Source organism: Carassius carassius, chromosome 6 (assembly GCF_963082965.1).
Source record: "Carassius carassius chromosome 6, fCarCar2.1, whole genome shotgun sequence".
NCBI classification, from domain to species: Eukaryota; Metazoa; Chordata; class Actinopteri; order Cypriniformes; family Cyprinidae; genus Carassius; species Carassius carassius.
The window spans coordinates 39,781,756-39,841,713 of NC_081760.1; the positions used below are offsets into that span (position 1 = coordinate 39,781,756).

At 36.4% G+C, this 59,958-nt stretch overlaps 5 protein-coding genes across 5 annotated transcripts; 3 read left to right on the forward strand and 2 right to left on the reverse strand.

Annotated features, from left to right (window-relative positions):
* Positions 1 to 1,059: 1,059 nt before the first annotated feature.
* LOC132142076 (deoxynucleoside triphosphate triphosphohydrolase SAMHD1-like) lies at positions 1,060 to 6,058 on the reverse strand. Its single transcript, XM_059551715.1, has 14 exons — positions 6,042 to 6,058; positions 4,761 to 4,921; positions 4,386 to 4,501; positions 3,920 to 3,991; positions 3,745 to 3,776; positions 3,475 to 3,618; positions 3,289 to 3,389; positions 2,944 to 3,052; positions 2,644 to 2,735; positions 2,353 to 2,465; positions 2,063 to 2,199; positions 1,775 to 1,867; positions 1,594 to 1,698; positions 1,060 to 1,472 (listed from the first exon to the last, which is right to left on the reverse strand). Exons 1-14 carry the CDS (start codon positions 6,045 to 6,047, stop codon positions 1,320 to 1,322), a joined length of 1,434 nt encoding a protein of 477 aa, XP_059407698.1. The 5' UTR covers positions 6,048 to 6,058; the 3' UTR covers positions 1,060 to 1,319.
* Positions 6,059 to 20,357: 14,299 nt separating this feature from the next.
* On the forward strand, positions 20,358 to 36,979 carry LOC132142077 (glutamine and serine-rich protein 1-like). Its single transcript, XM_059551716.1, has 5 exons — positions 20,358 to 20,589; positions 22,634 to 22,969; positions 35,787 to 35,879; positions 35,989 to 36,035; positions 36,120 to 36,979. Exons 2-5 carry the CDS (start codon positions 22,924 to 22,926, stop codon positions 36,654 to 36,656), a joined length of 723 nt encoding a protein of 240 aa, XP_059407699.1. The 5' UTR covers positions 20,358 to 20,589; positions 22,634 to 22,923; the 3' UTR covers positions 36,657 to 36,979.
* Positions 23,039 to 27,868, forward strand: LOC132142105 (polymeric immunoglobulin receptor-like). The gene is made up of 6 exons (XM_059551741.1): positions 23,039 to 23,366; positions 23,469 to 23,825; positions 23,917 to 24,219; positions 24,304 to 24,603; positions 25,669 to 25,763; positions 27,761 to 27,868. Exons 1-6 carry the CDS (start codon positions 23,039 to 23,041, stop codon positions 27,866 to 27,868), a joined length of 1,491 nt encoding a protein of 496 aa, XP_059407724.1.
* A 9,908-nt stretch (positions 36,980 to 46,887) lies between the features above and the next one.
* On the forward strand, positions 46,888 to 50,282 carry LOC132142078 (uncharacterized). The gene is made up of 6 exons (XM_059551717.1): positions 46,888 to 46,986; positions 47,081 to 47,425; positions 48,013 to 48,348; positions 49,497 to 49,583; positions 49,684 to 49,727; positions 49,807 to 50,282. The coding sequence occupies exons 1-6, from the start codon at positions 46,935 to 46,937 to the stop codon at positions 50,065 to 50,067; spliced, it is 1,125 nt and encodes a 374-aa protein (XP_059407700.1). The 5' UTR covers positions 46,888 to 46,934; the 3' UTR covers positions 50,068 to 50,282.
* Positions 50,283 to 53,658: 3,376 nt separating this feature from the next.
* On the reverse strand, positions 53,659 to 58,124 carry LOC132141761 (polymeric immunoglobulin receptor-like). The gene is made up of 9 exons (XM_059551423.1): positions 57,969 to 58,124; positions 57,530 to 57,874; positions 56,723 to 57,058; positions 56,326 to 56,655; positions 55,849 to 56,205; positions 55,455 to 55,757; positions 55,071 to 55,370; positions 54,010 to 54,063; positions 53,659 to 53,888 (listed from the first exon to the last, which is right to left on the reverse strand). The coding sequence occupies exons 1-9, from the start codon at positions 58,018 to 58,020 to the stop codon at positions 53,854 to 53,856; spliced, it is 2,112 nt and encodes a 703-aa protein (XP_059407406.1). The 5' UTR covers positions 58,021 to 58,124; the 3' UTR covers positions 53,659 to 53,853.
* Positions 58,125 to 59,958: the final 1,834 nt, after the last annotated feature.

A 59,958-nucleotide genomic window follows, 5' to 3' on the forward strand; every position in this document is an offset into this window, starting at 1 on the left:
CGAGTAATAAAATAATATGATGCAAACCAACAGGAATCCTTGCTTTTTCTGCTCTATTATGTTTACATTTTATGTGGGCAGGGCCCCATATTAGTTATTGAATGATCTTTAATAATGTAAATGTTATTTGCTCTCTTTCTGAACAATGGAAGATTAGTAGCAATATTTATATCACATTAACTTTCAATGTTAAATTCACATTTAATATAAAGTCAGTCGTATTAAAAATATGTTATGACATGACACCTATATCTGTTACTTAAGTAAACAGACAGGGTTTTATAATAAATTACATAAATTGGAGTAAAGGCTGATGAAATATATAAATTTATACACGCACACATACATTACATACATTTTATCTAAATAAAAATAGGCTCAGTATATATGACCCAAAGTAACTAGTAACTAACTACTTGAGTAGATTTTTTTATCCAATACTCTTTTACTCTTACTCAAGTAACTATTCAAGAGTAGTACTTTTACTTTTACTTGAGTAAATATTTCTAGAAGTACTTTTACTTTTACTTGAGTACAGTTTTTGGGTACTCTACCCACCTCTGGACATGGGTTATGTCCTCATAAGTCACCCTCTCCTTGTAATACCTGTGTCATACCCATGACATTATACAGAGTTGAGTCCTGATATGACACAAAAACAAGAACACAAAATGTTGGTGTTTTATGACAATTGACTTTTTTATTTAACATACATACATGCAACTCTTTTTGTCATGATTTTTTCATTATTTCATTATTTTTCATTATTTCATTATTGATTTATTTTTTATCACAGTTCCATCCTGTCATGTCTTAATTTTTTATGTAGATACTAATTTTCATTTAGACACAGAAGTCTGTGATTTAAACTGACAAATGCAAAGCAAACTAAGCTCAAGATTACAGTATGATTAATTCAACATTTAATATCAGCGTTATAACAGACACAGGTGCAAAGTGACTCAGGAAACATTTACAAAATAAAAGTCCAGATGAAGGTCCCTCTGCTGGACACTCTTCATGTATTACAGGAAAACATTGCTATTTTCTTTTCTGATGCAATTAAAGCGTGCTTAATTCATTTTGATATTATCATACTATCGATACTACTCCTTTAATTATTTTCCATTATAGATTTTCTCTGTAAACATGTTTTTTTTAGTAACATGGAAGTGAGCAAGGTTTATTTGATCATTTGCCTCCTTGTTAATAAAGTGTTCGTATAGATTATTAATTAAACAATCAGTGAAATTATAGACACTTGTACTGATTGTGCACTACATAACCTTAAATATCATATATTATAAATCATTTGCACATTAATGGAGTCCAAAACTGGAGGCACACCAGATGTGAAAGCACTTCTCAGTCTCCTCCATCTTCTTCATCTGCTCCTCTTTATTCACATCAGTGTTTTTGTAGTAAACTCTGACCAGCTCTTCATTAAACCTCTTTGGCAGGAAACTGGACAGCTGTCAGTAAAAGACAGATGAGTTTCTATTGTGAGGAAATTTGACCATGATCTACACTATACACTTCAAACCAGCCTTTGAAAAAATGACCTGAAATATAAAGGTTTAAGTGTGACTTTACCTGATGATCCTTAATGACAGAAGCTTCGTTGGGTTTCCTCTTGCTGTAGAAATAGACGTTTTCAATGGGGTTTTTGTCCTTCATGCCATGATCCAGATCAACCACCTGAGTAAAAAGAGATTAACTGGTTTTTGAAGATATGAAGGCATAGATGAAGTTTTTGGTATGCAGTATAACTTACATAAAGTAGTAAATCTTTAGCGTTCAGAGAAACAGTGGGGTCTGTAGGTTTGTACTTCTCTACTGCAGCTTTCCATGTTTCTGTCAGCTTTTCCTGATTCAAGAGAGTCAGACAGTTACTGGATTGTGTTGTGACTCAGTGTAAAAGATGGAGTTTTGTTTAAAACATAAATATGTCTGTAATGATATTTGAAAGCAAGGACTTTCAGTGTTTAGTAAGGCATGTCTTTTGAATATTGCTAATGTCAGTCAAACACTAAACCAATGTGTTTTTCAGTTTCTGTCAAACCTTTGAGATGTGTTTCTCAGTCACTCGAGCTTCTCCAACAAACTTTGGCAGTTTTCTTCTGATGATCTTGTTCAAGATGTCTCGAGATTCCTTCAGTTTATCAGAAGTGGAGGACAAGATCTGCTCAAAGATCTCATCTGACAGAACAACAGAAGATTATATATATATATTTTTTTTTAGGCAAATAAAGATCTAAAAAAGAAAGTGTTTATCTTGACATATTTGAGACGTACTACAGGTAAAATCAACCATATTTCTTCTTTTTCTGTTGTGTGGTGTTTTCAGCTGACCTGTGAGTTTGCAGTAGTCCTCTGTTTTCTTTATGGCTTCAGAAATCTTCAGCATATCTTCAGGTTTTCCTTCATGAAGATCACGATCAGCTCGTACGAGAGCTTCTGCAAACCTAAAGCACAGAAAAACTTGTGAGTTAGTGTTTCCAACAAGTGTAAGCGGTGCAGTCAGTGACCTGATGCTGAATTTAAGGTCCTGTAATAGAAGAATAAGTGATGCATGATGTTAAATATCATCTGATCATGGATGTGTTTTATATTCACATGCTCTTCATGCACAGAGAAACTCACATGTCTTCGATGATGTTGACGATCTTGTGCTGATAGGCCTGGCGATGAAGAGTGTATCGGGTGCGAAACATGTCATAAACGTTATCAGCCTCCTGTGAGACACACAGACATCAGTGTGTCAGAGATCCACATCATATGAAACAATGCTCACATTAAATCTCACATTTAATAAGAGCATCAGAGCAGTAGAACATCTTCATCTTCATGTTTCAGTCATCCACAGTCCTGTACTTTAGGTGAGCTGCTTTGCTTTTGCTGCTTTTGCAAAAGTTTTAACAGTGTGATGATTGAATCAAGCACCTTGTCTCTGAAGCAGATGTGATTTCTCCCGTTCACTTCACAGACTCGAGCAAACTTCAGCAGACGCTGATGATCAAAACTGTTTCGGATGCCGAGGTGATGACAGTCTCTGTCAAATGTGTATTAGAAATTGTTTTATAAATGATATGATGATTGTTAAAACAGCTTGCTGATGCACAGCAGAATAAGACAAGGCTGAATTCAAGTTGTTAAATAAAAAATAACAATAATATTATGTTTTCTTGGTAGTTGCATAGATGTGAGCAAAGATTGAATTAGGGTAAACTTATAAACACATTTATAACATATAGTATTATTATCTTTACAAAAATACCCAATAGTTACCGTGCAAAATAGTCCCATTTGTCCACATCGATGCCGTTCTGTTTATTTGCCACGATCTCATACAGGAAGGATTTGTCTTCATCTCTGCCTTCGTATCTCCACTGAACAGAAGAGTGATCAGACTTCATTAAACTGAACTGTTGACTTTATTAACACACCGTAAACAGCTGGAGTATCAGATTGTACCTCTGAGGTTTTTGCCCCTTCGATTAACTCTTTAATGAAGATCACGTCTGTATCATCCAGTCCGTGTTCTTTCAACACGTCTTCATTCTCAGCCTTCAGACTCTTCACAATGTCATCGAACATCAGAACTGACATCTGCTCATGCTGCAATAAAGACACAAAGATCATAGAGTCAGTGTGTGTGTGTGTGTGTAATCTACTATCAAATTCATTGTCCTTGTTTTCATCCAATACTTTTGATTTTATTGATAAGTTCGTAAAACTGCTCACTTTCCACTTTTCAGGGATGTCATCAGCCAAGCCTAAATAAAGATGAAGGGTGATTACTATATTTATGCATTACACTATATCAGGTTAATTTACTCGAATAGCTTGTACACTGAGAATTAAACCTGCATGTTCACAGACCCGACTGATTACATTTCATTTCACACTAATACTTTACCTTTGGAATGTTTTATTTTCTTGACTTCAGGAATAACAAGGCCATCAAATACATGAGAAAATGGACCATGACCTAAAAAAAAAGGTTTACTCATATAAGAAATACAAAAACATTATGATTTTTATAGAACTGAAAATAATAAGACAAAAATCGAATATATATATATATATATATATATATATATATATATATATATATATATATATATATATATATATATATATTTTTTTTTTTTTTTTTAAACGTTTGTATAATCTTATGATATTTATTTTGTGTCCTGTCCCTTTAAATTCTTTTTTAATTACTTTTTTCCCCCACAGACAAATTAAAACACCAAGAAAATAATAGTTCTTTAAAAAAAAATAAGAAACCAAGATTCAACACAAATATGAAATTAGGATTTGTTTTATTATTGTTTTAAGTTGCAGGATGATTTTGAGTCTCCATAAGCTTTAGTGCTCCTCACCCAAGTCATGACACAGACCAGCGATCTGAACACACAGGAAATCCTGTTTGGTGATTTGGAGCTCAGGCTGATTGTCATGAAGAACCTTCACCAGGGAACCTGCTAAATACGCCACGCTAACACGCACACACTCACACACACACACACACACACACACACACACACACACACACACTATATATATATATATATATACAGTGTACTGAAGCTATTTCAACTGAGCTCACTGATTGAATATATAAAATATGATGAAATAACCATTTTAAAATGTTCTATCAATTAATAAATTAAACAAAAGATACAGCTGAATGTTTACAACCTGAAGTCTCAGAAGGCTATCAGTTCCCCACTGAACTGAATATAATAATATCTCACCCAAGTGAGTGCTCAAAGCGATTGTGGGAAGCGCCAGGATACACCAGATATGTTCCCCCCAGCTGTTTGATGTGTCTGAGTCTCTGAAACTGAGGAGTATCTGTGATCTTCACCAGCAGCGGGTGCAGCTCCATGTGTCCATGGATGGGGTCGTTGAAGATCTACAGGATAGAAGAACAGTTTGCTAACAGGTTTTAACTTATAACTATATACTTGTGGTTATATTGTCTCTTAATTAGGATTTGAAATAGATACAGTAAATATTAAGTTTGGGGCAGGAGAGCGGTCTGTGAAAACAGCAGGGAAACTCTGCATGTCAAAAGAAAAAAAAAAAAAACTAAATCTAACTGGCTTTCTAATCTTTTTGTATTCTTTCTATCTTCTTTTTATTTATTATACAATTATAAAAAAGACCTCTAACACTAGTTTGCTTTAATCTTTTTAAATTCTATCTGTTTTCTTTTCATATCAAATCTGACACTGAAACTTATGATGTATAAACCCGCACATCAACCTGATCACTTTATTTAGCCTTAAAGTAAACATTACGTTCGATTCAGCAGTTGCAATTATTATTATTATTATTATTATTATTATTATTATTATTATTATTATATTTGTTTATTTAGGGTACTTGTAATATAGAGTTTTAGTTTCGGTTTAAGCGCTTCATGTCCAATGAAATAATCCACGTCTACCATTTTGCTGAATAAAACATCTTACTTTAATCTTGCTTTATAAATAATAATAATAATAAATATTATTCTTATTAGTGTGGTTATAATCGTAAATACCACGGATGCTGTAAAGAAACTTTCCTTCACAACGAACGCTATCCGCTCTCTCTCGACTGCCGGTCTTAAAGGGACAGTACTCAATTTGAACATTCTACGTATTTCAGAATGAAAGTTTATAGTGTCTCCACATGTTTACTGAAAGTTGTAAAACTGCTTTGAAAATGCAAATTAAATGACTCTCTATCACATATGTAAACATTTAGGTGATAAAGTTCCTTAGCACAGGTTGTGCTTTTTACTCCGCAGCCAGAGCACACAGCACTTAACAAAATATGCTAAGATATGCCATTGTGAATGTGTGTTTTAAACATTATTTGATTATGTCATAGTGTAAACTACAAGTCTAAGATTGTAACATAGCGCCATTATCAAATATGTTCATATAAATAACGCTGGCATGATAACAGTTTCACACAAGACGAGCAATGTTTGCTAGAATTTCCCATCAAGCAGACTTCTGCTTCCCTTTCAATGTTTTACTTGCCTTCATGATGGCTTTTGGAAACTGTAAAGAGTTATTCTGCAAATCCTCAGCCATTTTTCGCCTTTTCACTGCAGAGAAAGTATGCAATTTTATACCTGATTTACTGAATTGTTTCAAATTGAAAACAAAATTATGAATAGATAACAAAAGTAATAACCAATATATATATATATATATATATATATATATATATATATATATATATATATATATATATATATATATATATATATATATATATATATCTCATTGATGTTATATATATATATATATATATATATATATATATATATATATATATATATATATATATTTAATTAATTGATGTTATATATATATATATATATATATATATATATATATATATATATATATATATATATATATATATATATATATAACATCAATGACAACTAATAACCTCATTGAATTTGCATTCTGATATTTCTGTAAAATATTATTAAAAAAAATACAGATTTTTTTAAAGTATCAAGTAAAAACCATTTCTTCACTTTGTTCAGTTTTCTCACCATCTGTTGTGCCTTTAGATCCAGACCTCTTCTCTTCTTCCCAGGTATCTGATGATGTTCTTGTGTGCGGCTGGAAATGATGAAGAAGGTAATGAGTAACTCTAGAACTGTGTGGAGGTGTTATGTAGCGAGAGACTCCGCCCACTGCAGCATGATATCTTGGCTTTCAGTGACGAGGGTGTGTCTCGATGACTGGTGAGTTTGATCATCAACTGTACTGTGTTGTCCTGCTGGGGAGAAGCTGTTACTGGAAACCAATGCTTGTTTCAGTTTGCTAAGTGGTTGTCAAGATGCACCTCACTATCTGTCTGCTGACATTGTTTTTGTTATGGTTGTGTTGACGACATAATTAATTTATTAGTCTGTTAAAGGCTGATGATTTTGAAAACAAAATATAAACACAGAGATCATACAAAAACCAGAGATAATATTGTGAAATATAACACTACTGAATGTAACATAATATAGGGCTATGCCACTAATAATCTGAAGTAGAAAACTCCACTGTGTCTTTGTAGTGAACATGATTATGCAGTAATTTCAGTCTCATTGCAATCTTTTTTTTATTTTTAAGAGGTGTAATTTAAACTATATATATATATATATATATATATACCCAGTCGTGGCCAAAAGTTTTGAGAATTACATAAATATTGGAAATTGGAAAAGTTGCTGCTTAAGTTTTTATAATAGCAATTTGCATATACTCCAAAATGTTATGAAGAGTGATCAGATGAATTGCATAGTCCTTCTTTGCCATGAAAATTAACTTAATCCCCAAAAAACAACCTTTCCACTGCATTTCATTGCTGTCATTAAAGGACCTGCTGAGATCATTTCAGTAATCGTCTTGTTAACTCAGGTAAGAATGTTGACGAGCACAAGGCTGGAGATCATTATGTCAGGCTGATTGGGTTAGAATGGCAGACTTGACATGTTAAAAGAAGGGTGATGCTTGAAATCATTGTTCTTCCATTGTTAACCATGGTGACCTGCAAAGAAACGCGTGCAGCCATCATTGCGTTGCATAAAAATGGCTTCACAGGCAAGGATATTGTGGTTACTAAGATTGCACCTAAATCAACAATTTATAGGATCATCAAGAACTTCAAGTAAAGAGGTTCAATTATTGTAAAGAAGGCTTCAGGGTGTCCAAGAAAGTCCAGCAATCACCAGGATCATCTCCTAAAGAGGATTCAGCTGCGGGATCGGAGTGCCACCAGTGCAGAGCTTGCTCAGGAATGGCAGCAGGCAGGTGTGAGCGCATCTGCACGCACAGTGAGGACAAGACTTTTGGAAGATGGCCTGGTGTCAAGAAGGGCAGCAAAGAAGCCACTTCTCTCCAAAAAAAAACATCAGGGACAGATTGATCTTCTGCAGAAAGTATAGTGAATGGACTGCTGAGGACTGGGGCAAAGTCATATTCTCCGATGAAGCCCCTTTCCGATTGTTTGGGGCATCTGGAAAAAGGCTTGTCCGGAGAAGAAAAGGTGAGCGCTACCATCAGTCCTGTGTCATGCCAACAGTAAAGCATCCTGACACCATTCTTGTGTGGGGTTGCTTCTCATCCAAGGGAGTGGGCTCACTCACAATTCTGCCCCAAAACACAGCCATGAATAAAGAATGGTACCAAAACACCCTCCAACAGCAACTTCTTCCAACAATCCAACAACAGTTTGGTGAAGAACAATGCATTTTCCAGCACGATGGAGCACCGTGCCATAAGGCAAAAGTGATAACTAAGTGGCTCGGGGACCAGAATGGTGACATTTTGGGTCCATGGCCTGGAAACTCCCCAGATCTTAATCCCATTGAGAACTTGTGGTCAATCCTCAAGAGGCGGGTGGACAAACAAAAACCCACTAATTCTGATAAACTCCAAGAAGTGATTATGAAAGAACGGGTTGCTATCAGTCAGGATTTGGCCCAGAAGTTGATTGAGAGCATGCCCAGTCGAATTACAGAGGTCCTGAAAAAGAAGGGCCAACACTGCAAATACTGACTCTTTGCATAAATGTCATGTAATTATTGATAAAAGCCTTTGAAACGTATGAAGTGCTTGTAATTATATTTCAGTACATCACAGAAACAACTGAAACAAAGATCTAAAAGCAGTTTAGCAGCAAACTTTTTGAAAACTAATATTTATGTAATTCTCAAAACTTTTGGCCACGACTGTATATTTATTGAAGGACATATGAATTTGTTTGTCATTACATTTGAAAGATGTTATTATTACATTACTAATAAATTAAGGTGTTCAAAAAATTATCCCATTATGTTTCTGTGAAGTAATGAAATTAGCACTTTGTTTATCCTATATGTTAGTAAAAACTGTAAAACGAAACCTTCTGAAAAAACATTTCTTGAAGAAGTCAACAATGTGTGAATATCAATAAAAGACAGACAATAAAAACGTTGGACTTATAACATTCTTATAAGAATTTGTTTATGAGTTAACTGGGTAAACAGTAATATACCAAACAAAACAATACATTAATATTTTATTGTGTTTAATAAAGTAGTCAACTTCAATATAACTGTATATTCTCAGTGTTCAGAGTGGACACTCTGGCTGTGTTTCAAATCCCACCCTACACCCTCATTCACTATTCCCTACATGAGAATAATAAAGCCCACCTGACAGAGAGAATCCAGAAACTGATGAACACCTGCTGATATCAAGCAGAATCACTGAAGAAAAGAGAAACAAAAGAACTATGACTGCAAATAAAAGACATTCAATCTCTCAAGATCTCAGCAGCATTACTTGCTTCACTTATTATTAGTAAGTTTAACTTTATTTCTGTCGTATGTCTAAAGAAGTTATCAATGGGAATCATCAGAGTTTTAAATGTTGACATTTTTTAATTAACAATAACCGATTCATTTGAAGTATCATTTGATTATCTGTTTGATTATTGATTATTCGTTTGTGTTTTTTTGTTTGTCAAGAAAAGCCAATTGACAATATAGGCATGTGATGTTGGTTATGTGTTGACAGCAGCAAAATCAACATCGAATGACAAAACTGACAACAGGAACAATCATTGTGTGTTTGTTGTTGTGGGGAACCAGAAGAGGGAAGCACGCTATGGATAAACACATGTGGAAATGAGTGTAGAGGCTTTCAAGTTTATATAAAAGAAAGTCAAGTTAGATGCAGAAGTCATATGCCTTTATTGAATAGGAATGACACCTAATACAAGAACCAGCCTTAATCCATGCAGAAAATACATTATATGAAGTGTAGTTAAGTTTATGATAGTGGTGTGTTTATACAGCACGTAAGCCATCAATGTAGTAATCAGTATTTATGAAAGATTCTAAAAACACATTGCACACATGATACTTTGATCTATGTCAACATTTAGATACACAAAAATATCAACATATGTAACAATCAACATATGAATCTCAATAATGGTGACCTTAAATGCTCCATGTCACAATGCATGCTGGGTAGCAGGACAAGACAAAAATCTCATCCCAACCAACGAAAAATACTGTTCACCATAATGGTAACCAAATACTTTCAATAAAAGACAAATCAACATCTAAATCTCTGTTATTTGTCACTAAGAGCTTCTGTGGATGTCTGAAGTTCTGTTATTGCCAGTGGACCATTGTTTGCTAATGAGGCTTTTGGGAAACACACCATGGTAACACTGTTAGAGCAGTTGTTTACTGCTCTGCTGAGATCTTGAGAGATGTCTTTTATTTCAGTTGTATTTCTGGTTTATTCTCTTTCTTTCAGTGATTGTACTTGATAAATGCAGGTGTTCACTAATGCTTAATTAATAATTAATCCCTTAATTGTCTCATAAATGGCAAAATTGCTTCAGTGTTGCTTTTACTCCCTGTAGTGTGGTTTTCATGTGGAGTTAAAATTGTAAAAAAAGACACTTATTTGAACAGTAACAAACTGTAAATTAAGTTTAGCTACATCAAGCAAACTGTAGAAAAACAATGATGTAAGGGCAAAGCTGCTGCCAGTTTACTGTAACATTACTGTGAAAACACACAAGTGGATCAAAAAAAATTCATCAAAGTTGTCTTAAGACAAGAACACATTTTGTTTTTGGTTTTAGGACAGCTTTGATGAAAGGTTTTAACCCACTTCAAATGTTGACTAGTGTAAATGAACTCAGTTAAGAGAGGGATGCTTGACTGATTGCACAAACACTGTTGGAAGAGAGCTGAGCTGAACCTGTTGTAGAGGGCTGAATTACAGCAGAGGGGAGCAATGCACCTTTACACTGCTCTATCCAGCTTGTTTTTAACAGAAGAGCACTGTGGCTGTTTGTAATGGATGGGTGATTCCACTTATTTTGCTTTTGATACGATATCAATACTTCCAAAGGCCAGTATAGTAGATACAGATACCGATATCCCTTAACTTAACTTTTAAATTATTACATTTATTAAATTATTAATTGATGAAGTGTCAAATGGGTCATGGTATCAGTTTTAGCCTTTATTTAAAAGGCGTAAATCATTCAATATGCCTCAACTACAGCTTATTATGTTATATTTGAGTTAACACATGCTTAAAATAAGTTTACTGTAGAGGTAAGCATGGGAATCTACAAATACTGCAATCACTAGGTGCGTTTACATGGACACTTATTGCTTCCATGGGATTGAATTCATTCTGATTGATGAATCCGAACATAGTGTCTACAAAAACGCTGAATAAAGTGATCGGGGTGATGTGCGCGTTTACATGTCACAAGCTTCTGATCAGATTTACTCTTTTGACATGCACACACTGCATGAACATACAGAGTTTCCCGCTGCTGTTGCATACTGTTTTAAAAAGCACACGTGATATGTATCTACTTCGGGTCCTAGTTAGGCGACGACCAGCACATGAACTGTTGTGCTGCTTAACGTTACTTAAAAAAGTGTAAAAGCGCCCCTTCCCGCACCCAAAACTAGTCATCTGTTGATGAGAGTCTTAAACGAGGACTGGTGGGACGTGGCTGTGTTCAACTTCACATACGCTGAGTGAAAGGGAGATTTATAATGACAGGTCACTTATTTATGGACACTTTAGTCACCAGGAAGAACAGCTCGTTCTGCTTGTCATACATCATTACGCTATTTCTACATCACTGCGTATGCGCAGTACTTTCACGTTTCGGTTTTCAAGTGTTTACATGTCCACTCGCTCGGATTACAAAAGGGATAAACCACCCCTTACAATCCAATCAAAATGTTAGTCGGATCTGGTCAATTCAATCCATTTGACGTGTTTACATGTGAGTTTTTTATTCTGATTGTGCTTCTAGTCCTATTACGATCGGATTAGTAGTGTCCATGTAAACGCAGCTACTGTAAAGTACAACCATAGTTCATTTTCATAAGGGACTGCCAGTTGCACCCATAAAATACAACCTTTTTATTCTGACAATTTATGATTTATAATAAACATCAGTTCCAGAATAGAGCATGATCAATAAGAGCTTTAGAGTTCACTTTAAATAAATTGCAAAAGAATAGACTACAATTTCAGTTTGTTTGTTGTGAAATAACTTTTTTCTGTCCTCTGATAATAATTATTCAGTGCTGTGTTACCCAAAAGCATCAATGGTTTATGACACTGAGGAAGAGCAGCCCTGTTTGAACGCAGAGTCAGCAGTGAATGAACGCTCTCTGTGATTGATTAGTTCTGTCTTGCAGCATTCCTGTGTGATCTGATGAGCAGGAAAATAGTTATTTATCCAGTTCAGTGCATATTGAATGCTTTAAATGTCTTATTAAATTGAACAACAAAAACAACAAAAGAACCTTAGTATTGATACTTTCAATACTCACATCAGAATCGATACGTCCATCCCTTAGGACTTACAGTATCAGTCGATTCCAGTTATTTTACCAGCACAAAAACAGCCATTCTGCTGCTTTATGTTACAAACTGATGTTTCTTGGTGAACTTAAAACTCATAATATCACCATGAACAAGGGAGAAAAAATTATAATTGCAAGTTATAAGTGCTTTTCAAGCACTGCTATGTGAAGCTTTAGAAACTTTGCAAATAATTATTTTTAAAAAATAAAATAAAAACTGTTTCAGAGCACATTTATAAAAGTCATGAGATTTCAGCAAACGAGGCTTTGTATGGAAGGCTGACGGTGCCAAAACGCTTTAAAAAGAACATGTGAAACTTGACAGAGTCAGCACATACTGTTAGTCTGTTATTGCAGCAATATTGAACGTGTTTCTTTTGAATGTGTAGACACGTGTTTGAATATGTAATATTTTTAAAGCAGGTTTATCTCTAGATTTACCCATATATTAATTCCTTTTAGCCCATATATTGCTTTACTGATATCTACTGTGTGAGGGTAAATTATGTTACAATTTAAATGAAGACTTTTCTGTCACAGTCTTCAGCTGGTGTGCCCCGGAGAGCGACCAGATGACACTGTCTTTTTGTGAGTGTTGTGTTTTATTTGGTGCCATGTGCTCTCTCCTGTCTATTTTCTTGTTACATCATTATTGTTTTAGTACTGTGCTGATCTGTTGTTTTCCATTGTGGTGTTATGTCTGTTTATAGTACAGTTTCTAGTCTGCCTGTTTGTCCCCCTCTGGGTTGTTTTTGTTAGTTTCATTTTCGTATTAAAAGGACCATTCTGCCTGCATTTGAGTCTTCGCCTCTTTCGCACCGTGGTAGAACAGATCAACCAACTTGAAGACTCACCAGCAATGGGAATTTTTTTATACCCGGCTGCCAGACAACATAGGATCCAGACCCTGGCCAATGGGCCACATCCCTGCCCACAAGACAATCGCCCCTTTGGGCTGTATGCAGAAGATCTCTTCTATACAGCCCAGGGGCTAGGGCTTGAGGAAAACACCCTCATCCACCTGTTTCTAGCAGGCCTGGATGAGCCTGTCAACAGGGAGGAGCTGGGGGAGTTGGATATGTGATCCTACTGGGAGATGGTTGACCACATCATCGATTTGAAGGAGGTGGAACTGCTGGATGGTGCCCCCTCCCAGAACCTCCTCAGGTCGTGCCGGCTACTTCCAGGTTCTTGTGGTCATTCTCTGGGCACCTCGGGCTTAGACGCAGCGTGAAGGATCCTCCCCTGATGTCGGTGAGGGAGGCAATGGCTGCTCACAATCCACCCATGGCAGAGGGATCTGCTCACAGTTCCCCCAAGGCGGCGCCGTCCGCTCTCGGTTCCCCTGGGGCGAACCTTTCTACCTCTTTCTCCAGGCCCAGGCCCTCCATCCATTTCCCTGATCCACCTCCGTTCCGCCTCCCTCCATGATTCCTACTTTGGAGTGTCTGGAATCCACTCCTTAAGGGAGGGGTTCTGTCACAGTCTTCAGCTGGTGTGCCCGGGAGCGCCACCAGATGACACTGTCCTTTTGTGAGTGTTGTGTTTTATTTGGTGCCATGTGCTCTCTCCTGTCTATTTTCTTGTTACATCATTATTGTTTTAGTACTGTGCTGATCTGTTGTTTTCCATTGTGGTGTTATGTCTGTTTATAGTACAGTTTCTAGTCTGCCTGTTTGTCCCCCTCTGGGTTGTTTTTGTTAGTTTCATTTTCGTATTAAAAGGACCATTCTGCCTGCATTTGAGTCTTCGCCTCTTTCGCACCGTGATAGAACAGATCAACCAACTTGAAGATTCACCAGCAATGGGAATTTTTTTATACCCGGCTGCCAGACAACATAGGATCCAGACCCTGGCCAATGGGCCACATCCCTGCCCACAAGACAATCGCCCCTTTGGGCTGTATGCGGAAGATCTCTTCTATACAGCCCAGGGGCTAGGGCTTGATGAAAACACCCTCATCCACCTGTTTCTAGCAGGCCTGGATGAGCCTGTCAACAGGGAGGAGCTGGGGGAGTTGGATATGTGATCCTACTGGGAGATGGTTGACCACATCATCGATTTGAAGGAGGTGGAACTGCTGGATGGTGCCCCCTCCCAGAACCTCCTCAGGTCGTGCCGGCTACTTCCAGGTTCTTGTGGTCATTCTCTGGGCACCTCGGGCTTAGACGCAGCGTGAAGGATCCTCCCCTGATGTCGGTGAGGGAGGCAATGGCTGCTCACAATCCACCCATGGCAGAGGGATCTGCTCACAGTTCCCCCAAGGCGGCGCCGTCCGCTCTCGGTTCCCCTGGGGCGAACCTTTCTACCTCTTTCTCCAGGCCCTCCATCCATTTCCCTGATCCACCTCCGTTCCGCCTCCCTCCATGATTCCTACTTTGGAGTGTCTGGAATCCACTCCTTAAGGGAGTTCTGTCACAGTCTTCAGCTGGTGTGCCCGGGAGCGCCACCAGATGACACTGTCCTTTTGTGAGTGTTGTGTTTTATTTGGTGCCATGTGCTCTCTCCTGTCTATTTTCTGACCCCACCCATCTTGTTACATCATTATTGTTTTAGTTGCCACACCTGTGTCTCCCTCGTTAGGTTCCCTATTTATTCTCCTGGTGTCTGTATCCTACGCTGATCTGTTGTTTTCCATCGTGGTGTTATGTCTGTTTATAGTACAGTTTCTAGTCTGCCTGTTTGTCCCCCTGGGGTTGTATTTGTTAGTTTCATTTTCGTATTAAAAGGACCATTCTGCCTGCATTTGAGTCTTCGCTCCTTTCGCACCGTGACACTTTTCTACCTCAGAAAAAAAAAAGGAAAAGACAAATCTTGATATTAGACTGACACCACAACCTCCCAATGCATTATCCCTCATGAGCAAATATAATGTCTGATGTTTGCACACATGCATGCCATTGTACAGTTACAACTAGGGTTGAGCTGATAGACAATGGCTGACAGACATCTTGATGTTAAGCTGTCAACATGACCCCCCCCCCCCATTACAACATACTTCATGAAAAAACACGATGTCTTCCGTAGCTTAATTTTGTCATCACAGTTTCAAAACGTTTTAGTGAACCCATGAACTTTCTTTGGGTTTTACCTGATCTTGAGTCAGGTTTCTAAATTTGTAGGCTTTCTTAACTGACATACTGTATTTGTATGATAAAAAGGCCGAGTTGTACTAGACTTTTATTAGCCTGACTAAGCCTGACCGTCATAAAACAAACAAAACAAGCCCTGCTAATTAATACAGAAAATTTGTCAAAGCAATTGATTCAGTTGAAAGGTTTATAAAGCTGTTTCCCCCCATCACTATTGAGAGGTGGTGATGATTTTGATCTCCACTGGTCATGAAAGCAGAAGTGAAAGGACGCGGGATCCATAAATAAACTGTAATATATCAGATGCAAATGACAAACAGCAGAAGAAATTAGGTAACACTTTAGAATACTGTTTCTTACTTACTATATAACTAATAAGGAATTATTGAAGAACTAACAGGTGATTATTCATTAATACTTAACTCACTACTGTTAACTACTTAGAAAGATGTGTTAACTAATCAGTATGTAATATAATTTTATGATTGTGTTAAGTAACAGTTAGCTAATCAGTAACTAATATATTCTGTGATACCTCCTGAAGAACTACTATTAATTATCTACTATTTAGGGTTCAAGAAAAATAACTATGAAATAACTACTACTGAACAGTTATACGCAAAAAAACCACACTATAATAATCAGGCTGTGTCCCACAAATCAAGTACATGAGTAAAAGTACAGATACCCCAATAACATATTACTCCAGTAAAATTATAAGTAGGCCTATTCATTTTCAAAACTACTTTAGTAAAGGGACAAGTACAAAGTACTACTACAGTAGCAACTTTGTTACAGCCCACTTATTAGCCTATAATGGAAGTTAAATATGGATTTTGCTTGCTTCTAAATGTTTAACTTTTGATTATGAAATGTTTGTTAAATTAGTTAAAATGTGGGCAGTATACATGTTAAAATGGAATAAAATATGCTGTATTAAGAAATGTTCTCATCTGAAATAAACAGATGAGAGTATTTTACAAAATTTATGATTACTTTTATAGGTTTTTTTTAGTCAACATGATGTAGTTTATTATTATTTACTAATAGGTTCACTTTATAATTCTGTAAATCCTGCAGGATTATCTGATAATTAATTATTAATTACTAATGGGTTCTCGACATTTTCACTTTAGAAGAGGCCTAATGTTTTAGGTTCAAAATAAGTCCTGCATAATTATTTGATAATTCTTTATTAATTACAAATTGGATACCTGTATTTTCACTTTTCCTCAGGCTTTGCCTTACATACAGAAATTTAATTAATAATAATTAATACAGTACTGTAACACATACAGTACTATATATAAAATATAAAAACTAAGGTAAGTTATGGCAAGGCACTGGAGTCATGGTGGGTTTCCTATTGGAAGGTGATTTCTTACAAAACACACTCACAAAACAATTTACTACACAGGCAAAACCTATATAAAATGTATTGCATTTATTAATATTGCATTTTCATACTACTACTACTAATAACATTTATATGAAAGGGTCACAATTCAATGCAATTGTGTAAAACTGTTCATTAGTAGTTACTTCATAGTTATTTTTCTTGAACCCTAACTAGTAGATAATTAATAGTAGTTCTTCAGGAGGTATCACAGAATATATTAGTTACTGATTAGCTAACTGTTACTTAACACAATCATAAAATTATATTACATACTGATTAGTTAACACATATTTCTAAGTAGTTAACAGTAGTGAGTTAAGTATTAATGAATAATCACCTGTTAGTTATTCAATAATTCCTTATTAGTTATATAGTAAGTAAGAAACAGTATTCTACACTGTAAACCCTAATGTTGTCTTGACTTAAAAAATCAAGTAATGTTGACTAAACATTACTTAAAATTTTGCGTTTTGGCCCTGTCATTTAAAAATATGAGTTAATTTAACTAATTTACCTTCAAAATGCATAAACTTAAGATTTTAAGTGTTGTGAGCTCAAATCATGAGTAATCCTTTGGAAAAACTCCACGTCACTCTGTTCTTCCTTTAATGTGATTGGCCATGGGAGGAATTCTGCCTAGCAACAAGAGAACAAAAGCACTGATTGGTGGATTACAAAATTCGTCCTTTTGGTCTGTTTGGTTTGCTGAACTACATTTCAAGATGACTTTTTTTTTTAGTGTATTATGTTAGGTGAGTAAACTTCTGTAGATATAAAGTTGTCTTGCATGATTTCTACTAGTGAAATATGTTATCCTTGTGGTACGTGATTTTGATATGGTAAAATACTACAATAACGACAACTTCGTATTTGATGAAGTGGCCCAATCGTTTTCCTTTGAGAGAAAGAACATGGCAGCTAACGTTACTGCTTAACTCGTTAGACCAATACACTGAAAACCCTAATAAGTTGACTGAACTAAATTGATTGAGTAAACTCGTTGCCCCAATTTAATTGAGTAATGGAGTTTCCCAAAACTTACATATTTAAGTTTATTTAACTTGACACTTTTGTAGAAAACCCTAATAAGTTGACTGAACTAAATTGATTGAGTAAACTCGTTGCCTCAATTTAATTGAGTAATGGAGTTTCCCAAAACTTACATATTTAAGTTTATTTAACTTGACGGTTTTGTAGCTTGTACTTAAATCACTCAGTTCACTAAACTTGGTGCTTATTTAATGTACTTAAACGATTGTGTTCACTTAACTTGGTATTAATTTCAAGTGTACTTATATATTTAAGTTAACTCAACATGTAAATTTAACTAAAAATTATGTTCTTAATTTTGATCGCACACTATTTGCACACTGAAGTAAAACAAATAACAGCATATTTAAACTTTGACCTTTTGACAAAATGTCACAATATTTATGAAAATACAGTAAACCCTATACTGCACTGTAAAAAAAAAGTTGTGTCAACTTAAAAAAATAAGGCAACTTATCGCTAGCGCTTTTTTGAGTAAACTTAACAAAAAATTACTATGTTTGCGTATTTTAACATCAACCTAATCCATTGGGCAAAGTTACGTCCAGTGGACATCTTTTTATGTCTTTGCAGACCTTGAAAAGATGTCCACTGAGGAGGCAGAATGTTTTATGATGTCTTTTTTAAAATGTTTTTTTATGTCTTCTGTACGTCCGATATAGACGTTCACAGATCCTCCTTACAAGGTTTTGTGACTTTATTTCTGTCAGACATCTAGAGAAGCTCTTATTGAGAATTAACAGAGGTTTAAATGTTGATACTTTATACATTTGAAGTCACCATTGTGGTGGAAAGTGTTTGGTTTAGTTGGGATCTTGGTCCAGTTACTTCTTGTGTAAGCTTGTCTTTTGCTGCTATAACAGTGTATTTTAAAACACTGTTTTTGTGGTGAAGAAAGACAAACTTAAATGAGCTCAGGTGTCATCAGCTCTTTGCTGATGTTGGCTTGTCTCTTGCTGCTGTAACTTGTGTGTTGTAAAACACTGCTATTGTGGCAATAACAGTTGAGATCAGACATGCTCATCTTGCTTGTAATGGTGACAAGTTAAAATAAAATGTATTGCTGCAACTGGGGATTCACTTTTATGGATAGAAACCTAGTAGATAAAATAATGTGCTAACTTTTTGAAAACAGATCACATCGTCACAAACAGACATCAAGATTTTGGATATGCATCACATCAATGGTGACAATCAGAACAAAAAAGGCTGTAAAATAAGGATGAGTTTGTGCTGTGGAGCTCTTTTGTTTGTCACGGTTGTTGTGATGCATATGCTAAATCTAGAAGTCTCTGTGTGTGAGTACTTGATTCTTTTACTCAAAATATTTCAAACACATTCATTTTGTCCATCTTCAAAATAAGTATTTTGCTCTTGGTGCCCGTTATAAATATCAAACAAAACTTATTTTATGATCTCAAATACGTATTATGTGATGACTTTCTCATCAACAAAAAACAACTGATAACTGTTTTAAAATACAAACCTCTGAGTGATTTAGGTAGAGTCTACAAAAGCGTCAAGTTAAATAAACTTAAATATGTAAGTTTTGGGAGACTCCATTACTCAATTAAATTGAGGCAACAAGTTTACTCAATCAATTTAGTTCAGTCAACTTATTAGGGTTTTCAGTGTAAAGTGTTACCAGAAATGATTATAACTTATTATGAATCTCAATCAATTTCTAGGCCTTTCACAGCATATAAAATTCCAACTGCATGTTTAATCATGTTTTAAGATAATGAATGTCTAATATCATAATTCATGTCAGTTTTTTTCTGTTTTCATTAATAAATGCGGCATGAAGCTAAATGCCTTTAGACCATTAAAGCCGTTAACACAGTCATTCTGTATGCATACAGTCAGTGTTTATGTTCATATATCATTGTGCCATTAGTCTTGTGTGTTAAATGCTTATACAGTATGTTTCTTTCACACATTTAATCACACTTAACGCCCTGTTCATGGCTGGAACCGTTCAGAGAAAGAGGAAGCAGAAATGTCAGAGGAGGATGTACTTTTAACCATAATTTACATTTATACATTGCATTGAAGGTATTTGTCAGTTCTTTCTTTCTCTTGACTGTGATCTAGTTTTTCTCTGAATATCAGTGAGACTAAAGTCAATCCAGGATGAGAGCTGCCATCATCATCTTCACAATCATCACGCTCTGTCTGATCTCAGGTCAGTCCTTTACTGCTCCAGGTCAAATATTATATTACATTAACCATACTGAGCATATATAATAACCCAGAGCAAATGAACTTGTGTTTGTCAGGTCAGGTACTCTGTTTCAAAGTGACCGGCTGCACTGGAGGGAGTGTAATGTTTAACTGCAAATACAAGTCTAAAGATGAGCATAAAACAAACCACCAGATTCAGAGAAAGTCTAAAGATGAGCATAAAGGAAAGTATTTCTGCAGAGACAGAGACTGTAGGACGGGCATCAGTACTGAGACTCAGCGCAGCTGGTTTAATGATGGGAGATTTTCTCTGTATGACGATGAAAACAGCAGATTCTTCACAGTGTTTATCAGGAACCTCAGCAGAGAGGATGATGGGGATTATATATGTGGAAACAATCAGACATGGAGACATGATGTTACATTAGTGGTGAACAGAAGTGAGTATGATACTTTATTACCTACTGCATTAAGTATTATATTTTTATTATAGTACTGTTTAAAGGTGCACTACTAGAAAAAAAAATAGCAAATTCATAAATAAGTGTTCAACCTGCCTCAATGCATTATAATAATTCACAACAGTATAATAATGATTAATAATCTGAGCTGACAAATGTCACACTCTAAAACCCGACAAGTAAACTTAACTCAAACCATTTGAGTAAACAGACTGCCTTGATTTAAACCATGTAAGTTTTAAAACTTTGCATTCAAGTAATTAAGTGATTAACTAAGTGCTGATTGAGAATTAGTGATGAACAGCTGCTGTTAACAAACAGAATCACTGAAGAAAAGAGAAACACAAGAACTACTACAACTGACTTCAGACACAGTCTTAGATGAAATCAACTGAAATAAAATACATGAAATCTCTCAAGATCTGATTAAACAACCCCACAAACAGCATCACCAGCTCCACTTATTAATAACCAGACTGACTTTATTTCTGTCAGACGTCTACAGAAGATCTTATTGAGAACGAACTAAGGTTTAGATGTTGATTTATTGTTTCATTTGAAGTAACCATGTTAGAGATCAGTGTTTGCTTTAGTTGGGCTCTTGACCCTTGATTTCCATCTAAGTTTTTTTTCTGGCTGTCATAACCGTGTGTTTCTAAAACACATTTGTTGTAATTCAGAAGCCCAGAAGAAATGCCATCAGGTGTTAACCTGTACCTAGGTGTAGTTTGTTGTACTTTATATTGGTGATGATAATTATTCATTATTGAACTGGAGTCTAATCTCTGATGAAATAGGTATTGTGTAATTTGATTCATTATAGTAAATGTGATTTAAGAGCCAGTGGTTCTGTGATAATCAGTTAATCTCAACAATGGTGACCATAAAAAAAAATGCTGCAGAGCATGCTGGGAGCCATGGATGAGTTTTGTACTACAGTAGTACCCATCATGCATTGCAGCATGTTTTTTTTAATGGTCACCATTGTTGAGGTTCATATTCTGATTATTAATGTCTTTGTGTGACTGTTTGATACCGTAGAAGACCACACTATTTGAAAAGTCATTCAGATTAACTGATTATCACAGAAAACCTCTTAGAATCACTTTTACTATAATCAAACAAATTACCCAACACCTATTTCATCAGAGATTAGACTCAGTACAGTTCAAGAAACAATAAATCAACATCTAAACCTTAGTTCATTCTCAATAAGATCTTCTGTAGACGTCTGACAGAAATAAAGTCAGTCTGGTTATTAATAAGTGGAGCTGGTGATGCTGTTTGTGGGGTTGTTTAATCAGATCTTGAGAGATTTCATGTATTTTATTTCAGTTGATTTCATCTAAGACTGTGTCTGAAGTCAGTTGTATTAGTTCTTATGTTTCTCTTTTCTTCAGTGATTCTGTTTGTTAACAGCAGCTGTTCATCACTAATTCACAATTATCACTTAGTTAATCACTTAATTACTTAATTGCAATGTATATCTTCTTTCAGTGAACTCAACTGAATTAAGTTCAGAGTACTCATAACTATTAGTTTTTTCAACTTAAACGGTTTAAGGCAATCTGTTTCCTCAAATGGTTTGAGTTAACATAACTTAAGGATATCTGTTTACGCAAACGGTTTGCGTTAAGTTAACTTGTCGGGTTTTACAGTGCAGTTTTATGTCAGTGTTATTTGAGAGTGCATGCAAAGAAGACCCATCTAAACGTTACTTGTTCAAAAGACATTTTCTTCTAGATATTTGCCTTGTAGTACAAACGTTTTCTGTCAATATTGATGTACAGTAGGATGACAGATCTGTCTTATGATTTGATCACAAGTGATCCTACAGTACATAGACCTAAAAACAAACACAACCCATGTTAACATGAATTACTCTGCAAGGAAAGTGACACTTTCTGTTTCAAACAGAGATGGCGATAGAGAGGCCAAAGATCCCCAGTGCTCCTTTAATAATACTTATAACATTTTAAGATTTGAGTGTATGTCACAATAGTTTTGTTGAAATTATTTTCAGCCTCTTCTTCTTGTGGGACGTCAGTTCTCCAGACTGCATATAAAGGACAAACAATCACTTTCCACTGTGAATATGATCATACGTTTCAAACACAAACCAAACTCTTGTACAGCGTGAACAGAGATCCTGTGCTTGTGCTGAACAGCTCACAGTCCTCACAATCATCTGAGGAGAAGTTCATCCTGTCTGACAGTCACAAAGATCATTTTAATGTGACCATCAGAGACATTTCTGCAGCAGATGATGGAGTTTATCTGTGTGGAGTGGAGATATATGGATCTTCAAAAAAGATGACTTACATAGCCTTCATTAAAGAGATTCATCTGAAGGTTTCTGGTGAGTTTAGCTTCATTTTGATTATAACATCCTTCCAGCTCTGAATAAGAAACATAAACCCCTAAAGTAATGAATAAATCTTGTGTTGCAGGTCAGTTAACTTCTGTCCAGGTTCAGGCCTACATCAGTAAATCAGTCTTCATCACGTGTAAATTTCCAGAAGAATTCAAAGGAAACAAGAAATTCATCCAAACACATTCATCGCAGAAGATCTCTGTTGATGGACAGAATCAGTGGGTTCTTCATGATAAAGTGCACATGTGTGATGATACCAGTGAAGGGGTTTTGAAGGTTTTTATCAGTAATTTAACAGCAGCTGATGAAGGAGCATACAGATGTGGAGTGAATATCACTGATGATCATCTGTTCACTGAGATCACACTGAAGATCAGTCAAGGTAAAGAACTTCTGTTAGGAGCTTGTTTGTGAACACTTTCTAGCAGTTAAAATCATTTGATATTATTATTATTGTTGTTGTTGTTGTTGTTGCTGTGTTTAGTTGATCACTTTAATGCATCAAGTAAGTCAGCTCTTATTGGTGAAAGTGTGAACCTCAGCTGTAATTACCCTGAGAAACACCTGACCATCAAACACATCTGCAAAGAGAACAAGGAGAAGATCTGTGAGAACATCAGTTCATCAGAGATGAACCGCTTTGAGTTTTCTGAAAGTGCAGCAGGAGTTTATACAGTGAGCATCAGTAATGTGAGCATGAGAGATGCAGGAGTTTACTGGTGTGGAGAAGAAACCAGAGACACACATCTGACTTCTGTTACTCTCACCAATAAACACCAGCTGACTTTATCCAACAAAACTGAGCTGATCTTATCCAGTAAACCTCCGCTGACTTCATCCAGTATGTACAGTAACCACAAACCAGGCAGTTCAATTATATATGCATGTATTGTAGAGTGTATGAAGAGTTCTCTCTTCTCTTTGACTATCAGAGCCTCCAGTGGTCAAACGTGAAGGAGATTCAGTCCAGATCAAATGCTCTTATGATGAAAACTATTCAGCAGAAGTAAAGTATCTGTGCAAAGGAAAGTGTTTGACTCCAGATGATCTGAAGATCAATCAATCAGACGAAGATCATGATAAAAACCCGAAGATTTCAGTAAAGGATGACACTGAACTCAATCTCTTCACTGTGAACATGACTGAGCTGAGAGCAGAGGATGCTGGGAAATACTGGTGTGCAGTGAAAGACACGTTTAACCTTTCCACTGAGCTCATGATCGTCATGAAGAAAAGTGAGGGTGTTTATTTGGGAAGAATCTCAGTGTTTCTGCTCATGCTGTAATCATACTCATCATATTTAATGTTGTTTTCTTCAGTCATCACTCATGTTGTGTCTGTCGGAGGATCAGTGTCCATCAGATGTAAATACTTCAGGAATCAAACACAGAGGTTTTTCTGCAAAGAAGATCAGCCCAATATCTGCATCAGAGACGGAGTTCGTGTTTCATCAAATAAGAGTGTAAACAGCAGATTTCATCTAACTGAAGAAACCTCTGCTGGAGTCTTTACTGTGAACATCAGCGATCTGAGAGCAGAGGATTCTGGGAAATACTGGTGTGCAGAGGAGAGTTCTGGGTCCTTCATCTTCACTGAAGTTCAGCTACATGTGACCAGAGGTAAAATACTTTCATTAAAGAAATCATTAACCATAGAATTAAAATGAACTTTCTTCAGATGAACCAAAACATATATTTAGAAAATTAGTTTTTTCTTATGTATGCAATGAAAGTCAGTGCTGTTTGGTTTGTCTCTTGAGGGCAGGCCAGCGACCGATTTAAGATTGCACTTTAAAGAAAGTTTGCATAATTTTCCATATTGAAATATATATATATATATATATATATATATATATATATATATATATATTTTGCATTATTCATTGCATTGTGTTTTAAGGTTAAATACATTGTCAGTAAACTTAGCAGATAATGTCATGGCAAAAAATTACAGCACTATTTCCGGGTTATGACAGGTTTTTTTTTTTTTCTACCACAGTGATCCTCTTTTGGGTGAACTGTGCTGTTAAAATAATGTCTGATGTGTGTGAACAGGAGAGTTATACCCCAGCTCAAAACTACAGACAACAGCAAGCAACACAACCTTGTGTTTGAGCAAAACGAGCTGCTTCTTTTGTTTTTTTAGTTTAGTAAAATGCAGAAGACAAGCGTTTTAAACTGCTGTTGCTGGATTGTTTACTTTTATATTTTTGTGGAGCACAACATGTGTAAAATATGAATATACACAAGTGATTTTCATTAAATATTGATAAATGTGTTCACTGGTTCCTCACACAGCTTCATAAGAGCTTACAGAAATTATTAATGTAATTTGCAACATTAATTTTGTTGTTGAACTGAACTGATCTGAATAATGATACTATTGTCTTCTGTAGAGCTAATTGATGAATTGTTTAACCTCGACACAGTTTTTTCCTCTTTGTTACGGTGAAGCTGTGTTGAAATCTGTAGCCCTATTGTATAAAGCGCTATAGACGTAAATCTGACTTGAATGAGTCTTGGACATGAAACATGAGCTTGATATCTAGTTACTGTCTGCTTTCACTGTACAGCTTTTTTTCAATCTATCACATTTTGTGTTTCACTGAAATATCTGAGTAAATATTGACAATTTGTTCCTCTATATTATTAAACCATCAGTGCTCTATGACTGTGTGTTTGCAGAAATGACGACAGCTGACACCAAAAGAAAAACATCCCAGAATAAAGAAAAGCCTGGTGAGTCTGCTTCTCAGCTGGAGTTGGAGATGATATTTACAGTAGATCAATATGAGCATTGGATGTACATGTGTAAGAATAAAAAATATGATTACAAATTTTATTATAATTATTATTTAATTTTTATTTAATGAATTTTTTAGAAGTGACCTCGTCTGAAACCAAAAACACAGCAGTCCAGGAAACAGAAAAGTCTGGTAAGAGCCAGCAACTCTTTTTCTTGTTATGATGTAAAGCTCTTATGTTCTTGTTGGTCACCAAACCTCACTGTTTCTCTGTTTTGTAAATAATGATAGCAGGTATACGCCAAGTATGCATATGCACATAGGAAGTTCGGTTCTTTCCCGCGAACCAGCTCTTTTGGACAGTTCGATTCAATAAACCGGTTGAAATAACGGTTCACCGGTTCTTTTACGATCGACATAATGACATCATTGGCGATGATGTAATGGCGTCAAATCTATCAAACATTCAAATATATAAAGTCAGTAATCACAACTTTAGTGAGTTAAAAACCTCATAATCATGAAAGGTTTACAATCAAGTTTTGCAACAACTACAAAACAAATACAGTAACAGCAATAATGTGCATTAGAGGATTTAAGTCTTGTGCGCGTGTGTCAGTCTTCTTCACGCTGAATCACACATGTGCAGTATCATCAGCTCCTCGGTTCTCGAATTGGACGCGTCCGACAGAAACGGTTTTCAGTTCAGTGTACTGATGATCCGAAAACCGATGCAACCAGTTCTTGACTCGAGAACGAGAATCGCTCCAGCAGTGGGCGTGGGCATCCCTTATTCCTATTAAACAAAGAGTCTTTAGAGTCTTAATTATTGTCCAACTTCCCTGAAACCCCTTTGGCCTAGATATAATCTAACATAATCTACAATTTAACAAAATATACAGATTAGATACATTCATCTTTAAAAATAAATAAATAAATTATATATAGTTATTTTATCACACTTTCCGATGTTTCACAAAATACTTGAAAAATTACACGCATGCGCAGTATTATCAGTTAATCGTTCTCAAAACGGACACGTCCGAAAGAAACGGTTTTCGGTTCAGTGTACTGGTGATCCGAAAACCGATGCAACCTGTTCTTGACTCGAGAACGAGAATCGCTCCAGCAGTGGGCGTGTACGATTGTTATCTGGCTCGGCTCGGTGTTCATCTTCAGGGGTGTATTCCAGAAAGCAGGGTTAACTTAACGTGAACTAAACCCTGAACTCTCGGTTGATTAACCCCAAACCTTGCTGACTCGAGGTATGTGGTTCCAAAAACGCTTCTGGAGTAAGTTCATTCAACTCAGAGTATGTTCCTGGTAAAGACTCAAGACATTCTCAACAGAGCGACGAATTGACGAGTCACTCTAGAAATGGACGCTACGAAAAAGCGCGACAAGCTGTTTCTTTCTTCATCTTTTGTTCATTACTTGTTTACATGCTTTGTGGATATTGTCACCTAATTGATGGCTGTGCAATCATTTTTTGCAATTTAATCTTTAATCCTTGAGAATGTGAATTATATTGTTTGTTTTATGCTAATTATACATTAAATCATATCAGATATGTATTTTGATTTAAAATTTAGACATTAAGAAACATTTAGACATTTAGAAAATGCCGCTTCATGTGTGAAATATAACATGTAATAAATAAAATATATAAATATATATAAGTTAAACATTACCTTGTCATAGTGTTTTATAATTTATACATACCTCTTAATATATAATTTATAGATAACTCTTATATATGCCAATAAAATAAATAATCATATTAGAATAATATATTACCTTATTAATTACTTATATTAGCGCTTCCTCATTAACATAAATTTGTATTAATATTTTTTATTCTTACACATGTTGTACATCCAATGTTCATATTGTATATATATATATATATATATATATATATACACAATATGAGCATTGGATGTACAACATGTGTAAGAATAAAAAATATTAATACAAATTTATTACAACAACAATTTATTACAATTGTTTTTTTTTTGTTTGTTTTTTTTTAGAAACGACCTCACCTGAAACCAAAAACACAGCAGTCCAGGAAACAGAAAGAGCTGGTAAGAGCCAGCAACTCTTTTTCACGCTATGATGTAAAGCTCTTATGTTCTTGATGGTCACCAAACCGTTTCTCTGTTTTCTAAATAATGGAAAAGTGATATTTACAGAAATCTGAGCATGGGATCTACAACATGTGCAACTTGTAAGAATTAGTGTGTGTGTGTGTGTGTGTGTGTGTGTGTGTGTGTGTGTGTGTGTGTGTGTGTGTGTGTGTGTGTGTGCACTGTAAAAAATGTACTGTAGAATTTACAGGATTTTACTGGCAAAAAAGTTGCCAATAAAATCCTGTAAAAATGATGTTAATTGCTGTAAAATGGATAACAGGAAATTAATGCAAAGCAAATTACAGTTAATTGCTGTACACTGTAAAAAAAAAAAAAAAAAGTATTAGTAAAAAAAGAGTAGTGTTCATCGTATATATGCTGCGGCGCCCAGGGAGCAGTTGGTGGTTCAGTGCCTTGCTCAAGGGAACCTCAGTCGTGGTATTGCCGACCCAAGTTTCGAACCCACAACCCTAGGGTTAGGAGTCAAACTCTCTTACCACTAGGCCACAACTTTATATTGTTAAAATAGTCTAAATAAATACAAGACCATAACATGGGTCAAATAACTTTTTTATTATTGAAAGTTTGTGTCCAAAGCACAGTGTATGTGAAATACAGTAGTTTGTAGTATTTTTTTACAGTAACGTTGAATTTAACTTGTAGTTTATTTTACAGCAATATTTTGTAATTTCACTAAAGTACAGTATTTACCTGGCAAAAAAGTTGCCAATAAAGTCCTGTAAATATATTTTACAGCAATATTTTGTAATTTCACTAAAGTACAGTATTTACCTGGCAAAAAAGTTGGCAATCAAATCCTGTAAATACCCCTAAATACAATATGATGTTGTAATAATTTAACAATGAAACTGCTTTAAAGAATAATTTTAACAGTAAACTATAAAATATGTATATAAATGCATTATCGTGAGCTCTATCTTAATACATTTAGAAATGAATAAAAATGAATAAAGTCAATGATGTTGCAAATAAGTATTTATTAAAACTGGCAGAAAGACATTGCAAGGCTTTTACCGGTAAAATAAAAAAATAAGTCTTTCAACAGTTAAAATCTTATCATCAAAATAACAAAGCATCATAAATAACTACAAATACATGTTTAAAAAAATAAGCCATACTCAGAGTAGAACATTAACTTTCTATAAAAATGAAGGTCAATCAACATAATTTGTATATTTTTGGTAAAAAAACAAAATGTTTTAAAGAAAATTATTAAAATAAAATGCTGGAATCAACATTAAATCACAAATTCTGTTGTTTGAGCTTATGTTCTATTAAATTAAGAATATTCCTGCAAAAGACAATTTAATAAATACATACTGAAAGTCCATCAACTTTCTGAGATGAGTGCACACATGAGGGCTGTCCCTCTTCTCTGAGACTTTTCCACTTGTTTTGCCTCCATGTGTCCGTCTTGTATCCAGAGAGTGTTGTGATTCCAAGAAAACATCTGCACATAAAAACAAGCAAAAGCATCAGGATAAAGTTATGTATCAAATGAAACTAGCTCAATAAAATAAATGTCAAAATGCCACTTATACAATACAATCAGCATTTACCAGTACTTAAAAGTTACTCCACCCCAAAATGAAAATCTTGCCTTTAATCACTTACCTCCATGTTGTTCCAAACCCGTAAAAGCTTCGTTCGTCTTCGGAACACAATTTAAGATATTCTGGATGAAAACCAGGAGTTAATGTGTGCTGTTACCCACTGGGCAAAGTTATGTCCAGTTGACGTCTTGTGGACGTCTTTTTATGTCTTTGCAGACGTTGAAAAGACGTCCACTGAGGAGCCAGAATGAAAGTTTTTATGATGTCTTTTTTTGACGTCTTCTGTACGTCCGATTTAGACGTTCAGAGAACCTCCTTACAAGGTTAAAAAACTAGTTCAAAAGTGGTCAGTAGAAATATTTTCAACATCATTTAAGGTTCATTTAGACATCATTTATACTGTTTCGGGACCAAATCAACACTCTCAGGATGCGTTAGATTTAGACTCATGTTATTTCAATGTAATTTCCAGACACTGTGTTTGTCCTAAAATCAAGAAAATAAAATAATCTTCATGAAATAATGAAATAACTGACGATTGAGCATGTGGTAAAATCAACTGCAAAACAAAGACATTAAATCTCTGAAGATCTCAGCCGAGGAAGATCAAACATCTCCACAAACATTGACCCGGGTTCGATTCCCGGCCAACACATGTCCTTTGGCTCGGGCTGATGTCGAAGCAGAACTCCTTCTGTGACCTGTGGCTCCTCCCAAAACTTTTGGGGAAGTCGTGGCCTAATGGTTAGAGAGTCGGACTCCCAATCGAAAGGTTGTGAGTTTGAGTCCCGGGCCGGCAGGAATTGTAGGTGGGGGGAGTGCATGTACAGTTCTCTCTCCACCTTCAATACCATGACTTAGGTGCCCTTGAGCAAGGCATCGAACCCCCAACTGCTCCCCGGGCGCCGCAGCATAAATGGCTGCCCACTGCTCCGGGTGTGTGCTCACAGTGTGTGTGTGTGTGTTCACTGCTCTGTGTGTGTGCATTTCGGATGGGTTAAATGCAGAGCACAAATTCTGAGTATGGGTCACCATACTTGGCTGAATGTCACTTCACTTTCAAACATGGAATCATTAGATTGACTTTATTTCTGTCAGACACCTAGAGAAGGTCTTACTGAGAATTAACAGAGGTTTAAACGTTATTTGATTCATTTGAAGTCACCATTGTGGTGGACAGTGTTTGGTTTAGTTGGGATCTTGGTCCTCCTTCTTGTGTTAGCTTGTCTCTGGCTGTTATAACTGTATGTTTGTGAAACACTGTTGTTGTAGCAAAGAAAGACAAATTTAAGAGAGCTCAGGTGTTATCAGCTCTTTGTTGGTGATGATAAAGTCATCACATTGCAAGTATCTGAGGTCATGAAATAAGTGTTGCTTTGTTTGTATATATCTCCTAAACCTTTTGACTGTACAGTACAGACACCAAGAGCAAAATACTTATTTTGAAGTTGGACAAAATGCATGCGTTTGCAATATTTTGAACAAAAGCACCATGTACTCACACACAGACATCTAGATTTAGCATATGCATCACAACAATGGTGACAATCAAAACAAACAAAACTGCTTCATCACACAAACTCATCCTTATTTTCCAGACCTTTTTGTTTTAATTGTCACCATTGATGTGATGCATATCCACAATCTTGATGTCTGTGTGTGACTACATGATGTGTTCTTTAAAAAATAAGTACATTGCTTTTTTCTACAAGGTGCTTGTCCATGAAAATAAATACAGAGTTGCAACAAAACATTAACAATGTATTATGCTATAGTTTAATCACCATTAAAAGCAAGAGGATAACGCTTGTTCTTAATGCTTAAGAGTGTTTTATAACACACAGTTACAACAACCAAAGACAAGCTCACACAAGCAGTATGAGGACCAAGATCCCAACTAAACCAAACACTGTCCACCACAATGGTCGAATGATGTTGATGTAAATGATGTAAATTGATCCTCCTCTGCTGAGATCTTCAGAGATTTAATGTCTTTGATTTGCAGTTGATTTTACCACATGCTCAATCATCAGTTATTTCATTATTTCATGAAGATTATTTTATTTTCTTGATTTTAGGACAAACACAGTGTCTGGAAATTACATTGAAATAACATCTAAATCTAATGCATCCTGAGAGTGTTGATTTGGTCCAGAAACAGTATAAATTATGTCTAAATTAACCTTAAATGATGTTGAAAATATTTCCGCTAACCACTTTTGAACTAGTTTTGAACCTTGTAAGGAGGTTCTCTGAACGTCTAAATCGGACGTACAGAAGACGTCAAAAAAGACGTCATAAAAACTTTCATTCTGGCTCCTCAGTGGACGTCTTTTCAACGTCTGCAAAGACATACAAAGACGTCCACTGGACATAACTTTGCACAGTGGGTAAGCTTGTTTCAATGTTGAATGAAACGTTAATATAATCAGAATCAGTCTTGCGTTTCTATGCTTCCTCAGTCTTTTTTTTCTGTGTTTTTTTTTTTCTTTTTTTTTAATCAGGCTAACTTGTCCAGTCGGGGATATACAGGTCCTTCTCAAAAAATTAGCATATTGTGATAAAATTCATTATTTTCGTAATGTAATGATAAAAATTAAACTTTCATATATTTTAGATTCATTGCACACCAACTGAAATATTTCAGGTCTTTTATTGTTTTAATACTGATGATTTTGGCATACAGCTCATGAAAACCCAAAGTGCCTGTCTCAAAAAATTAGCATATTTCATCCGACCAATAAAAGAAAAGTGTTTTAATACAAAAAAAATTCAACCTTCAAATAATTATGTTCAGTTATGCACTCAATACTTAGTAGGGAATCATTTTGCAGAAATGACTGCTTCAATGCGGCGTGTTATGGAGGCAATCAGCCTGTGGCACTGCTGAGGTGTTATGGAGGCCCAGGATGCTTCGATAGCGGCCTTAAGCTCATCCAGAGTGTTGGGTCTTGCGTCTCTCAACTTTCTCTTCACAATATCCCACAGATTCTCTATGGGGTTCAGGTCAGGAGAGTTGGCAGGCCAATTGAGCACAGTAATACCATGTTCAGTAAACCATTTATCAGTGGTTTTGGCACTGTGAGCAGGTGCCAGGTCGTGCTGAAAAATGAAATCTTCATCTCCATAAAGCTTTTCAGCAGATGGAAGCATGAAGTGCTCCAAAATCTCCTGATAGCTAGCTGCTTGACCCTGCCCTTGATAAAAAAACAGTGGACCAACATCAGCAGCTGACATGGCACCCCAGACCATCACTGATTGTGGGTACTTGACACTGGACTTCAGGTATTTTAGCATTTCCTTTTCCCCAGTCTTCCTCCAGACTCTGGCACCTTGATTTCCGAATGACATGCAAAATTTGTCCAAAAGTCCAGTGCTGCTTCTCTGTAGCCCAGGTCAGGCGCTTCTGCCGCTGTTTCTTGTTCAAAAGTGGCTTGACCTGGGGAATGCGGCACCTGTAGCCCATTTCCTGCACACGCCTGTGCACGGTGGCTCTGGATGTTTCTACTCCAGACTCAGTCCACTGCTTCCGCAGGTCCCCCAAGGTCTGAAATCGGTCCTTCTCCACAATCTTCCTCAGGGTCCGGTCTCCTCTTCTCGTTGTGCAGCGTTTTTTGCCACACTTTTTCCTTCCCACAGACTTCCCACTGAGGTGCCTTGATACAGCACTCTGGGAAAAGCCTGTTCGTTCAGAAATTTCTTTATGTGTCTTACCCTCTTGCTTGAGGGTGTCAATGATGGCCTTCTGGTCAGCAGTCTTACCCATAATTGCGGTTTTGAGTAATGAACCAGGCTGGGAGTTTTTAAAAGCCTCAGGAATCTTTTGCAGGTGTTTAGAGTTAATTAGTTGATTCAGATGATTAGGTTAATAGCTCGTTTAGAGAACCTTTTCATGATATGCTAATTTTTTGAGATAGGAATTTTGGGTTTTCATGAGCTGTATGCCAAAATCATCAGTATTAAAACAATAAAAGACCTGAAATTTTTCAGTTGGTGTGCAATGAATCTAAAATATATGAAAGTTTAATTTTTATCATTACATTATGGAAAATAATGAACTTTATCACAATATGCTAATTTTTGGAGAAGGAGCTGTAAAGATGTCTTTCACTTATTATAATAAGGCGTCACGCCAATATGGGACAGTTGAACACATATAAACAAATAAACACATATAAACAAATGAAATTTCACATATTTTGCTGTTCGTCAGTTATTTCGACAGATAGTAGTTACTATGACAATCGTCCGCATTGGGCTTTATGATAAAAGTTAGGTAAACACTACTTTAAATCATCTCAATAAGAAAAGTGTTAAAAGTAACACTGAAGCAGAGTTGAAGTTAATGAGATAATTAAGAAGTTAATTGAGTTATGATTGACCATTATTGAAGACACATGATGTTAACAAGCAGAATCACCAACCGAGAAAATCACAATTTGTGTGTCACCATTATAGTGGTCAGTGTTTGTTTTAGTTGGTGTCTTGACCCTTCAGTTATTAACTTTAGATTTTGTGTGGATGTGTAACACACACATTGGGGAAGTCGTGGCCTAATGGTTAGAGAGTCGGACTCCCAATCGAAAGGTTGTGAGTTCGAGTCCCAGGCCGGCAGGAATTGTGGGTGGGGGGAGTGCATGTACAGTTCTCTCTCCACCCTCAATACCACGACTTAGGTGCCCTTGAGCAAGGCATCGAACCCCCAACTGCTCCCCGGGCGCCGCAGCATAAATGGCTGCCCACTGCTCCGGGTGTGTGCTCACAGTGTGTGTGTGTGTGTTCACTGCTCTGTGCGTGTGCATTTCAGATGGGTTAAATGCAGAGCACAAATTCTGAGTATGGGTCACCATACTTGGCTGAATGTCACTTCACTTCACTTCACTACAAACAGACCAGAGCCAAAGCAATCTTATGGACTTGATTGTGGTTTGGACTAATTGTCATGGAGTTATCTGAATGGCTGAGTTCGGGTTTCTTTTCTGTGTACATAAATTAGGTGGATAAAAAAGTGATCCAGCATTTTTGGCATAATATGACATGTTTTTAAAAGTTAGTTCTACATAAAGAAAGAGTTTTTTAGTTTAGACACACAGACATCAAGAATCAGCGTGAGCATCACAACAACGGTGACCATCAAAAAAGCATGTTGTAGCCAATAAAAACTCATCCATGGCTCCTATCATGCATTGCAGCATGAATAAATTATGAGCTTTTTTAGTATCTAGTTTTGTGATGTTCAGAGTAGATCTGTTTATCTGAATATGCTGTTTGTCACCGTTGTTGAGATTCATATGCTGATTTTTGTTATCTGTGTGTGCCTAAATTTAAAACTCTTCAATAAAAATAAAAATCACAGTATCACAAGAGACGCTTACAAAATGTATAGAAAATACAGACTTTTTTGTTGTGGAATCAAAGCTGTTACAATCAATAATGAGCGATAATAAGAGAAGGGTCTGTAAATGAGTTCAGTGATTAAGGTCAATCAACAATTACATTAAAACATAATTATCACCACCCGATGACTTTTGCTCTTGGCTTGACACACAAATCTGAAAACTAAGAAGTTACAAGCCAAGATCCCAACTAAAGCAAACACTGACCACTATAATGGTGACATACAAATTGTTATTTTCTCGTTTGGTGATTCTGCTTGTTAACCTCAGGTGTCTTCAATAATGGTCATTCATAACTCAATTAACTTCTTAATTATCTCATTAACTTCAACTCTGCTTCAGTGTTACTTTTAACACTGCTTCAGTGTTTATATGTGTCCACACTCAGAGTGTTAAATTAACACTGGAGATTTTGCTGTGTAACTATGCTATGATAGCAATTCCCAGTTTACTGCACAGAAGTTACCAAGGCCACTTGTCTAAATGTCAGGATAGGAGGCTATTGTGACATGATATCACTTATACATTATAAGTATATATTAGTGTAAAAAGCAGGAACTACAGTGACAACACCTGCTTCTTGTAAATGAATTACAGTTGATGTGGAAATATACTGTTAACAACTGTAAAACCTTTTTTGACCCATAATGCATTGCGAATTACAGCTGCAGCTTGTAAAATGTTTATACAGTAAAATTCTGTAGAAATTTGCTGTAGAAACTACAGCAATTTTTTTACAGTGTGTGCTTTATTTATTTGGTAGAAATGACCTCATCTGGCACAAAAAAGGAAACAGTCCAGGAAACAGAAATGTCTGGTAAGATCCAGGAAACAGTTTCTCAGTTTGAGTTGAAAGTGATCTTACGATAAAAACATGAGCATCAGATGCATGTACAGTATGTGTCTGAATGTCATGTGCTCGCCTTATATCTCAGTGCTCTCTTTCTATGATTTCAGGGTTTCCAGTGACAGCTGTGGTTTCTGTGGGTTTGATTCTGCTCGCTCTGGTTATAGTGTTACTCTTATTCAAACTGAAACACAACAAACACGGTGAGACACAAACACTACTGAGCACTCAGTCTCTGTCTGTCAGAAATACACACACGGTTCAAATCATCTCTCATTTTCTCAGTCTCAGATGCTTCTCTTGATCACACAGACATCATCTCATCATCTGACAGAAGAGAGACAGAAGATCATGAAACAGTGAGATTCAGATCTACAGCTCAATCTCTGAAATGTATAATGTGTATGTTGTTCTTCATGAATTGGATATTTTGCTTCCTGCAGGCTCAAGAAGAGATTCAAGACGCCAGACACCATTCAGACTCGGATCCTGAATCAACTCCTCTCTATTCCACAGTTCAGTTACCCACAATCCTCTCTGACTCGCAGAATCCAGTTTACTCCACAGTTCAGTTACCCACAATCCTCTCTGACTCGCAGAATCCAGTTTACTCCACAGTTCAGTTACCCACAATCCCCTCTGACTCGCAGAATCCAGTTTACTCCACAGTTCAGTTACCCACAATCCCCTCTGACTCGCAGAATCCAGTTTACTCCACAGTTCAGTTACCCACAATCCCCTCTGACTCGCAGAATCCAGTTTACTCCACAGTTCAGTTACCCACAATCCCCTCTGACTCGCAGAATCCAGTTTACTCCACAGTTCAGTTACCCACAATGCCCTCTGATGAGCTCCCGCCGTACACTGCTGTCAGTTTCCAGAAGAATGAAGAGTCTCTCAGTGAAGCTACAGTCAGATTCAGTGAAGAAGAGATTCACTCTGATTACACATCTGTCAATCACAGCATCGCACCAAATTAATATTAGCACTGGATTTTTTGTTTTTACACACAACTTGAATCATGAAACATGACAGAATGACAGTAATTCAGCTTCCCTGAACGAGTCTTAAGCCAGCGACACATACAGGTCACTGATGGACAAGAAAATGAAATGTTTCTGTGACTGAAGAAAACACATTGATTTCTTTGTAACATTTTGAAATGAAATGTAAAATGAAGACAGATGAGTGCATGTGTGCAAGAAAATATTTGCAATTTCAAAGTTTATCATGATAATTGTACTTGATGCCATACATTTTTATTTTGCCACACAGTTTATTTTATTAGGATGTGATGTATACATCATGCAGACAATGACTCTCTAGATTTTAAATGTATTTTATAAATGTAAAAAACAACTTATGTACTTACATTGCAGTAATCCATACTTAAAAATGTAATTAACTGCACTACTTTTAAATGAGGAAAGTAATTACAGTAACTTGCCAAGACATTGTAATCTAAAAAATAAATAAATAAATAAATGAGTGCCTTTGTTCTGCTCTGGATTTATATGTTTGAATTATTTTTCATATTTTGAATCAAAGCATCTGCTAAATGAATAAATGTTGTTTGTTTCCAACATCAGTCGCTGTTGGATCAATACATAAACACTGGACACTGGACACATGACACAAAAACCCTTACTTAATGCACACAATGTTAGTGAAGTTTAATACTGACAAATCAAACCCCAACTCATAGAAGTCTTTATGTTTCCACAACGCTGGAGAATCTCATCAGCAATCAAATACTTATATTTTTTTAATGAAATCATGGTTTCGTCGTACACTGATGTTCCTGAGTAATCCAGGGACCAAAGAGTAAAATTCCTACCATATTTTTGTTCCACCCATGAACTCAGCAGCTGATTTCATCAGAGGAAACAAGTAATTCCATCCAAGTCACAAACTAGTCTTGAGTCAAGTCCTCAAAGAGTTAAAGTTAATGAGATAATTAAGTAAATAATTAAATGATGATTTTGTGTTAATGATTAACACCTGCTGTTATTGAGAACTACAGAGGATCAGATGTTGTTGTTTTATTGGTTAAAATGATGCCACCGTCATGGAGATCAGTGTTCGGTTTAGTTGTGCTCTTGACCCTTGACTCGTTGTGGAAGATCTTTATATGTAGCTCTGCATGGGGTGGAAAAACATCTGTGATATAGTCACAATGAGCTGATTTGATTAGTGTTTTTCCTGAAACTACAGCATGCACAAAAAAGCATTGTTATAATATCTACAGGGAGTGAATTTTATATTTGTGTAACACATATAGAAGTTTGAACTCCTGTGCTTTTTCGACACACACACAGATATCAAGAACCAGCAGATGAATCTCTACAATGGTGACAATCAACAAAATGCTTCATGTTGCAATTCATGAAAGACTCCCATAATGCACTGCAGTATGAATAATTCTTTTCACCACTGTTGAGGATCATATGATACATTGTTATGGCTAAATGCCTAATCCACTAACTGCATTTTTTGTTTTGTTTATTCCTTAATATTGAAGCATTATGGTGGTATTCACGTAATGAGATTTCTCTCTTTTTTTGTGTGAAAGTGACACATGTAAATATGGTGACCCAAACTCAGAATTCGTACTCTGCATTTAACCCATCCAAAGTGCACACACAGAGAAGTGAACAGACAGCAGTCCTCTCTAACCACTAAACCACAAATTATTTCATTTAAAATTATAATCAAGAAATTTAAATCAAGATCATACAGTCATCAAAAGCATAAGTTACCTGCTAGATCAAAATTTGCATTAGCATTGCTCAAATGTTTGCCGTAAAACAATAATGCAACTGCTTATAGGCTCAAGAGCTCAACTGAAGCAAATACTCACCACAATTATGGTGGCACAGTTTTTTTTTTTTTTTTTGTTCCAGTTGATTTCATCCAAGGCTGTGGTTAAAGTCAGTTGTAGTTCTTGTGTTTCTCTTTTCTTCAGTGATGTTGATTGTTTACAGCAGGTGTTCATCACTAATGCATCTTCATTTAATTAGTCTCTTAATTATCTCATTAACTTTAACTCTTCGAGGACTTGTGATTTGACTCAAGACTAGTTTGTGACTTGGACGGAATGACTTGGTTCCTCCTCTGATGAAATCATCTGCTGAGTTCATGGGTGGAGCAAAAATATGGCAGGACTTTTACTTTCTGACCCCTGGATTACCCACCTCTGGTCAAGATAACGCAATGGATCCTCAGGGCTGTGTGCTCTCCCACCTTCTTTTCATATTATACACTGACAACTGCAGGTCATCTCGGGAGAACAGCTACTTAGTGAAGTTTTTACAGGGCAACCAACCTGATCATAGCAAAGCCCTTGTGCTAGATGGTGCGAAGACAGTCTCCTTGCCATAAATGTGTAAAAGACTTAAGAGTTGATGATAGATTTTAGGAAGGTTAGTGACGAACCATAACTGAGTGTAATACACAATGAGGTGTTCAAGTGGTTCAAACATACAAGTATTTGGGCACAGTATTTGACTCATAATTGAATTTCAGAGAGAACACTGATAGCATTATTAAGTGAGCAAACCAAGGAATATACCTACTGAGGAAGCTGAACTCATTTGGGGTTTGCAAAATAATTTTATGTACATTCTATCAGGCATTCATTGAGAGTCTATTAACTTTTTCTTTCTTGGGTTGGTTTAATGGTTTAGCTGCAAAAGACAAAAAGAGTTAGAGCGACATTGTTAAAGTATGTTCTCTGTTCTCTCTGGAAAAAAAAGAGTGGTCCAAAAAGCAGAGAGAATACTGTGCCAACCAGATCAGGTGCTCAGGAATGGATTTGTTCTCATGCAGTCAGGTCGGTGGTATTTTGTGCCAATACGGAAAACGAATCATTATGCAAACTCATTCCTTCCCTCTGCTATAAGATTCTTGAATGACTCATAAATACACAAATGGCTCTTGTATTCCACTGCTTTGTTCTGTCACTGGCAGGTGAATGTGTGTGTTGTGATGTATGTGTGTTTCAGGGTGTTATCGTTTTGTATACATTTTTAACTTTATAATTCTTATATTTATTGTGTGCTAATAATTCTAATTTAACCCTTATTGGATGGGTTGGCTGTAGACCTGAATTCCCCCCTTGGGGACTAATAAAGATATCTGAATCTGAATGGGCAACTGTGATAGACCACGTTCTTGTTAATGGAATGACAATGAGGGAAGCAGGACAAAGAGTACAACCCAATTTGTCCAGATTCTCTGTGGCCACCATTATCAGGTCATTCAGAGAAGAGAACAGGTAAATGTATTGTTTTACTAATTTGTGCGGCTGACAGTTTACTGTATACATTTGATATAGTACATCAGTTTGTAAATAGAAAGGGGAGTGGGGAAAAAAGAAAAAAATGATTTACAATACATTTTACATATCAATGTAATGTCCATTACTATTGTTTCTGTATGTATTCATTTGTAAGAGCATTTTCCCTTTTGTAGAATTGCAAGACTACCAAATGAGGGTGGAAGCACTCCTTTGTTCTCCCAACAGCAAGAGGCCTTCGTTGTTGATATGGTCCATCAAAACAATGTCATCCGATTGCGTGAAATACAGCAAAGACTTGTAGATGACAATGTAAACTCTGAAGCTATCAACAGTGTCAGCCTTTCTACCATTTCCCGTGTCCTCCACCGCAACAGGGTAAGCATGAAGCAAGTGTACAGAGTACCCATTGAGTGCAATTCAGAAAGGGTCAAAGATCTACGATATCAGTATGTGCAAGTAAGTGTACACTTTCAGCACTGATGCTTACAATACAAGTTTGTAGCCTGCAGTTATTATCCTATACTGTTACTGTAACTGCACTATATTGTAGTGTATGTAAATCAGGAGTGCATATAAAGTACATTTGTACATAAAATTTTGCAGAAGCATGTCTTTCTGTAACAGTTAAAAAAACTATTTATGTATCCTTTCCATATAGAGAGGGAGTTTGAAATGGATTCCATGGAAAGGCCCCATGAATATACAGTATTTTTTTTAGATGAAGCAGGGTTCAATCTGGCAAAGAGGAGAAGGAGAGGCTGGAACATAATTGGCCAATGTGCCATTGTGGAAGTCTCTGGCCAGCGTGGTGGCAATGTCACGCTATGTGCAGCCATAAGCAACGGGGGGTTCTCCACCATCATGCGTCTTTGGGATGTTTTGTTTGAACGTGAGCAGCAGGATCATCAGCAGGCAGTGCATCCTGTCTATGTTGTGGTTTGGGACAATGTCAACTTTCACCGTGGTGTCCGAATACGTGAGTGGTTCAACATCAACCAGCGATTCGTGAATGTTTTCCTTCCACCATACAGCCCTTTCCTCAACCCAATAGAAGAGTTTTTCTCTGCGTGGCGATGGAAGGTTTATGACCGTAACCCATATACAAGGCTAAATATTTTACAGGCAATGGAATTGGCCTGTGATGACATAGATGTGGAGTGTTGTCAAGGCTGGATCCGGCACACGAGAGGGTTCTTCCCAGGTTGCAGAGAAAGGGACAACATTGCATGAGATGTGGATGAAGTCCTGTGGCCGGACCCAGCACGAAGACGGGATGCTCAGGCAGAATGAGTCTCTCACTGACTTTCATTTTGCAATTGCACAATATTTTGTGTAATATGCTTTTCATTTAGAGTTGTCTTTGTTCTTTGGGCTTACTTTATTTTTATGCTGAAAATACAGAAATTCAATATTATATTACTAATATATTTGCTGTACTGAGTTGTGAATTATTTACTTTTATTTATAGCAAGATTATTTTCTATATGCAATTACAGTTTTTCTCATTTGCTAAGACACACTAAATGAAACTGGGATCCGCTTGATCTTCATCATCACATTTTTAGCACAGCAGAAGTCTTCTCTTGCAAATGTTTTAACACTTTTTCATTTGTTTCACACATTTTTCACAGCCTTTTTCAAAACAGTTACCACAGATCTCATTGAAAGGCCCCAAACTCTATTGGATTCACTGTGTTGAACAAAAGAAAAAAATCTATTCACAGCTGATAGAAACTACTTGCATAATTATAAATCTCTATGCACCTGTGTGAAACTCATTTGCACAACTCTTCAATCAGCAATCAGTTCTCATCCATCTATAAAAGATGCCACCTCTGTGTTGCTATTTGCAAGCATGGATCAAAGAGGCCATAGGCACGGAAGGAGAGTAAGAGGCCATGGCAGAGGGGCCAGAGGAAGAGGAGTTTGTGTGCGTGGTGGAGGAGCTGCAGCAGCAAGAGGACAAAATCCAGCTCAAGTTTCAAATCAAATTCGGGCAACAATTATTGACCATGTCATCAATCATGGCTTGTCCTTTAGAAATGCTGGACAAAGGGTCCAGCCCATTCTGAGTCGGAGCACTGTGGCATCTATTGTCAGGCTTTTTCGGAAATGAGATGAGGTAATTCACAGTGTTACTGTAATGTATACCACTGTGTATTCCAGCTTTACTGTATTACCCTGTTAGCAGAATAAACTGTGTCTACAGTAATGCAGATGTTTTATCAATCCCATTTATGTGACTGTAATACAGTAATGTCAATTTTGACATGCTTTTTGCTTTTACTTTATAGAATCCACACATTGCCACACACTGGTGGCAGAGGAAAGATATTTAGTATTGAACAGGAGTCTGCCATTGTAGATATGGTAGTGGCAAACAATGCAATCAGACTGCATGAAATCCAGGCAGCAGTAATTGCAGATCAGGGAGCATTTCGAAATATAAACCGTGTGAGTTTGGCAACTATAGATCGAGTCCTTAAACGAAACCATGTCAGAATGAAGCAGCTGTACTGAGTTCCATTTCAAAGAAACTCTGACATCGTAAAGGAGGCACGATTCCAGTATGTGCAGGTACAGATTTTTTTGTAATACCTTGTTTACCATAGTTACATGTGACTGGAATAATTTGCTTTATGAATTTGCTCTTTCTCTTAGAGAATAATGGAGCTTGAAGCTGAAGGGGCACATCACAAATTCATTTTTGTGGATGAAGCCGGCTTCAACCTCTGTAAAGTGAGGCGACGCGCAGAGGTGGGTAGTAACGAGTTACTTCGTTATATTTACTTGAGTAATTTTGGGGGGTAACGAATACTTTTCGGAGTATATTTAAAGATGGGTACTTTATCCTCTTACTTGAGTAAATTTTTGGGGAACAATCTGTACTTTTACTTCGTTACTGTGGGCGACGCTCCTCTCGTTACATTATCTTAATGCAATAAATGTTATAAATGCTTCAGTTTATTCCAAACGCGCCGTCTACTTTTCTCTGGGCAATGAGCGATGCCCATTCGCGAATGATTCATTCTTTTGAGTCAATTCTGTTCAAAGGCTTGATCAAACCAATTGGCAAACGAGTGAATTGGTTCATGAATCAGTTTGAATGAGTCGTTCAGTTCCCTGCCGCACGCGCTGAGCGTCTGAAGTGGTTCACTCAGAGTTGTAACGTTTAAGAACAGAAAGAGCGTTGAAAGCGTGGCTGGAACAGCACTGAATTGAAATCTGCAAAGGTTATTATTTGCTTGCGATGGAGATCCTTATTAGATGAACACCGCGTGTGCTGTCTACTGTTCAACAGGTAATAACTTGTACAACAAACTAATGTCACAGTGGTATAGTGTACTGTAATCGAATGTAGCCCATGTGTGGCTTATAACAGAGGGGAGTCAAGTTGAATGCAGCTTCCAAAAGACAAAAATTAGCCGATTAAGATTTTATTAATTTTAATACAATGACACCGGTGCGAGCACGTTCAGCAAGTCATATCTGTGATCGCTTGCTGGCGCTTAGCCAGAGATAGATGTGTTTATACAGCGCTGCGCATTATAACCAATCACACATGATTCTTTTGAGCTTATTAAAGCATTGGCCAATCAGAGGTGTTCAGATGAGTCATCGCTAAAATGCCGGTGCTTCCTTCACTCGCTCGCTGACTGAATACCTCTTTCTGGCAAATTCTCTCGCAGGAACAACAAAGTGCAGATGTGTGTACGAATCTTTAATTAAGATATTGATTTCACAGTGTTAACAGTTTCAGTGATTTTAATGGGAGTTTCTGAGAGTGATTGAAATCTAGACTGTCAGTGAAAACTATCTTTAATAATGTAAATGTTATTTGCTCTCTTTCTGAACAATGAAAGATTAGTAGCAATATTTATATCACATTAACTTTCAATGTTAAATTCACATTTAATATAAAGTCAGCCGTATTAAAAATATGTTATGGCATGACACCTATATCTGTTACTTAAGTAAACAGACAGGGTTTTATAATAAATTACATAAATTGGAGTAAAGGCTGATGAAATATATACATTTATACACGCACACATACATTACATACATTTTATCTAAATATCTAAATAAAAATAGGCTCAGTATATATGACCCAAAGTAACTAGTAACTAACTACTTGAGTAGATTTTTTTATCCAATACTCTTTTACTCTTACTCGAGTAACTATTCAAGACTAGTACTTTTACTTTTACTTTTACTTTTACTTGAGTAAATATTTCTAGAAGTACTTTTACTTGAGTACAGTTTTTGGGTACTCTACCCACCTCTGGCGATGCGGGAGGAACATCATTGGGCAGAGGGCCACTGTCACAGTGCCAGGTCAGAGGGGTGCCAATATCACCATGTGTGCTGCCATCTCCAATGATGGAGTCCTTTGCCACATACCAACTATTGGCCCATACAATACAGAACGCCTCATCACATTTCTTGATGCATTGAAATAATTACTGATTCCACCCGAAGAGAGAGGGCTGTTGAGGTCTGGCATGACTCTGTATGTCATAATTTGGGACAATGTGGCTTTCCACCACTCTCGCCTTGTGAATGAATGGTTTGCAGCACAGCCTCGTATTATGATACAATTCCTCCCTGCCATAGGCGCCGATTTATGTTTTTCTCCGTGGGTGCTCAAGGGCGCACGCCATTTAAAAAATAAAAAAAAATAGACTAGGCTATTCAAAAAATATTGCATTTCAGAACCTTAGGCTAATGGACAGCGGCCGATACAAACAAACACAACAGCGTCACTTCTCAAAAATACAAACAGGATTGGAGATGAAAAGTTTAACTGACACGTAACCGCTAATGCGTTTAGCTTCCTGGGAAATTAATGTTTTGTAAATATTGTTTAAAAAACTATTGCGAAAGGACAGCGTTTCCATTAACCGATTGTTGCGACTAAAATAATGAGTTTCTGGGAATGTCTACCTCATTTATGTTTCGAGGTTTCTTTTGATAGTGGCATGGCTTTTCTTTGAGGTTTCGAATCCATTATTCATATAGGCTAAAAATATATATTTTTATTTTATGTATTTAACAAAGAACTTGTATTCTGTCCAAAAGTAGGCTACTTTTGTGTCCATTAGTTTTTCCTCTTTTAAACCGTATATAGGCCTATACTTGAGCAGAAAAATGTTCCCATTTAAACCCTGTTATGAACTTTAAGGAGTCTAGGGAATGTAACGTAACATTTACATATTAACGTACTGCTGGGTATGAAATGAGGTGGAAGAACATGACAGACAAAACTTTGAAAGAGAAAAAATACTGGACGTTTATTCACAAAAAGCCAAAGCCACTAGATCCAGTAAAATAACAATAATAATGTGCGCTATGTGTATGTACAAGGTGAAAATGTAAACAAACAAACAATAAAATGGGAAAAGAACGAAAGCGGCGCCAAAGGAAAGAACAAAATATAAGAAAACAATCCTTAATCTAAACCTAATCTAACCAAAGCAAAATGTAGAAAATAAACCGAAATCTTCAGTGCAGTTTTTTTATAACAAATCTGTCCATTTTAGTCTGATCAATGATTAGTGATTACGGAAAGCAGTAAATGATTACATACTCGCACGGCACTGTATAGTGGGGGATGGGACGTTTTCAGAAAAGCTGTGATTGGTGGATAGGATATGGAACATGCATGCGACTTTTTTATGTCACTGACAACAACATAACCAATCACAGTGTGGCAGACGCTTCATAGCGCCAACTGCAATGTTTAATTTTAAATAAATGTAGCCTACTGGCAGTCTGGCACTGGCACACGTGGGTGCTCATTTTCCGTGGGTGCTCAAGCCCCGGAGCACCCACGGTATCGGCGCCTATGCTCCCTGCATACTCTCCTTTTCTGAACCCAATCGAGGAGTTCTTCTCTGTTTGGAGGTGGAAGGTGTATGATCACCGGCCATATGAGCAGATGCCCCTCCTGGAGGCAATGAATGCTGGTTGCCTGGCAATAGGTGCAGAGGACTGCCAGGCATGGATACGCCATGCAAGGAGGTATTTCCCTTGGTGCATTGCAAGGGAAAACATTCAATGCGATGTTGATGAGAACCTGTGGCATAATCATCAAGAACGAATGGACTAAATGTGAAAAATAAAATGTGTGTGTATATATATATATATATATATTATTTTTATTTTTTTAAAGGTATTTCCACCCATAAGTTTCCAGTATCCATTTGAGTTTGTAATGTTTCATTTCATATTGATGGCTGCATTTTGTATTTTGTTGTCCATTGTGTAATGATTGATTGAAAGAATAAATTAATTTGACCAAGTTGTGGTGTTTGATGGAAATATTTGCTTATGTTGCATATTTTTAATGTTTTGTGAGTGTTAGAGCATTTTGCTCACATTGAGCTTCAGTTTTATCCTGTGTGTTAACGGTTTTGAAAATGTGATGTCAGAGTGGGCAAATGTGTTTAAGCAATCGAGAAAATGTAATGAGCTGACATGCAACACAATCATGAACATCAGAAAAGCAGAAGTGAAACTGTGAGAATAGACTATTAGATCCCAGCTAATCTCTAGATCACAGGGTGATATTAATATACTCATGTGTCTTCTGCTTCATGTGTTCATCCAGCACAGAGGTATTCTCTGCTTGTCTTTCACACATATCTCAACAGATCTGTCAGCAGTGCAGCTGGGTGGAAACTGTCATAGAGAATAAGGAAAAAGAAATGTGTGAGTGTGTGTGTGTGTGTGTGTGTGAGAGAGAGAGAGAGAGAGAGAAAGAGAGAGAGAGAGAGAGAGAGAGAGAGAGAGAGGACGTGTGTGTACTTATAATGATCATGTACATCGCTGCATTCGGCAGGCACTTTTATCCAAAGGGACTTGCATTGCATTGAAGGTATTTGTCAGTTATTTCTTTCTCTTGACTGTGATCTAGTTTTTCTCTGAATATCAGTGAGACTAAAGTCAATCCAGGATGAGAGCTGCCATCATCATCTTCACAATCATCACGCTCTGTCTGATCTCAGGTCAGTCCTTTACTGCTCCAGGTCAAATATTATATTACATTAACCATACTGAGCATATATAATAACCCAGAGCAAATGAACTTGTGTTTGTCAGGTCAGGTACTCTGTTTCAAAGTGACCGGCTGCACTGGAGGGAGTGTAATGTTTAACTGCAAATACAAGTCTAAAGATGAGCATAAAACAAACCACCAGAACCAGAGAAAGTCTAAAGATGAGCATAAAGGAAAGTATTTCTGCAGAGACAGAGACTGTAGGACGGGCATCAGTACTGAGACTCAGCGCAGCTGGTTTAATGATGGGAGATTTTCTCTGTATGACGATGAAAACAGCAGATTCTTCACAGTGTTTATCAGGAACCTCAGCAGAGAGGATGATGGGGATTATATATGTGGAAACAATCAGACACGGAGACATGATGTTACATTAGTGGTGAACAGAAGTGAGTATGATACTTTATTAAATTGCTACATTATTTTTGTTAGCACTTTATAAAGGAACTCTTAGTATGGAACGTTTTTTTTTTTTTTTTAGTAAAAATTAACAATGAACAAATTAACTATGGAAAATGGGTTACTGCAAGTATGTACGTCATTGTCCGCATCATCACTGTCCGCTTGCATTAACCTGATTCCCAATGATGGTTCATAATTTGAGCAGTCAATTCAGATTATACAGGGAAAATAACAGCTTCACATGATTTAAAATTTGCATGTTCATGTCTCTTGTGTAAAAAGGAAATATACTACGCTTTTGTTCAGATGCCTTTCTCTCTCTATATATATCTCTATCTCTCACTCTTTTTGAATATATGCTTTGTAGGACATACATTTTTCTGTCAGTATGTCTTGATGTAGAATGACAGAATCTGCTCCGATCTCAGGCACCATAAATATACCTAAAAACAAGAATGAACGAGGAACATGACACTTGGCGATAGAGAGGCCATATTTCCTGCATGTTTATCAATGCTAATTATGTTTTAAGATTTCAGTGCATGTTGCGATGATTTGTTGAAATTATTTTCAGCCTCTTCTTCTTGTGGGACGTCAGTTCTCCAGACTGCATATAAAGGACAAACAATCACTTTCCACTGTGAATATGATCATACGTTTCAAACACAAACCAAACTCTTGTACAGCGTGAACAGAGATCCTGTGCTTGTGCTGAACAGCTCACAGTCCTCACAATCATCTGAGGAGAAGTTCATCCTGTCTGACAGTCACAAAGATCATTTTAATGTGACCATCAGAGACATTTCTGCAGCAGATGATGGAGTTTATCTGTGTGGAGTGGAGATATATGGATCTTCAAAAGAGATGACTTACATAGCCTTCATTAAAGAGATTCATCTGAAGGTTTCTGGTGAGTTTAGCTTCATTTTGATTATAACATCCTTCCAGCTCTGAATAAGAAACATAAACCCCTCCTGATTGTTAATAATATAATAAATTAACCACACCAAATGTGGAGTCTGTAACTCGATCCTACTAGCTGCACCAACTGTTCAATCTCATTGATTTTATTTTATTTGTATTATAATTATTTTTTTTTTTTTTTGGCATTTTTAATTTACATCCTAGACTGTTTGTCTGATTCACCAATATTGGCTCAGATCATTGTGATACCATGCTGGTAAAAATAAATTAAATGCTGCAACACTGCAGTGCATTGAAAGTCAATGAGGTCCTGCACTGTTTGGTTACCAACATTTGTCAAAATATCTTTTGTGTGCCACTAAAAAAAAATAATAAAGTCAAAGAGATTTCGAGCAACGTGAGGCTCAATAAACGATGACAGAACACCAAGAAATACCAATAATGGTTAATAAGAAGAAATTTTCCTTGTTGATTTTTCACATGTGTTGTACCTTTATTTTAAATTACATATTGTTTTATGATTTAGGATTAAATGAAATATTTATAAACTTAGTGGATAATGTCCTGGCAAAAATGTTTTTCTAATTTTTAACATTGTGCTCATTTTTTGGTGTACTGTCCCTTTAATGCTGTGGTGAGGTGTGCAGCGTCAGTCTGATGTGTGTAATGTTGAAACACCAGCTTTAAACCACAGACCACAGGAAGCAACAACAGCAAAATAACAAAAGTAACAAACTAACAGCCCTCTTTTAATCACTCTTGCAACAGAAGGGGCCTCTGCTTGTGCTCAGGGCCCCCGGGTCAGAAATTAACAGGAGCTTACAATTAATATAATTAACCCGAAAATCAATGATACATTGCACAAAAAAATGTCTCTGTTGAATGACTTGTTTATAATATTTAAAGCAATTCCACACAGCAAGAGTTTCGTGTTCCTGTTTATCAGTGGCACGTTTGCAAACATTTCAGTAAACACATAGTTGTTATTATTAGATGACTTTTAGACCCAGTATTATCAGTATTGACTGTCTAATGGTATAGTGTGGATGCAGTGTGTGTTAAGGGCACTGTGCTTTGGCGTTTTAAGACCCAGGACAATGTCAATGTCTGTGATGATCCATCATGTGATTTCAGGCTTTCCTGTGACAGCTGTGGGTTTGGTCCTGCTGGCTGTGTGCTTGGTGCTCATGTTGCTCAAAGTTAAATACAGAAGGAAACATGGTGAGACACAAACACACACTACTGAATATTTAATAAATATGAGTTTGTCACCCTCTGCCTCTCATCAATATCTCAGTCTCTTTCTCTTGTTCACACACAGATGTCATCTCATCAGACAGAAGAGAGACAGGAGATCATGAAACGGTGAGTTTCAGAACTGATCTGTCTATAAACTGGATCTTTTAACTAAGAGTTCATGTTTGGGTGATTTTGTTTCCTGCAGGATCAAGAAGAGATTCAAGTCTCAGATCCTGCATCAACTCCTCTCTATTCCACAGTTCAGTTACCCACAATCCCCTCTGACTCACAGAATCCAGTTTACTCCACAGTTCAGTTACCCACAATGCCCTCTGATGAGCTCCTGTACACTGCTGTCAGTTTCCAGAAGAATGAAGAGTCTCTCAGTGAAGCTACAGTCAGATTCAGTAAAGAAGAGATTCACTCTGATTACGCATCTGTCAATCACAGCATCACACCAAATTAACATTTCCAGTGTATTTTGTTTTTATACTCAATTTGAATTGTGTCAGTCTCTGAGAATAGACTAAATGACACACTTAGTTGTGTGAGCAGTTTGTGACACCTACAGGTCAGTGTTGAGAAAGAAGCTGAAATGTTTCTCTGAGGCCAAAAACAAGATTAACTTCTGTGAAACGTTGAACTGAAGACAGAACACCTTCAGTCTTTGTAAGCATCAGTTTGCCAAAAAGATAAGCATCATGTTATGAATGTTAAGCCAATCTGTGAGGAGTGCAGGTGTGCAAGAAAGTATGTGTAATTGCAAAGTTTATTATAATTGTGCTCAATGTCATCTCAGTTTATTGCTAGGTTTCAAATTTATTTCTATGAATGTAAAAACCAACTTATGTAAATTGCAGTAATGGATATTTAAAAATGTAATTACTTTTAAATGAGAAAAGTAATTAATTATATTGCAACCTGCCAAAACATTGAAATCCTCAAAAAAAAAAGAAGAATTGTAATTTGTTACCAACATCAGTCACTGACTGACACTCAATACATGAACCCAGACACAGTGAATGTATTATATATAATGCACAAATCATATACTTCTAATCACCTTTCTTTTTCTTCTTCTTCACTGTTGAAACACCCATAGTCTTGAACACAGCTGGTGTCTATTAATAATATTTACTCCTTAAGTAATAGTGCTTTTGTTTTTTATTAAAGATATTAAGTTAATTAAGTCTGTAGGTGATGCTATTTGTCATGAAAACACACTAGCAGCTATATTATTAAACTATGGATGAGAAGTATTACAGCAAATACAAAAATAATGAAGACTGCAGTTGCCAGTAGAGAGAGATGTGTTGAAGACAAGCACAAATGATCAAGAACAATATCTAACATATTAAGGTAATAATATATAATATTAAAGTGTTCCTGTGGCTCAGTGGTAGAGCATTGCGTTAGCAGGGACAGTTGTGGGTTTGATTCCCAGGGAACACATATTAGGGGAAAAAATGTTAGCCTGAATGCACTGTGAGTCGCTTGCAGCAGGCTCCGAGTCTGCAGCTTCATAATATTGGATAAAAGCGTCTGATGAATGCATTCATTTAATTTTAAGGAAGACAAAATAAATGCTTGATAACTACATGCTTACAATGCTTATGGTCCTATTCTTTCACTTTCGTTTTTAACTCATATGAGGCTCATATTAAGGACAATCACACTCCCTCTAGTGGCTAAGAGCAGCATCACATATCAGAAACTGTGTGGTTTAATAAGGTTAATGCTTAATATTGACATTCAACACTCAATTTTATGACAAACACTACTTACACTACGAGAAAAATAAATCTGAGTATAGGCCTACTCATTTGTTAGGTTTGATTTTAATTATATAATTATAATTAATTATATATTTCATTCTATTTAAATATAATGCTTATAATAGCATCAGTCTGCTAGTTGATGTACGTCTACAGCATTATCATCAGGGACAGATTTCGTGACTTCAATAATCTCTGACACTAAAGACTGGAGTAATGATGCTGAAAATTCAGCTGTGCATCACAGAAACACAGAAAATAACCTGTTATGTTTCTGTAGTGTAGTGGTCTGTGTTCATCTCGGATATAACGTGTTACTTTTAGTGACAGGAGTTCAAGTCCGAGGTCCAATCATATTACTTTCTCTTCTTTTCATTTGTTGTCTATTAGTCTATTTAATTATTGGGAAAACTACCCTTTCTGCAAATAACACGAAGAACAGGAAATGCTGTATTTCTGTTATAGTGAAGTATTACCAGGTGAACTGGTGTGCTGAATCAGCTGAACTGAGCAGTGGCTGTAGCGTCGGTTTTTATTGTTGATTAAATATGATTTCCCACATGAATGCGTTTGCTTTGCTCCTTCACATAGGCACATATTTTCCTGACGATTAAAAAAGAAAAATGCTTGCCTTTTTCTCTAAAAGTGAGTTTTCCTCTGCTTTGTTATATTATCCTAACATGCATGCACGAGGCCTATGTAAGCAAGATGATGATGTCGATGTTCCAATAATTTTTTTGCGCAAACAGGTTATGCCTATTAAAACGGAAAAAAAACAAATAAATAAATAATATATATATATATATATATATATATTATATATAATGTGTTAGACATGTAATTTTAAGGTTATTCATAGACAGATGGCGTATACCACAAATGTGTTTTTCAGGGGTTTAGTATGTGTAGTGCGCGTGCAAATAGCAGCACAAACAACAGAACATATGGATTAATAAAAAAAATGCAAGTGATCGCACCCCACATAGCAACATTGTGTCGGCCCAGATCCGGCCCACATCTGGCACCCGTGGAAAGATGATCTAAACCAAATTAACCAGAACTGGACCTTATCTGAGCCACAAAATCTGTGTATATATTAAATATGAAGTAATTTCAGCCTTAGTAAGCCTGTTAACAAGCAGAATCACTGAAGGAAATAAGAGAACAGAAAAAGAGATGAGCAGAAACACAAGAACTACAACTGACTTCAGCCACAACCTTAGATGAAATCAACTGAAGATAAAAGAAGACATTAAATCTCTGGAGATCTCACCAGAGGAGGATTAAACAACTCCACAAACTGCATTACCAGCTTCACTTATTACTAACCAGACTGACTTTATTTCTGTTACACATCTACAAAAGTTTTTATTGAGAATTAACAGAGGTTTAACTCTAATGTGTTTCACCATAACAGTGATTAGTGTTTCCGTTAGTTGCGCTCTTAACAATCAACTCTTAGCATTTTACCAGTTTTAGCTATTCGTCAGAATAAAAAACAGCAGCTAGGCCTATAACCTATGTAAAGAAGCAAGACATGCGCGTTCATATGGGAAATCATATTTAATCAACAATACAATCAACAATTAAAAACCAGTTCAACGGTTAATAAATCACTATAAAAGAAATACAGCATTTCCTGTTGTTTCGTGTTATTTGCAGAAAGGGTAGTTTCTTCCAACATTTAAAACATATAGACTAATACACAACGATGTGTTGTGTGTGTGTGTGTGTGTGTGTGTGTGTGTGTGTGTGGTTATTGTAATATTTGAATTATATATATATATATATATATATATATATATATATATATATATTATATATAATGTTACTTATGGATAATAACAACCATATTTTGGAGTTCAAACTGTTTTCTTTACAATGAAACCAATTTTCTTCCTCCACTGATGCAATCTCAGTGGTACTTTCTGGTAAAATAAAATAATCTGACATGTATGACATCAAGTACTTTATTTAAGTACTTTATTTTTTAAGAAAAATTACCTTAATGACCGATTGTTCATAAGTTTCTGTTCTGGCAGACTGATGCTTACCAAATCAAAAAAAAGTTAGCGAAATAAAACACTTAAATATTGAAGCTTGCTCACATATTTCAGCACAAGAACCAAAGGTTTTCTAGAAAGCTGTACAACCAAATCACTCACTGAATATTTCAGCTTCTCTCCCAGCAGTGACCTATAGATATCACCAGATGGTCAGTAACTCGATCAAACTGAATTATGTTTCAAAGGTTTTCACTTATTTTTCTGCAAAATTGTAAGTTTCTTTTTCTTTTTTAAATCCAAAAAGTAGTTGTTGATTTCTGACACCAGATATTTATAGAATAGCAAGAAATGGCACCGCTGAGAAGATGAAAACAACAACAACAACATAAGCAACAATATTATACAGTAATGTTAGTTTGGCATTATGTGATCAGAGTGAATCTCGTCCTGACTGAAGGGCACTGTATTGCATCACTGAGAGACTTCATGCTCCAGACAGAAGAAACCTAAAATCACACAGAGGTATTGTCACAGAGAAAGTGAGTACATGACATTCATCTACAAATATTCATACATCTGACGTGTCATAATATCACTTTTAACTCATACTGCATTGTTGGATCTTACCAGAATTCACTGTTTTCTGGGTCGTTTCCCTTTTGGTGTCAGATGTGGTCATGTCTTTAAAAAAAAGAAAAACAATCATGTAGCAGATATGGCGTTAATAAATTAAACAAATTGTCTTCGATTACTCAGCTCTTCAGTGAAACAAGTCAGAATATCTAGAGACTGTCAAGATCCAAAAGTGACAAAAACACCATAAAAATATTTTTGCCTTCGCCAACATCAAACCTGAATATGTGCAAGAACAGAAGAGCTTTAAAATGAGAAATGATTAGGTAATTTCTGGGTGAACTGACTGCTTTAAAACATTTGCTTTCTGCACTTTACTAAACTAAAACACAAAAGCGCAGTCAGTATTATTTTCTGTTTTACTTTAACACAAAAAGTGCTCTGTGGTTTAAAGCTGGTGTGAAAATGACTGCACACATATCAGCCTGATGCTGCAGACTTCACCAACAGCATGCTGCTTTAATTAAAGGGACAGCACACCAAAAAACATAAATTCTGTCATTAACCTCATGTCTTTTCAAACTTGTTTGACTTTACTGAGAACAAAAGAAGGTATTTTGAAGAGTATTGGTAATGACCCCGCATTGACTTTCATAGCATGGCCAAAAAACATTTCTCAAAATAAACCTTCTCTGGTCAGAGGAGAACTGCCCCCCCAACTGAGCCTGGTTTCTCCCAAGGTTTTTTTCTCCATTCTGTCACCGATGGAGTTTCGGTTCCTTGCCGCTGTCGCCTCTGGCTTGCTTAGTTGGGGTCACTTCATCTACAGCGATATCGTTGACTTGATTGCAAATAAATGCACAGAAACTATTTAACTGAACAGAGATGACATAACTGAATCCAATGATGAACTGCCTTTAACTATCATTTTTGCATTATTGACACTGTTTTCCTAATGAATGTTGTTCAGTTGCTTTGACGCAATGTATTTTGTTTAAAGCGCTATATAAATAAAAGTAACTTGACTTCTTTTGTGCCCCTTTGAAGAAAGACAGTAATTTGAGAAGATTGCATTGTACTCTGCTCAGTACTGGCAAAAAATGAAAGTATTTTACCTCTGGTCACATGTAGCTGAACTTCAGTGAAGATGAAGGACCCAGAACTCTCCTCTGCACACCAGTATTTCCCAGAATCCTCTGCTCTCAGATCGCTGATGTTCACAGTAAAGACTCCAGCAGAGGTTTCTTCAGTTAGATGAAATCTGCTTTTTACACTCTTATTTGATGAAACACGAACTCCGTCTCTGATGCAGATATTGGGCTGATCTTCTTTGCAGAAAAACCTCTGTGTTTGATTCCTGAAGTATTTACATCTGATGGACACTGATCCTCCGACAGACACAACATGAGTGATGACTGAAGAAAACAACATTAAATATGATGAGTATGATTACAGCATGAGCAGAAACACTGAGATTCTTCCCAAATAAACACCCTCACTTTTCTTCATGACGATCATGAGCTCAGTGGAAAGGTTAAACGTGTCTTTCACTGCACACCAGTATTTCCCAGCATCCTCTGCTCTCAGCTCAGTCATGTTCACAGTGAAGAGATTGAGTTCAGTGTCATCCTTTACTGAAATCTTCGGGTTTTTATCATGATCTTCGTCTGATTGATTGATCTTCAGATCATCTGGAGTCAAACACTTTCCTTTGCACAGATGCTTTACTTCTGCTGAATAGTTTTCATCATAAGGGCATTTGATCTGGACTGAATCTCCTTCACGTTTGACCACTGGAGGCTCTGATAGTCAAAGAGAAGAGAGAACTCTTCATACACTCTACAATACATGCATATATAATTGAACTGCCTGGTTTGTGGTTACTGTACATACTGGATGAAGTCAGCGGAGGTTTACTGGATAAGATCAGCTCAGTTTTGTTGGATAAAGTCAGCTGGTGTTTATTGGTGAGAGTAACAGAAGTCAGATGTGTGTCTCTGGTTTCTTCTCCACACCAGTAAACTCCTGCATCTCTCATGCTCACATTACTGATGCTCACTGTATAAACTCCTGCTGCACTTTCAGAAAACTCAAAGCGGTTCATCTCTGATGAACTGATGTTCTCACAGATCTTCTCCTTGTTCTCTTTGCAGATGTGTTTGATGGTCAGGTGTTTCTCAGGGTAATTACAGCTGAGGTTCACACTTTCACCAATAAGAGCTGACTTACTTGATGCATTAAAGTCATCAACTAAACACAACAACAACAACAACAACAACAACAACAATAATAATAATAATAATAATAATATCAAATGATTTTAACTGCTAGAAAGTGTTCACAAACAAGCTCCTAACAGAAGTTCTTTACCTTGACTGATCTTCAGTGTGATCTCAGTGAACAGATGATCATCAGTGATATTCACTCCACATCTGTACGCTCCTTCATCAGCTGCTGTTAAATTACTGATAAAAACCTTCAAAACCCCTTCACTGGTATCATCACACATGTGCACTTTATCATGAAGAACCCACTGATTCTGTCCATCAACAGAGATCTTCTGCGATGAATGTGTTTGGATGAATTTCTTGTTTCCTTTGAATTCTTCTGGAAATTTACACGTGATGAAGACTGATTTACTGATGTAGGCCTGAACCTGGACAGAAGTTAACTGACCTGCAACACAAGATTTATTCATTACTTTAGGGGTTTATGTTTCTTATTCAGAGCTGGAAGGATGTTATAATCAAAATGAAGCTAAACTCACCAGAAACCTTCAGATGAATCTCTTTAATGAAGGCTATGTAAGTCATCTCTTTTGAAGATCCATATATCTCCACTCCACACAGATAAACTCCATCATCTGCTGCAGAAATGTCTCTGATGGTCACATTAAAATGATCTTTGTGACTGTCAGACAGGATGAACTTCTCCTCAGATGATTGTGAGGACTGTGAGCTGTTCAGCACAAGCACAGGATCTCTGTTCACGCTGTACAAGAGTTTGGTTTGTGTTTGAAACGTATGATCATATTCACAGTGGAAAGTGATTGTTTGTCCTTTATATGCAGTCTGGAGAACTGACGTCCCACAAGAAGAAGAGGCTGAAAATAATTTCAACAAAACTATTGTGACATACACTCAAATCTTAAAATGTTATAAGTATTATTAAAGGAGCACTGGGGAACTTTGGCCTCTCTATCGCCATCTCTGTTTGACACATTAAAATATTACTTTTTTTTTTTTTTATGTAGGTTGCTTGTTTTTATGTCTGAGAAATGTCGCCCTATATCAAGGCTTATAATCTGAAGTAGTAAGTCAAATATAGTAGACGGGTCCTCATGTGACCTCATAGATATGACTGACATAAAAAAAGCTAACATTTGTCACCTCAAATTACAAATCATTATTATACTGTTGTGAATTGTTGTTAAGCAGTGAGGCAGTTTGAAAACTTATTTATGAATTTGCTCAATATTTTTTTTAATCAAATTATTATTAAAATATTGCTTAAATAATACTTTCATAAAAAAATATAATACTTAATGCAGTAGGTAATAAAGTATCATACTCACTTCTGTTCACCACTAATGTAACATCATGACTCCATGTCTGATTGTTTCCACATATATAATCCCCATCATCCTCTCTGCTGAGGTTCCTGATAAACACTGTGAAGAATCTGCTGTTTTCATCGTCATACAGAGAAAATCTCCCATCATTAAACCAGCTGCGCTGAGTCTCAGTACTGATGCCCGTCCTACAGTCTCTGTCTCTGCAGAAATACTTTCCTTTATGCTCATCTTTAGACTTTCTCTGGTTCTGGTGGTTTGTTTTATGCTCATCTTTAGACTTGTATTTGCAGTTAAACATTACACTCCCTCCAGTGCAGCCGGTCACTTTGAAACAGAGTACCTGACCTGACAAACACAAGTTCATTTGCTCTGGGTTATTATATATGCTCAGTATGGTTAATGTAATATAATATTTGACCTGGAGCAGTAAAGGACTGACCTGAGATCAGACAGAGCGTGATGATTGTGAAGATGATGATGGCAGCTCTCATCCTGGATTGACTTCAGTCTCACTGATATTCAGAGAAAAACTAGATCACAGTCAAGAGAAAGAAAGAACTGACAAATACCTTCAATGCAATGTATAAATGTAAATTATGGTTAAAAGTACATCCTCCTCTGACATTTCTGCTTCCTCTTTCTCTGAACGGTTCCAGCCATGAACAGGGCGTTAAGTGTGATTAAATGTGTGAAAGAAACATACTGTATAAGCATATAAACATATTAATAGCAATTCTAAGTGTTAAATGAACACTGCTCAGAGCACATATGGTTAGTGATGTTCAGTTCTTGAACAAATCTGTCGGGTCTCGGGGCTAATCACCTGTCTTTTTGGTGTGGGTGTGTGTGTGTTGGGATTGTTTGACAGCTCACCACGTCTGCCTGTTTGTGTTTTCCCCGCCTCCCTTGTTTCCCCGTTGTTAACCTTAATTGCTCGCCACCTGTTCTCTATGTCCTTCTAATTTTTTCCCCTTTATTATTCCCTGTGTTTCTCTGTCTATTGTCAGACTGTTGTTATTCAAACCAATAGCTCCGATCCTCTAGCAGCTCTTTGAACTCACCTTGTCGTGTCTTGTCCTCAGGCTCCAGTGTGTTTAGTTGATTCCTCTGCCCTTGTTCTTACAAGCCTTGAGCTCCTAGTAGCTTCCAGCTGTTCATCCCTCCGGTCCGGCGGTTATACGTACTTCTGTGAAACGTGACTCATCTGCTTCTCATCCTGTCACTGCGAGTGAAACCTGTGAACCGTGACTCTTCTCCTCTGTTTCGAATAAAGCCTTGAGTTTACCCGCATCTGAATCCAGCCTGCTTTCTCCTGACAAAATCGTTCTTTTGAGCCAGTTCTTAGGAAGTAACCGGTCGAGCAGATACACAATTAAAACTGAACTGAATAGAATGCTTTATTAATAATTTGTTTACTGAGTTGTTTTAATGCATTACGCAACTGTTTTCTTCCATTTCTTCACTTTAAAACAATGAGGAGCAGCATATTTTCCTGAAATAAAGAGGAGGATATATATATATGCTTTGCAATGTAGAAAAGAAAATGAAAGTTTCATAAAAATTGAAATGGCACACATCAGACACATTAGCCTACTGCGGTGTCATTTATTAACTGCATGACATAATTATCAACAATAATTGTCTTGTCATGCTATATAAATTAAAACAATACTGATACATCCTTTTTATTTCCTTTCTCATACTCTGATTATATTAAATAATCACATTTTCAATAATTTCATGGACATAGCGAGTTATAGGCTAATGTCATTTTTGTTGTTGTTTGATTTCTTCTGTGCATTATAGATCAGATACAGGTCGTATAGGGGCCAAAAAATCGGAATTGGGTCGTTTCAGCCTGCAGTGTGAACGTAGCCTTAGTGACGTCATTACCGCAGGAACTAGAGGAAGTAGAATGATCGCTGTCATTGAACTTTGAGCTTTAGAATTTTACAGATATTATTTATACTCTAACAACAACATTACACACTAACTAAAGTTTGAAACATGGGATCACGAAGAACGGGACCTTTAACTGCAGATGCAAAAGTGATGTGGAACATTATTTTGTAGCATTAATTCAATTGGCATCTCAGTCTTGGTTTGCTAATGAAGCAAGCAATTTTATTAGAAGCACAATTCACTTTTAATTAGCAGTAAACATAATGGAGTTAACCTGAGCAAGCTGCTGTAGTAGTTGGTTTGCTTTTCCTATTCACAAATGTAAATGTGCTAACATATTAAACAAATTAGAAGTAAGTTTTATTGTATCTAAGTAAATTGAAACTTTTTATTTAGAGTGACAAAGATTTATTATTATTATTAATATCTCTGAAAAGTTCAATTTAAACAGAAGAAACTGCAGACATGTGATCACATTTTCATATAAGGAGAGTTAACCTGTGTTCAGTCAGTCCTTCATCAATCAT

Coding starts and splice junctions, on each gene's coding strand:
- LOC132142076 (XM_059551715.1), bottom strand. Junction 2,736..2,943: donor ACATCTGCTTCAGAGACAAG/GTGCTTGATTCA, acceptor TGTGTCTCACAG/GAGGCTGATAACGTTTATGA. Junction 2,200..2,352: donor GGACTACTGCAAACTCACAG/GTCAGCTGAAAA, acceptor TTGTTCTGTCAG/ATGAGATCTTTGAGCAGATC.
- LOC132142077 (XM_059551716.1), top strand. CDS start 22,924: ATGACTTACATAGCCTTCATTAAAGAGATTCATCTGAAGGTTTCTG. Junction 35,880..35,988: donor ACTGAAACACAACAAACACG/GTGAGACACAAA, acceptor TTGATCACACAG/ACATCATCTCATCATCTGAC. Junction 36,036..36,119: donor AGACAGAAGATCATGAAACA/GTGAGATTCAGA, acceptor TGCTTCCTGCAG/GCTCAAGAAGAGATTCAAGA.
- LOC132142105 (XM_059551741.1), top strand. CDS start 23,039: ATGAATAAATCTTGTGTTGCAGGTCAGTTAACTTCTGTCCAGGTTCAG. Junction 24,220..24,303: donor CATGATCGTCATGAAGAAAA/GTGAGGGTGTTT, acceptor TGTTTTCTTCAG/TCATCACTCATGTTGTGTCT. Junction 24,604..25,668: donor TCAGCTACATGTGACCAGAG/GTAAAATACTTT, acceptor GTGTGTTTGCAG/AAATGACGACAGCTGACACC.
- LOC132142078 (XM_059551717.1), top strand. CDS start 46,935: ATGAGAGCTGCCATCATCATCTTCACAATCATCACGCTCTGTCTGATC. Junction 46,987..47,080: donor CACGCTCTGTCTGATCTCAG/GTCAGTCCTTTA, acceptor TGTGTTTGTCAG/GTCAGGTACTCTGTTTCAAA. Junction 48,349..49,496: donor GATTCATCTGAAGGTTTCTG/GTGAGTTTAGCT, acceptor ATGTGATTTCAG/GCTTTCCTGTGACAGCTGTG.
- LOC132141761 (XM_059551423.1), bottom strand. CDS start 58,020: ATGAGAGCTGCCATCATCATCTTCACAATCATCACGCTCTGTCTGATC. Junction 56,206..56,325: donor CACACTGAAGATCAGTCAAG/GTAAAGAACTTC, acceptor TGTTGTGTTTAG/TTGATGACTTTAATGCATCA. Junction 54,064..55,070: donor TCAGCTACATGTGACCAGAG/GTAAAATACTTT, acceptor TTTTTTTTAAAG/ACATGACCACATCTGACACC.